The following is a 72,089-nucleotide window of genomic DNA, read 5'->3' on the forward strand; positions in this document are numbered from 1 at the left end:
TGATAATACAACATATAAAGTCACTATTTTTGCAGTCAATATTTGGATTAGTGGGTCAACATCTTGGCAAGTACACATGTACAAGGCTTCAAATGATTAGAGAGTATGTTAAATGTTACTATATAAACTGATACCAGGAATCAAGTGGAATTAAATTGTAGTCAACTGGGACATCAAACCACAGACCTCTTTCATTCAGATGTTTTAAAATGTGAAATACACAAGAAATTGTGAAAAACAGCATCAGAGCTGCTTGAGAAAGATGGAGATAAAAAAGGAAAATATGTAGATAAGGGTGTTATTAAAGTATTAACCTTCATTCTCTTTTCACCTTTCTACTTCTATATTATGCACCCATTTTCATAACATACATTTTTTACACTATAGAACTTGACATTTTACTAGAAAAGGGGAAGGAGGAATGTATTTCAGCCATTAGTAAACCAGTTATTGGGTATGTTTTTCTGTAGTTTCATATATGAAGTTTTAATTGTAGGCAAGATATTTGACAGTGAATTCCTCCTCTGCCTTTCTGAATATCTATGATAAATTTGTTTAGTGAGGGTGGAATATAAATACAAAAGTGAGGAAAACTTGGTGGTCTGTGTGACTAAGTCAGAAAGTGCTTTTGCAGACACAGATGATCAAGTTTGGCAGAGCACACTGAAGTGCTGGGTGTCTAAACCGCGGTGTTGTACGGAACACGACAGGGGTCTCTCAGGGGCAGTACTTCTGTCTGTCTGGAATACTCCACATTGATATTCCACATGCCATTCATGGCATGGATATCCATGGACATGCTTGTCAGCTCCAGAGCCTATGCAATTTAAAGAAGTGGATTTACACCTCTTCTCTAAAGTGAGATTTTTTTTCTCAGATGGAAAGCAAAAGCTTATTGATGTGAAAATCTCTGCAGATACTACAGTGTGTGTAGACATCTGACTAAGCTCAGCTCATGAGGAAAGATAGTATTCTACAGAAAAACTCAAAGACAATCAAGGGAAATACTTCACCAGTGTTATCTCCAAATCTGTAGTATTTTTGGAGGTGCACTACAGACTTCTGGAGGAACTCAAGAAAAAAATCAGCTATTAACCCAAGTCCAGGATACTCAAAAGTGTTTGTGCCCTCAATGGCACTCTGAAGTGGTTTCAAAGGATTCAGACACCAAATCTCTGAACACTGGGCTGGCCAAATGACAATATTGCTACTTATTGTGATTTTATAGGGAGTTTGACATATGAACTCCTAAAGACATGTACTAAGTTATTTAGGAATAGCATTAACATTTCTGAAGGCTGTATATGGACAGATATAACACCAAGAGAACAAAAAAAAGCTGCATGAATAATAACCTATTTAAAAAAAAATCCCCACAATGTTCAGAAATGTTTAATTCATTTCATATAACTTGCAAGAAATTCTGTCTTCATTCAGTTTTTTTTTTAAAAAGCCTGTAATGGTTCCCTTTTTGTTTCAGACTTCTATTTTTAACCTCATCATAGGCTTGTAGTTGAAATAATTCTATTTTAATGTTTAATAAAAGACTTTAATTTCCCATATTGGTATTTCTTTCCCCAGAACTTATTTGGAATCATTAATAAGTTTTCAAAAGGTTTTCTGTGCTCTGAAGATATGTAATATCCTCAGAACATAATCTGAAAAAAGTAGTGTAATGTCCCGAACTGATCAGAGATGAAAATCAACACCAGGATCTTCATTTCCAGACATCCTAGAGGCAAGGCTGGCCTAAGATTTTTTTTTCAAACCCTTCTTCATAGCTTACCATTCATCACTGGTGGTGTACCACTCACTCAGTGAGGCTGGCAAAAATGGCCATGGGGCTGACCTGAGTTCAGTTCTTGAGCAGAAATGAGAAGAGGAGGAGAGGAAGCACTAATTCATTAAGTTCACATTAAAGTCAAGAAAAAGCAAATCTAACTGTGCCCCAAGGTGGTAGCCAAAGAGGAATGTAGTAGATTTAGATAATATAGAGAGTTTTAATACATCTGCTTACATTATCTTGTGTTAGCACTGTAGACTTACTTCCCTCAGCAAAAATCACTTTTGTAAAATGTCTAATTTTGAGTGCTCTGAAATATATATAGATTTTTGTTGTTGTTGTTGTTGTTGTTTTGATCGTAACATGTCAAGTTCTCTTTTCAGTGCTAGTCTGATACAATTTAACAAGAAATTTCATCATTTTCTGTCTGAATCTTGGATGCAAATCAGAAAGTATGGAGACCTTTCTGGTATGGGGAAATGGATTACTCGGTTGTTAGCAGTGCTGTTACCACTTGCAATGGTTAGTTTCTCATTTTCTCTTTTTATTTAAGAAGAAACTTTATATCCATCATTAAAAATAGTCTTATGTGACGCAAATGAGAGCCTGGATTCAATATTGAATGTATCAAATGCAGATATTTAAATCAAAGTTCCAGTGAGATCAACTGCACCATCTGTGGTGACAAAAAAGAAAAACATTCAAGAACCCTGATACACATTTGTAGATCTGTTGATTTTCAGAAACCTATATTTCTCAGCTCAAAATACAAATTCAATGCCCAGACTAAATTATATTAGTTCAAGAAATTATTAAACTGCATAGTCTTTCACAATGTTCAGCTTTAAAAGGACATAATTTTATATTTTAATGGACTTAGGCAGTTATTCATAGAACTACTGTTCAGATAATTAATATTTTTCATCACCTTAAAAATGTTGGAGAATTTCTATATTTTTTAGATAGAGGTGTTAATATATGAGAATAATTTTTTCAGAACTTGAAACTGCAAAAGGTCAGAGATGCTTTATTAATTGTACGTTTGTTAAGTACATAGAATGGAACAACATTCTAAGATTAAGCACCTAAATGCATAGTTTAGGCATTCAAATCAGTGACTTAACCTTAGGATTGCTGACAGCTGTGTCTTTCTTCAATTGCTTTCCCACAGTGAAGGGAAGATGTTATTGCTGCCACTTTAACCCTGGATTTAATTGTGGTACTTCATTGTCTTCTTCTTATTCATTGATATTGAATGTATTAATATGAGGAAAGAAAGGTAAAGCCGTAAATGGTTGCAGATGTTTGATAGCAAAATTAGCTGCCAGTTTTCTAGATAAGATGTAGCATTTTTCCTTAAGAAAAGAGAAATCCTCCACACTGATTCTCTCTCCCCTAGGATGCCCTTGTACTCCAACATACGATCTGTTACCAGGACTTTTAAAGACAAATATCCTCCTCTCACAAAGTCACTGAGCTGCAGCAGTAAAGAATGATACAATCCCAGATAGACAGATAAATAACACAGTCTAGTACTCTTTGACCACTTGGGGCATAAAATGATTTCTATTTTGTTTTGTGATTTTGTGTTAGATTCCGTGACTAATGAATACACTGCTATGTCTCATCATCTGTAGCAAAGTGCCAGAAGTCCATCTTTATGGAATAAAGTTTTCTGCACTGGAACAAAGGGATTTTTATGGAAACATGCCTGACTGTTTGTAACTCTCTTTACAGAAGCAGCACCAGGAAAAGATGGGGTTCTGTTCTAAATGATCACCAGAGCTGAAAAGATGCAATTTCTTACTACAAATTCAATACAAGGATCGCAAATGAAATGTTGATGGCAAAGCAGATAGTGAATTCCTAGATCAGATTCAGTGCATCTTGGTTAAATTGGTTCTATTGCCACAGCATCCATACACACGTTCCCCCCAAAAAAGTGACAAAAGCCTCAAAGCTCACCTGGACTCAAACCCATGAACTGCAAAGATCAATCTCTGGCACTGGAATACTCAGAAATTTTATCTGCAGAATTTCCAGTGGTACACAATGAGAGACCAGTTTTGTACAAATGTGCTCCTACTGCTACAAGGACCAATTCTTTTCCATATAAAACAATCATACCCCTTCAGGTAAGTGAGTATAGCATTACCAGTCTGGAACATGCCTGTTCTTGTTTGCCAGCCACAAACTAATCTCACCTTATTCACCATGGCAACATTGACACAGCTGTCTATCCCTCTGTTTCCATGGTAAAGAACCAGTAGATAGTACTCCACTGCTTTATGCCAGACTTCTGATTCTTTCACAGATTTCCAAATATTCTAATGGTTAAAATTTGTGCAGAAGCCTCTAAAATGTCACAGCTGCTGATCTGGGTGTAAAACCCAAAATCAAAACCAAATCCCAAAAATTAAACCTTACAGGAAATAAACTGGAGACAAAATATCTGGTCTTAATAAATAAATAAATAAATAGACAACAGTCTTTGAAAGCAGAACCAATGAAAGCTCTTTTTCACCTTAACAGATGTTGTTAAAACTTTCTCACCAAATCACAGGATTCTTTTAAGGACTTTTTTTTTCCTGTACCTATAGTCTTTAAAAAAAACAAAAAACAAAAAACAAATAAAAATCCTCCTAAACTCAGCCCTTGTCAAAACTTTCACTAGTCAGAAATCTTTGAAGTGAGTGTTACTTCCCAAACAATGAGCTCTTTGAAGTTCACCACACAGAGATACAACTATAAATTTACAGGTGAAAGACTACAGGACAGTAGTCCTCAGCAGTGTGAATTAAGAGCTCTAGACACATTTTCAAGTACTATGTTGTAGTCAAAGTTACTCTGTAAGGCTTCATGACTGGGTCTGAGCACTCCCTGGGTGATGCACATTCATTACTTTAGGAAACTTAAAGGCCCAATGCGATAGAGCTCTTTCTGAAGTGTCTCTTTCAAGTCACTATGATGCTTTTGAAATGTTTCAACTACTTCTGTTCAAATACAAGTCTATTAGAAGAAGCTCAAAAATTGTAGGGAGCTGTGTCTGTGATTAACTACCTTATGTGAGTAATGATCTGCTATAGAAATTATTGCTTTGCTTCTGGTAAGACAAATACTTTCCAGTTACTTTGTCCCAGAGCTTTCTCTATTTTTATGACAAGTCTGTAACACTGACCTTAGTGTCTGCATTCCTACGCACTTCATTATTATTCAAATATAATGTGCTGCTGACATGGGTTTGGAAGTTGTGTTCAACAGCACTGGCTCTTGTTCTGAATGCCAGGACACATTTTGCAATTTCTAAGTGTGTAGTCAGTAGTTAGTTGTAGAGATACAATCTTGAAAGATAATTTAAAAATTTCCTGTCAGAAGCATAGGCATAAATATATGAGTTTATTTCCACATTACATACCCCAGCAATATCACTAAATTTCTGAGCCTGTGGGTATTACCTTGCAAAATACTTCAGTAGGAGAGTCAGTGCTATTGTATCTTGCCAGCAAGTTGCTAGTATTCATTTAGATTTTCCTTACTAGGTCACTTCATTAAAAAAAGATTAAAGTCTACTCCAGCTAGAGGCATGAATTCCCACTTCTGTTTTCAGAGAAGTCTGATATCAGTGCAATTCTGAAATAATCTTGGTTATAAAAGCAATGTTAAACACATTCGTTAGGAGACCGTACATCTCTTCTGGGTTTTTAATGGGTCACCTAATTCTAACCTTTGTTGCTCTTCAATGCAAGGGAACTTTCCTGAAGAGTGCAGCTTTAAAAGTGAAGGAGCTGAGGCAAGTCCAAAGGTAAACACAATAAAAAACCACAACAGTGACATCTGCTGCAGTATTTTCCTTACACCTTACTGCCAAATACATAACTTCCCACACACGCCATTTGAAAAGAGATTCACAGAGATCAGCATCTGAGATACAAGTTCCCTGAAATACTTTCGAGGGAGAGAGGCTTTCCTCAATTGAACAACATTGCTTGGAGGGAAACCACCTTGGAATAGCCAGGAGATGAATAGTATATCCTCTCTAAACCATGGCCAGGAAAGGACTGACTATGCCCATTCTTCACATTAATCCAATAACTAGAACTAAATTAACATTTTGAGGGAAAGTGGGTGATACTTAAATCCCTCTCTAGTCAAACAATTGGGTTTGAAACAGTGTCAGTGGGAAGGCCCACGCATAAAAACTCTTGAACAGAGAAGTTTTCATTCCTGATTTTCATATGTGAAACACACTGATCGTATGCATAAAAGCATGAGGGAGTGTTAGCCATGGTATGGGCACACCTTGAAACATGCCTCTGTGTTCAGCAAAAAACAGCCATTTCATTAGGGTTGGTGAGTTTTAGGTGCAAACTGGTCACTAGAAAATGGCTTTGTATCAAAGCTTCATGCCACAGCAATAACTTAAATGTTGTGGGGCCCTTACCATCAGAAACACGGGAATGGACAGACTTTAAAAGCAACAAGGCAAAGGCAATTTTGAATATTCCCCGATTGTTTAAAGGCTGAACTTTGGCAGCTAGAAAAGGCTTTGAGGTCACAAATTTGACATCTAAGTCCCTTTCTGACTTCTGACTCCGGTCAGCTGAACTGTGCTGACTTTCATATTTTTACTGAAAAGATTAAGTGTATTCGTTTGGCTGTGCATGTTGCAAGAGCACTAAAAGACTGCTAAAGTATATGCTCACCATGGGCCTGATCAAAGCCCTCTGAGATCAATGGGAATATTTCCTTTGACTTCAATGGGCTTTTGATAAGATTCCAAATTACCCAGTGGAAAGTTATCCTCTGAAGGATGGTCCTGATGTTAGCATACCCATGGGCACAGCACTCGAAAGGATCTGGCTCTGCACCTGGGTGATACACAGCATCTCAGGCTGGAGCAGATGCAAGTGTGGCATCTCATTCTGATATTTCATAAAATACCACAGTGGTGATAAAGGAAGCATATTTTGATTGACAGCTTCCATACTAGCTGGTACTTGAAACAGCTTGCAGCCACATCAGGATCTGGCAGGAAGCCAGACCCCATTCACAATAATGGAACATCATACAAATATCAACAGGGTTGTATCCAAACCAGCTGTTATTATTAATTTCATGTCTTCTAAGAGGAAGAGAGGATTTCAGCCATTTGAAAGGATTTTTCAAATTAATAATTATACTGTTTGGTGATGTTTAATTTCTGTTTACCTCTGAATGCTTCTGAAGTTGTAGCTTGTGGTCCCATATGAATTGGATTTAGAGATACAATTGCTGTTTGATTTAGCTGATTCACTTGAGATGCCTTCTGCATTTCTGTTACAGTAGGTGATTTTTTTGAAGAAAATTGAAGGCAACTGAATGTTGACAAAAATAAAAAGCCATGAAGTTGTAGTTTAGAAAACTGCTTTGATATAAGAGTCTGCAGACAGTTTAGAAAATAGGAAAAAAAAAATTGCTGTTGTTGTGGAAAAAGGTTCAACAATTGCAGATTAGAAAAGAACAAACAATTCACAGTGAATCATCTCAGCTCCATGGACGTTTCCAGGGTCTTCATTCTACTTTGCCTTAAGAACTAGCTTGAGAGTAGATGTGCTACTCTTTTCTGTTATACTACTTTCTTTTTACTAGGGAGAATTTTCAACAAATAGAGATTCAAGTTCAGCTACATCTTTTCCTGTAACAGCTGAAAATTTTTAGATGTTTTATGGAGAAGATTTAGTCCCTGTACTAGACAGGTATATTAGAGTGAACACACACATAAATGATAATGGAAGAATAAAGAAAAACCTAAGCTCAAAGATTATGTGGACTGATCAGGTAAAAAAGGTAGATGTATGGTCAAATTTACAACCAACATAGAGTTTCATAGATCTTTTAGGTGACTTAGATATGATATTTTCATGTGGAACAGATTGCCAATTTTTCTTTCGATACTGTTTCTATTCTTCTATCGATATAATAATCTGAGCATGTATATATATATATATATATATACATACATACAATGTATTTATACTTAAAAAAGTACAGATATTAATGTTAGAGGAACCCTGCAAAATGTATTTTCTTAAACTTGATGTGGAGGAGTTACTTTGAATGACAGATTTCAGAAGAAACCCAAAAATATATAAGTGGGTAGATGTATGCAGGGATTTTTGAAAATGTGGAGCAAGTTGCAAAAGGGTTTGTTATGATATAAAACCTGTAGTGTAAGTAGAGGGAGAGTATCAAAGAAGACTTCTGTTTCTGGATGACTGAGGGTGGTAGCAAAGGAAAAGTTTTAGGCATAAAAGAAAGATTATGAGCCTGGTTTACATATCCAGGTTTTGAGAAATTAGTGAGCTGCTTAAAATGAGATGTGAGACTTTGACAGAATAAAGGTATTTTTGAATGTTTTGTTTAGGACACAGTGGTAGAAAACCCTGCAAGCATAGAAGAAATGGGAGGGGAGGGGAAGGGAGGGGAGGGCTCGAAGACTCCAGAACCCAAAGAGAGATAGTGGAAAAACAACCCCTACTATCTTGCAGGAAACCACAATATCGGTCACAACCATGTTATGAACAAATCTCACAAATATAGCAGGGTTTAATTTTAATTGTAGTCATCACTGGGACTGATGGGTTCACTGCTCTTGAGGGTTTATTTTTCACACTGTAAAGTCATTGTTTAGACAAATAATATGTGGGATTTTTGTCTTTGACAGATGTACTATTTTCAATCCTAATCTTGTAATCTCAGTCTCTATCTTTCTGGGTTTTTTTGCTGTTTTATCTTCAGATTTCAAATAACAAAGTCAAAACTTGGGCTTCTGAAAAAAGTATACTTAAAAATGAGCTCTTTAGAAATAAATTTGAAAACTATGTATCTCCAGATTAAAGCTGCTAGACATTTTACAGCTCTACCTTAGGAAATTTCTGACCTGCATATGAAATACATTTGTGCTTTCTGTGCTTTTTAAAGTTGTTACTAGCCTGACTGAATGTGCAGCTGGTAGTGATCTACAGTTTTTGTTTATCCTGCTGAGTGAAAATGAGGGAGGACATATTTGTAGACTCATTCAGCTAAAATTCTAAAATGCTGTCTCGTATACTTTATCCTCTTGAAATGCTGCCTCGTTCAGTCAATTTTCTCAGAGGTTCCTTTTTGCTATCAATAGCAACAGCATCCAAACTTGCCATGTTTAAAAACAGATGTATGTCAGAGGTCAGTTTCCATTCATCTTAAGTTGTATGAACTTTCCTAAGGACAGGACTAGGAAAATACAGGTTCGAAGGCAAGTAATTTTAGGTAGCAAATAAAATTTATAGGTTCTTAGTTATGATGAATACTTAGGAGCTAAAATATTTTTATGGAATCACTTTTACTTTGACACATCCATTAGTAAAGCAGAATACCACTTAAAGAAAAAATCCTTTGCAAAAACTACCCTTCAAACCATTATCTTCTAAAAATCTCACCTGTTATTTTCCATAACTTTGGATCCTGAAAATTTCCAAATATTTAAAGTTCACATTTATAAAAGGAAACATTGCTTTGATTTAAAATACATGGAAGAAAATGCAGATGGGTTTTACGCTTCAGTCTGTCTGTATGTTATCAATGCCTATAAATGTACTTTCCACTACTAGTCAGTAGTATAGATATATCCATATATATATGTATGCTTCCTTTTTGATAGTGTCTTGTTGCTTTTGTTTTGTTTTGTTTTGCCTTGTTTGTTGTTTTGTTTTCTTCCTGTGTTGTAGTAGCTCTTTTTCTGTCTGTGATACACCAGGATACAGAATTCTATGGTTTTGTAATATAGGAGATGCTGTTTTATCTGTGTACAGTACTGTCCTTTTGCTCAACATCTCCTTGAAAAGGACAATTATTTTCCTGACCCAACACTTCAAAAAATGTTGTGAGTAGTTGGGAAGTGGGGGCGAAGGGGTGGAAATTTCTGTATTTGTTGATATTTGTTGATGTTTAGGGGTTTTTTTAGTTGCTTGTGTGGTTTTATTTTTTCTTGAAGTCATAGATAAGCATTTCTCATCTACTGAACTTCTTACACCATGTGGATAAAATCTGATATTGTATGCCATAGTGTGTAATTGTCTTTGTTTTTACAGCTACAGGTGCTTATTAGTCTATTTATCTGTTTATGTGATTTATCTTAAAATGTACAAGCTCAAAAAAAAAAAGGAAAGAAAAGGAGGGGAGGGAGGAAGGAAATGTGCCTATATATTTGCATTTGGTTTTATTTCTGCTCCCTTGTTCACTAGCTTTCTCTTGCTTTGAATATACATTTTTTATTTCTGGGCTTTGAGGGCTCTACCATTTTTATTCATTAAAATAGTTTCATGGCTTAAAGTATTTGGTAATAATGACTCTGTGACTGTCACTTCATAAAAGTGCTATGCATTTCCCACATAAGCCTTTGTTTTTCTCAAATGCTGGGTGTCTATGCTGCAAAGCAGTCCCTCTCCATACCAATAGCAGATTTTTTTTATTCAATCTTATTCTGTTATATACTTTTCATTCAGAGCACACTTGTAAATCACTCAAGTAATAGTCTATTTCTTTGGGCTGAATTTGTTACTATTCAAGTCCTCTGGTTATTACCAGTAGTTCTTCAGTTCATCTCAGATTTTAAGAATTTTCTGTTCAGTAGACTTAATGTGTAAGAAATTATAGATAGTTTTTTATTTCTGGAACTGCATTGCTAGTTACATGTTCTTTCCAATTCTTTTGGTCTTATGACACAGTTATCTTCATTTTCTTCCATGTTTTATTTCCATTTCTCATTTAAATTTTTCATGTACCATATTCATTCTGAAACCAATGTGTTCATTCAATGTCTACTTCTATTTGTCATACGACTGTATCATTTAATAAAACTTTTGTATTGAGATATCTCAGCTGTTGTCCTCCAAAATAGAATGGGAAATATTCTGATGTTGCTGTTGGCTTATCCATACTGCTTGTAGTCAATTTATTGGAAATTAATCATTCATCCAAAAACTAAGTTACTCAGAGCCGTTCTTTAATAAAGGAATTAGATGTTTGCCTTATGATTACGCCATCTGCTTTTAAAAGTATGGAGATTTCTAGCTGTAAATCACCATTTTTTAATTCCAGCTTTTCTAGAGAAGTATAAGAACTTGTTGACAGAACTCTACCATAAGTTTTTTTGGAGAGAATTTCTCTTTCATGAAATTTAAATGCTCAAGAGGATTGCACTCTTCTGTGCAAAGGTTGTTTTAGAAAAAGTTCTTCATAACTTCAGGACCAAAGCAAAGTTGGCTTTTGCCATTTTATAATTTCAATTTAATTTTCCTTTTTGGGTTACTTGTCTTTCAGTCCTCATTCCCCATTCCCCCACGCTCTCTTTTATCTTTCTGATTTCCGTAAATTTCATTTTGATTTCTGTTTTAGATGTGCATGGACAAGCTTTGGTAGTGAGCTACAGGGATGGCTTCTGTGAGAAGCTGCCAGAAGCTTCCTCCATGTCCAGCAGACCCAGTCCCTGGCAGCTCCCAAGATGGATGTGCCAATAGCCAAGGCTGGTCCACTTAGAAATGGGGATAATGCCTCTGTGATAACAGATTTAAGAAGGAAGAAAAGACAAAGAGTTGCTGCAGAGTTGTAATTGTGTCCAGGGAAGAGCAGAGTGAGAACTTGTGAGAGGAACAACCCTGCAGACATCAAAGTCGGTGAAGAAGGCGGGGAAAGAGGTGCTCCAAGTGCTGATGCTAGGATTCCTCTGCAGACCGTGGTGCAGACCGCGGTGAAGCATCTGTGCCCCTGCAGCCCATGGAGAACCATGGGGATGAGGAAATCCACCTGCAGCCCATTGAGGGGCTCCATGCCAGAGAAGGTGGATGCCTGGAAGGAGGCTGTGACCTCATGGGAGACCTGAGGAGAGAGAAGCCCACACTGGAGCAGCCTGTCCTTGAAGTATTGCACCTTAGAAGAGTCATCCATGCTGCAGCAGTCTGGGGAGTACTGTTGCCTGTGGAATGGACTCACACTACAGAGGTGCATGGCAAACTCTCCTGTGGGAGGGACCTCACAGTGCAACAGGGGAATGACTCCTCTCCCTGAAAAACAGGAGAAACAGTGGGTGATGAACTGACCATAACCCCATTCTGTGCTTCCCTGCACCTCTGGGGTAAGATGTGGAGCTGAGAAGCAGGGAAGGGTTGGGGGGAAGGCGTTTTGAAAGTTTTATTTTACTTCTCATTATCTTGCTCTGATTTTGTAAGTAATAAATTCAATTCTAATTTTAGCTTGTTTTGCCTGTGAGTGATCTCTCCCAGTCCTTATATCAACTTATGAACTCTTTGCTGTATTTTCTCTCCTTTCTCCATCTGTGGAGTGATAGAGAAGCTTTGCTGGGTGCCTAGAATACGTTGTCCATCCACTACATTTTCCTTACCTTGGTTCTATATGAAAACAAGGCAATGATGTAGCAAAATGCCACATACTTCCCTGTGTCTTCCTGCACTACATTAGAATGAATTGTTTCAGATCAGTTGTATTTCATGGGTACCAGTATGACTGACAGCTCCCTGAAAGTGTTTGGGCTCAGTCTTTAGGGTAAAGTTGCATGAGTGGAAGCTGTTCTTTTGATCAATTGCTAAGTATTAGGTCAGTGTTCTCCATAATCTCCAGGTATTACTGGGAAATACTTTCTCTAAATCAGTCTTTACAGGGTCCTATTTCAGAACTGCAGAAGTGCAATTAACAGATCTCCATGAGAACCTACTCATAATGGGGCAGCTTACTTGGGCAGAAAAAGGTAAGGATTGATGAAATTGTCTTTAGACCCTGCAAAGAGAATAGTGAAGAGTGCCAGATGGCCAAAAGAAAGATATAAGGAACCTGTTATGCTTAAGACTAACAAGTGATCCAGAGGGTAATGTTTCCTTAAGGCATAATCAAGCATTCAGGAGACAGATGGTGGAAAGAGTAGGGAGTCAAGACAGTTCTAATTAGTCCAACACCATATGGAGTTTCTTCTTTTCTAGAAGCTCAACCTTCTAGACAGGCCTTTGGGTTTACTTACTGGACATCCCAGAGATCTTTGAAAGTGTTTAATGACTCACAACCAACCCACTTGCCCAGTTTTTTATTTTACAGAAATAAGTGGATGACATTAAGTATGGGAAGCTTGATTCACAAATCTCCAATATGAAACTAAGATGTAGCTGGACTGGGACTATACCAATGAACCAAGAAATTAGAGGAATTCCTGAGTCCAATATAGCTGGAGTCTACAGAGGTACCTGAAATATTACTTCATTTTGTTTTCATTCATAAAAGCTCATCTTACTTCCAGCCAGCATGTAGGAGGAAGTATTACAATTCTGCTGCCATGATATATGGAGTCTGTACTCTGTTTTGCAGGTTTTTTTGGCCACTGTGATTACCCCCCTTTATCACTACTCCTAAAAAGTAGAAAATATCTTCTGTGTCTTAATTGTACTTTTCTCTACTTGTATCCTTTTTTTATTTTGTCCACAAAATCCCACACCCTCTGTACATGCTGGGAAGGACAATGGCTTTTTAGTCCTGGGAGAATGAGAGAAAGCCACTAGTGAACATATCTACAGTTTGGGGTAGATTGCAATGCAGACAGGCAGGGACATTTCTAAGGGGTGGGGACAGTAGTAAAATTGGGACAGTAAGACATATGAATTCAGGATATCCCAAATCACAACTGCACAGCACAGCAGGCTTGTTCAGTTGAATGGAGTCCTCATCAATGCCTTTACAATGAACATAGCACCTTCTGTATGCATCAAGAGAATATCAATATAAAATTTAGTATTATATTTTTCTGATACTACCTAGAACCATTGAGAAACACCAAAAACATGTAGAAGATCATCTTCAGAAACAGAAAAGTAGATTTCTCCTTCTACCTCATACTTCTATAAGTGTGTTGTCAGTTAAATTTTAAATAAAACTATTATATCTTGTAATAAGTGGTGTTTAAGTCCCAATATGTCCTAAGAATATTCTTCTCATCACTGACAAGTGGTCAAGTGCATTTGTCGAACTTTGTCCTCTACCTGAAAAAAATAAATATAGAATCCAGATCACCTATTATTCTAATGCCAGAAAATACATTTGCATTCACCTACACATGCTTGGTATCTCATTGTCTTTCAGTATAACCTTTTAGCTGACTCCTCGAACTTTTGCACAAAACAAGACAGACTGCCTCCTTATTGTCACCAATCACCTACTGCATGGTTTTTTTCCCCTTCATTTATATTTTAAAGAAGAATTTTAGTTTTTTCACTTCCTAGATTAAAAAACAGTCCTTATCATCCTATTCTTATTATTTCCTAACATATTCATTGAACTTAACCTAAATGTTTATAAACCATTCATTTTAAAGACAGGAAATTATTTTTAGTGGAGCTTTAGTGACCCCTTTTCAACACAACTTTCTTTACATACTGCAAGACCTCATTACAAATAAATTGAGAGTTATCAACTGGCACTCAGAATCTGAGGCAGTAAGATTCATACATCCTACAAAGATAACACTCATAAGCTATGGGTGAAATTACCTTCTTTTATTTCTTCTATTACCAAATTCAGACTTTAAGGACTGACCTAGACTGCTCTTCTTTTAATCTCTGAGTCCAAAGCTTTACTATCCCCCTAAAGCTCTATCTCTGTTTAGCTACTCTGTAAAGCTGTTGGGAGAGGTAATGACTAACAAGAGCCAAAGTGCCAGCATTATGCAGGTGACACAGCACCAGCAAAACCTAAGCCCTAGTGGTTCTCAAAAATCTCAGTACTCTGAAATCAAAACTTGGCTGAAGAGCAATTAAAAGACAGAATACAGCAAAGTTATAGTAATAGTCTTAAGAGAAGTATTTGTGCTCTATCACAAATAGTTCACACAGGATGAAGCTGACTTGCAGTTTCAGTACATTTGCCCATTATTTAGAATTCGGTCTGGTCATGTGACATCTTTATTGGCAAACATTTTAATGGAATTAACTGTAAGGAAGTAATCTTAACAACATTACTCATTTTAAGTTAGGTGTGTACCTAAGCTAATTGTCTATGCTCCATGTAGAGTCAGCAGGGAGAGCCACCTCCAGGGTATGACAGATGTCATTCACATCTTGATCAACACAGTAAGTCAGATTTGGTAAATGATTCATCTTTTCTATTGTGATGGGTCTCTCATGGAAAAATCCATTTGACTGGTAAAAGTACAGTGCTCCTCAACATGGATGTTAAGTACTTAAATAACCACACAGTAGAAATAAATGGGTTTTTTATTTGTTTTGGCCTCATGCACAACATTTCTGGATCACCTGACCACATATTCCACCTGTTTTCTCTATGGATTAATAATTCATCATCCTCAATATTTAGTTGTCTCTTCAATATGTCATCTTCATTAGCAAACTCCTAATTTCTCCTGAAAATGACTGCCCTGCTTGTACAAGGCCAGATACTTTGCTCCTGCTTATTACTAGGTGTGCAGCACTTGGTGGCAGCTTATCTTTATTATGATGGACAGGAATGAGGTGTACTGGGACATAACAATTATAGCCTTGTGAGATGGAAAAGAAAACAAACTCAGATAATCTAACCCTTAGGACTGTTTGAAAGTTTTTCTCCCAAGATGGCCATGAAGGGTTTGACTACAAAAAGCCCAAGGAGAAGAAATTGAGGGATGATGCAAAGAACAAGTAGAGAGGCTGCGTGCATATGTCCGTATTGTTGGAGAATGAAGGATTTGCAGTACCAAAAACAAACAAAAAAATCAATCCTAACACCTGAGATAAAACATTGCTTTAATCCATCAATGCTTTAAATGCATTTTATTTTACCCTAATATTCTTTCCTTTTGAGACAAGTCAGTGCAAATTTCATTGGTATTTCTCTTTTCCTGAGTTCTGTTTTATAAGTGATATTTTACTGTACTTTTTGGTGCATTTTCTTCTTCTTAAATTAATTATTCATTAAGCATTAACCTTGGGAGTGAAATTACTTTCAATAAAAACTAAATAATCATATTTTTCATAATAGTTACTATGCTGATTGTATATAACTCTGAATGTTAAATCAGGAAAACTCTTAACTTGTATATCTAATATTTCACATATTTAAAATTACTATTTAGGCCAGGTTTTCTATAGGGATTTTTGCAAAAGTACTTTTCAGTAGCAGACTTCTGGGATTGTTCTTCTCCCTCTCTATTCAGATTCCAGTTTAAGAAGAATTCCAATACAAAGGGTATTTGTTTCAGAGACCTAATAAAATAGATTGTTGGGGAAAAAGGAAATAAAGTTTGGGGTTTTTTTTCAGGAATAAACTAATTTATCATCAGTAAGAGTGTGTCTCAGTCTATTCACTGCATTATTAACTGAAATCATCTTGTCTTAATTTAGAAATCACAATTGCCTTTATGTTAAAATCCTTCTTTTGAAAATCAAATTCTTATTCATTATGCCTTGCCTGTGAACATCCTTTAATTCCAATGAAAACAGAAATGCACAGGATTGTAGAAAATGAGCACATTTTTTTCTGGAAAGTTAACGAGGTTAATAGGTTAAATTATTTTGACATCAATTTTTAGCTGCACCAGCTCTGCTTTATGAGGAAGAGGGGACAGTGATCTGTTGAACCTTCATTTCCTTGATTGATGTCCCAGGAGAACAATTTCAGGGTGAATACAACTAATTTCGTGGACTAGACTGAGGGTCCTTTCTGGAGGTCTTGTTAATCCTGCTGGGAATGTCTACTTCTTCCATAAGCTATCATTTTTGAAACATTTATTTGCCCATACGGGCTTATACTTGTTCATAAACTAAACCAGCCTTACAGAAAGGAGCTGTTATACACAAATGAAATATTTGCTATATGGCACTGTGCATGTATAAAGAGAAAGATGTTGATAAATTGTAGCCAGTTCAGCAGAGGGTTACCACGATGGGACAGGATGGAGCACTTGTCCTGCCAGGAGAAGGCAGGGGACAGGACTGATGCAGTCTGGAGAGGAGATGACTGTGAGGGCAATCCACAGCAGTCCTCCAATCGAAGGGAAAGGAAACTTCTCAGTAAAGAAATAGTAGTGTACAATGCCTCATTTGCTGTCCAATAGCAGGGCTGTTTTCTGAGTTTTACTAAAGGTTTTAACCAGTCCCAGTTCAATGAGTTCAATGCTAAAAATAAATTATTATATTAGCATTAAAAAGATGTTTGGGTTTGGCATCAGGAAAAAAAAAGAAAAAAGAGAAAGGCCTAAACAGCAAAACAGCAGGTAAGAAATTCTACTGTTGAAAACATTGAATAGTAAAACGCTCGGTTTTGTCAGTTAACAAGGTGTGAAGTTAATTGTTCCGGGAATGTTTCTGCTAGCTGTTCCTATATAACATAAATGTAAACTTACTTTGAGAGTACAATTTATTTGTAAACAACAGCTTAATCATGGGAGTTTTACACAGTGATGTTTTCCATCTGCAATTACTGAATTGTCTGCTGACAATGTTGTCCACTTTTCCACTGCAGTTTCAAGTTTCTCCATGAGAAGATGAGAAAAACTCATTTTGGGGGTATTAAAAGTACACAGTTAGAAAGTAGGTCTGGGTAAATGGTTTGGAAAAAATCCAAATTTTATCATGCATGAAAAGCACAGAGCACAGAAATAATGCAAGAAAATAATTTCTTATGCTATTTTAGCCATCCTGTGTGTCCACATTTATCTGAATACCAAACCCAAACATCTTGGGTGATTGATCATTGCTTCAAGAAGCTTCTGTTCTGGATTTTTGATTTGCCTTCATGCAACTAAGCAATGACACAAAATGTCATATGTGATGGATATGACTTTGAGAAAAACAAAAAAGAACACAGAAACAGCATTATGAAGTTTTCTCTGCATGATTTTGATGCATCATCCATTCTGAACGTTAGTGAAAATAACAGAAAATCCATGAAGGTGTTTGATCTTTGGAAGGAGGTTTTGTAAAAAAGCAGTTTTACCAAGAATCATAAAATCACAGTTTCATTTAGGTTGGAAAAGATCTCTAAGACCATTGAGTCATCTTCCTTTGTCTTTCCATTCCTCACTCTCTTGAACACATATCTCATCTATAAGTGAATTTGAGATGTGATGGCCTCCTCAGATGAAATATGCCAAGGTGTAACTTTCAAAGCTCTTGGGACTAAAATCTTTTGCCCTGCTTAAAACCAAATTACATGGGAATATGTGAGACTGAATCCTCTGCTCAGTTCAGAAATTCTGTGTGACACAGACACCAAGTGATAACCATATGGCAGCTTTCTATTCAGTACCACTTCAAGTTGGCTTGCAGGACTGTGGGAGAATTTCTGCCACCACCACCATTCCCTGTTGGCACATGGGATCCTTTCCACACTTGTCAAGTTCTGCCTTTGACACCCACAATTCAGGAAGACTGTGGTTTATGCTGTGTCACAGTATTTGTCTGCATGAGCTCTCTTACACACTAGACCTGCAGTAGTTCTGTCAGTTTTGAGGGAAAATATTCCTACACTAAATAGGACTGGAGATTTCCAACTTTGGTGATCGTGCCAAAAAACAGCCTTGAAAAAGTGCTTGACCTTAACAAGACATGTTGCCATTGTTTTCTCTATCACATATTCATGGAATCCACTGTGCAAATTAAATGATAGGCCCTTCTAGAACCCTTTCCTAGATTCCAGTCCTGAACTGCACTCCTCAAAGGTAGACCCTGGGTGCACATTACAAAGAAAATGATTAATACTTAATGAGCTGGGCAGGAGAAGTTTATTTAGTCCCTAACAGGCCACTTACAGAAATTGTAGCACACATTTTAAGCCATACTTCAGTGCCTAGGTTATTGAATCACACACTTACTGAGTTGCAATTTAAGACAAAACAGCTATCTTTTTTCAAACACATAGAATTATTACATGCATATTACCTTACATATACAGTTTATATCTATTTTAGTTAGAAAACACCTAGATACTCTCATGATAAACAATTTCCCAAATAGAAAGATCATTACTTAGGTATTAGTAGAGTTGGCAAGAAAACAGAAAATGCTATCAATTCAGAAATTCCTACATTTTGAATAATCGTAATTCCTTGTGAGAATAGAAGTCAATATTTCAAGGCATTTTATGTATTCAAAAGGCTTGAATGTTTTGTTTCGTAAACACTGACGTAACCCTTCAAAACATTAGACCAAAGCAATATGCTTTAAAATTTTAAGTGCAATTAACATATATGTGTGACCTATTAGGTACAAGAACTGAAATTGAATATCTTATTTTCACTTTCTGTCATATATGTCAAAGAAACTGAAACATTTGTGTCAAACACTTTTATAAGGGAATTTTTAAATTAACTTCATCTCTTTATTTTCCTGCTAATTTTTTCCTATTAATTGCTAAAACTAGTCAGTTGTGTACTGATTCTCATAAAAATGTGTTTAGTAATAGATCTTGAGGGCATTTGAGCCGTTGGAAAATGAAAATGGGGTAAAGTAACTTGAAATACCTCCCTGCATAGTAAGTACAGTCCTTGCAAGTATAAGGCACTAGTTGTATCTGTGTGGAGGTGTATACACAATTCTGGTGAAATTCAAAATGTATTAGTTCAGACTGATTAGTAATATGAGAAAGGATTTGGAAACATTCCTGCCTTTTCTGTTGGAAAAAGCTTCAGCTGAGTCAACTCAAAAATCAAATTTCACTTACTTTACCTAAGAATAAATTTCTACAGAATAATACAATATATATTGTCAATTAATAAGTTCTGTTCATGAATTACAAGAAGGTTCTTGATATCTGAATGTTTCACTATTTCAAGTGTGAATCATTCGAATGCAGCTGAGTAAAAACATATTTTTAAGTTGTAGTTTCTTAAATTTGGGATCAAATTGTGTGATATATTTGCTTACAATTGCAGGGGTTAAAACAAAATATTCGTGGGCTGCTGGCAGATGCTTCAATAATTACCCAAGGTTTTTTAAAGCAAGCAGTGCTCTTGTTTGGCTTGCAAGTTCTCTTTACATGAAATATAGGACAGAAGGGGCATTTCTGATAGGAGGAGAAGGAGCTAAAACTGTAACCATTAACTTTAAAACACTCTCAAATCCAACAATTCAGGGATAGCCATTAAATGCTTTTCTAGTTCTATATGCTACACTCTCATGTTGCTAAAGGATGGCATTCCCAAGCATGCCAACAGAGGAGTATTTTAAATGAAGTCTTTAAACAGCAATCTGGTGAGAAGGCAGTCTGCTGTGTTAACACCTCTGTTGTTAAAAGATAAGGTCATATTTCTCATTGTGACTTTAATGGCCCCTTCTTACTCTGTATTTCTGCTCCCTGTGTGGTCTGTACTTATATCTACTACTTTAATAACTACAGCAAATTTTTACCATGACCATTAGCACAGTAGAACAAATGCAGCATGAAAAAACTGCTAAATTATTTCTCGATTAATGTACCACCAGCAAATTTGTTTCTTGTTCTTTTATTATTGAGTCTATATCCTTTATCCAGAAAGCATAATTTCTAATTTCCATCTTGCACTTATTTTATCTCAGAAATACTACCTAGTCAGCCAACATGCCAATAATAACATATGGACTATAAAACAGGAAGTCACCTTTAAAAGTCATAGAGCTTTACTTTTATATTTTTATTGTTGTGTTTGATTATGAGTTAAATTGAAAATAGGGAAAATGAAAAGTGGCATTTTTTTATTTTTTTGCCTTCTTAAAGACAGTAAAAGATAAGAGGAATTTCTTGGTATTGTTTTTAAGGGGTCTTTTTCATTGCAGTAGTTACTGCTTTTTAGATTATTTGTTTTCGCTGAGTTATTCTTTGCCTCCCAATGTGCTTAAAGTGAATTCAGATTCACATAGAATATGTATGGAAAGAACCATTATGATTATCTATTCCAAACACCTGTGTAGCAGCCCATAAAATCTGAACCTATACTTCATGCATCGAGTTCATATCTTCTGCTTGAGGGACAATAGATCTTTTAGAAAGACACCCAATTTTGATTTAAAGTCTTGATTCTCTCTGACTAATATTTGCACCTTTCTAACACATGCAGCGGGCTTGGAAATGTGCTGTAAGTAAATGGGATCTTGAGGTTCTGCTTCCTTGAGTTTCATGTTGGAATTGTTCATTTAAAATTGACTTTCACAGTATTTTTAATGTACTTAAAAATGAAAAACAATTCTCTTGCAGGTACTTCACATTAGCAAAAAATCTTAAAGAATGAGTGATAATATCTGCACAAAACAGAACATATATAATAAATTTAACATAATAATATAATATTTCTGAAAATAAACAAAAATAACCCCAACCAAAAAGCCTTTACTTTACTGTTATAGCAACTACAGACACAAAGCCTGGCTGACAAATTATAAGAGTTGGTCAGAAAACCCACCTTGATCTTTGTCCCTCTTCCTTTGATTGCTAAATTGCATGAAGGAGATAAACACTTCCATCAGTTCCGCTAATCCTTCTTATAAGATTGTACTTGCATAGGGTTTTTTGTGATTAATCAAAAGAAATATCTAAAAATTTTGTGAAAGTGAACTTTTTTTTGGTGTTCACTAAGAGGCATAGCAGAGACTTATGAGCAGATTTCTGTTCTTCAGAGATAAAATAATTTACAATAAACAAAAACAAATATACAAACAAAAACCGAAATGAACTAAATCAACTTGAGAAAAAGAAATTTTGCCTCATGATGGACCTTATTTTGGAAAGCATACTTTTTTTCAGATGAAAGAAAGAATAAAGCTTGCTTTCATTCACGATAAAATAAAAGCTTTTACATTCAAGGCTCTTGCTAAATCTCTTGTGAAGAAAGAATCATATTTTTTGTCTAGCTGCAAATCTAATGAGATATTATATACCCATTTTCTTTGTCTATATAAGAAAGGTGGCATTAAGGGAGTGATTAGTCATAGCAAACATTGATAAAAGAAGCTCTGAGAGAGATCACCCAACCTGTCCCTCAGTCCAAAATAAGATTAGCTACCAGAATCTCATTCCTGACTGATACTTCAGCCTGATCTTAAATGCTTTCAAAGACAGAGTGTTTACAAGATCTTTTAAAAATCTATCCTAAAGTTTCACTGTTTTTACTGTTACAAATATTTTTCTATACATCTGGACTACAGCTCAGATGCTACAGCCGCCTCTCCAGTTGTGCTGCCTCCGCCTTGCTGGGCACATTGCTGGCCACTGCAGGCCAGCTAGGGCTGGAGCAGTGCTGAGTAAGCACAAGGATTAGCGGCTGTGTTCTGCAGAGGATGCTCTGCTTGTACACAGCAGCCTGATATTTGCTTTCTTTGTAACAACATGACACAGTTGACTCATGCTCAGAGAGCAATCTGCTATAATTCCCAGATCATCCCCATTTGGCCAGTTGTTTCCCATCTTGTATTTGTGCAGCTGATGGTTCATACATAACTGGAGTACTTTTCACTTGCCCTTTAATCTTGTTATACTGGATCAAATTCAAATCATCAGCTGTTGTATTCAGCGTTCCTTGGTGACAGCTACTTGAAGTATTGCTGGACATAGGTTAATTTTGTGCGGACAATTACTTTCTAACAGCAGAACTGTGCAATATTTTATCTGTACCTACTTATTCCTTTTCTTCCACTGACTCTAGATTCTTAAGCAGTGACTTCCATAGATTTGCTATATGATGAGTGGTGCATATCTTCTTAATTCACATTATTAGGCCAAAGAAATGCCAAAGAAGATGTTTTTCTTTTTTCTTTTTTCTTTTTTTTTTTTTTTCCTATTTATAGATATATATTTACAACACACTTAGATGGTAAAGACAAAGACAAAACAGAATAGAAGGATCTGACAATCATGCTACTGTTTGTAAGTACTTTTAAATCATATGATGAGATACAATTTCAGGACTAGCATCCTTGTCAGGACTTGTCGGGGAGTATGTGGTGTTATTTTTGTCTTAGTTTATTTCCTTCTGCCTCAAAAATATTTATATTCATCTACACAGATGCTGAGTGAAAGACTAAAAGTGTCACTGTCACGTACACCTGGGGTCACCTCAGCAGAATTGTGTGCAGCACAGTTCAAGGGGTTTATTTGTACACCATATTGAATAATTTACTAGGCTGCACCAAACAATATATATCATAAGAAAAAAAAAATTAGATTGCATACATGATTAATTAATGGTTTAACATAGCCAGACAGTTCTTACCACAGCTTTGTTTTCAGTATGAGTTTTATATGAAGCTGTGAAGAACTCAATGACAGTACTAATTAGGACTCCACATAAACCCCTCAGATGTTGCCTAAAAATTTGAACTACCTTGTTTTCCAGCATCTATACAATTTTATATTTGATATACTTTCTATTTATTTTTATATATCAATTTATATAACTATTTTAAGCCTTGCAGTAAATGTGCTAAAATGAAATCTTTGGAACGCCATGGGTGATCCTCCTAAATATTATTAGAATTTTTCTTGTTATTCTTCCTTAATATCTGCCAAACATGTCAAGATGCATCAGTACAGATGCACTTTCATACAAGAGCAAACCTTTTTGATGTGAGGAAAATATGACTGAGTATCAGAAGGATTAAGTGTTCTGTCAAGGATGGTGCTGCAGTTCTGAATTATTTACAAAACATGGAATTCAAAATACTGAAATTCAGCATTTCAGAGTCACAGTTTTCAAACTGCACATCTGAGAAATACACTTTGTGATGCTTTCCAACTTTGGGGGCAAAGTTAAACACAAGTCATTTCTCCAGTCTTGAATACTTCTATTGATTTTGGACTTTGAGTAAAAGAAAACTCAGCTGAGGTCACAAAGTTTCTACAGTGGCAGCCACAGTGCAAGTGATTAAAACCCTGTCTCTCACCTTAAGTGTTCCAATTCAGTCCTGTGAAGTGTAACACCTCACCTCAAGTCCCAGCCAAATCTCAAGGGACTTTGAATTGACATCACAAACACACCTCCAAGTTTAACAAAGAAGCCTAAAAAGACAAACAAGGAAAAGAAATACTTACATGCCAGGAGCAGCTATTCCACAGAGATTCAATCCAAAGGAAAGCTGGAAGAAAACACTGCAAAAGCACTTTTTTTTTTTTATTTTCAAGGGCTGTAACTAGCCTCTGCTCCTACCATAGGAAGGCTCAAGAGTGTCCAGATAAAACACTCTCATCTTTTACCTTAATGAACTCTGAACTGACAAGTCTTTTATGACAAATTCAGCACTCTAGGAGTAGCTTCAAAACTACATGAGATTTAGAGCCCCATTTGAAGCCATATCTGGTTTGTCTCGCCTCTGTGACAGGTTCTCACAGTTCTCATCTGGGTCAGTAAATGGAGATCCCATGATAGGGAATACTGACATCCCATTCATCTTGCTTTGCATGAGTGCCTTGCCTGTCAAAACAGCCACGCAACAATGTTAGTTTTATATACTCTTAAGAAATGCAGCCCCAAATTGGCTGCCAAAACACAAGCAGGAGGAGTGCAGACAGGAGCATACAGCAAGATGAGGAAACAAATAGAAAATTTAGATGACTACAAATAAAAAACAAAAGAGGCGTTGTCATCCTTCCTTTTTTAGCCAGAGAGATGTATTGCCTTCTCTTTCCCCCACATGCTAGTCAAAACCAGGTGCATGAAAAATGTCCTAGAGTTTGAGGTCAGAAAGGATGATCTGATCATTTAATTCATCCTCCCCCCAGGGTCTTATATCTTTTCCAGTACACTTTAATATAACTCAATGACCTTGGTTAAGATCAGGCATCTTTTTCAGCACACCTGAACAATTTGTATAGGCCTGCATTTTAGATAAGTGTAGGAGAAAGCGAAACACATCAGGAGCAGACTGGACCATTTTTATGCAGGGGAATAAAGAGCTCTATCAGACCACATATGTCTGGTTGAAGGTAGTGGGATGTGTATCTTAACTACAATTTTTTTTTATTCAAAATTATATATACTAGGGATGTGTTGAAGAGAGTGATTTTTGTTTCCTGAAGGCCTCTGTAAAAGGAAGTCAGCTTTCAGAGAGCCATGGATTTTTAGACCCAGAAGAGGCCACCAGGCATTGTGAAAATCAGAAGCTCAACAGAATAACTAAGCCAAACTGGTTATCAGTGGAAAATCATCATTAAAGGGGAATGTTATAAGTAGCACTCAGAAAGCTCTGAAATTCCTGTTTCATTTGGGGATATTTTTTTATCTCTTTTAATTTGAAATAAATATATAATTAATTGCAAAATGTGTAAATTACACTAATGGGGGAGTGGTGAATCCTGTTGAGCATAAGGCAGCTATAGAGATTTATTGCAAGAATTTGTTAATCTGGTCTCAGTAAATGTGCATACATGTCTAAGAACTATTCAGTCTCAACAAGGTAAATGTGTTTATAGAGGGAACAGGAATTCATTCCCACCAAACAAGGAAAGTTGTTACTTTGAAAGTGACTAAGGTATTTAATGCAAAGGCAACTCAGATGAGGTCTCAAAGGCAGAAAGACCAATATGCTCTTTGGGTTTATAGATTGTAGAAGTGCTACTTCTCTGAGCAGGAATAAGACAACAATGTGTCTCCTTTGGTGTTGTCTGGCATATGGAATATTAAAGATAACAAGTAAAGTTTTGCTGAGGTTCTTGAAAAAAACAATTCAAAGACTTAAAAGGCTGTTAGCATAGTTCCTGAAGAACAATAGCAAAATATTACTTTGAAAGCAGTTTAATCTGTGTAGTTTATCAAATTGAAAATAGAGAGGCGGTTTGTTTACAGTGTTTACATTCTTTTAACAAAAACATTGTACTATGTTATCAAAAATATCTTTAATGTGTTATCATACTGAAGCTACATAACCATTTGAAACATAAGCTTTTTGTCAAATAAAAATTAGGGGACATATATATTAGCAAAATTATCAATTTGTGATATACAGCATGTTAAACAGAAATTATTGTCAATCCTTTACCCCTAAATTCTATGTATATATCCAGGAAAAATAAATTAGCTAAAAAGGAAGAAAAAAATATTGTTTTTGCAACAAATAAACATTCAATTATAGTAACTTTGACTCATATGATGGCAAAGAGGGGAAAGGAGCGATGAGAGAAGAATTCATCAAAATTAAATACATTTCCACTTGAAGGTTGTAGGATTCGTTCTCTTGTTGCATTATGATTATGTAATGAGGTATAATTGATTTTATTTTCATTTGCCTGAAGTAGGAGATAATTGTGTTTTATATAAATGTAAATAAAATATACACACACACACATATATATAAGAATAGATAGTAAAATAAAGCACTTCAGTTTTTTGTCTATTTGGCAGATTTGACAGCATTTTAGCCTAGATAAAGGGAATGGTTTACTGTGGAAAATTTAGAAGACTTCCTGTTACCCTTAATAAACAATATGTTGCTTTAACTAGTGTCTAAATGATATGCAAGTCAAATTAAAGATGCCATTTGTCATCTCTACTAGTAAAGTGACTCATGCACAAAATTAAAAAAAAAAATTACCATCACACAGTCTTTTATTTGCTGCTTCATCTTTTTATAATATGAGGAAAAAAGGCAGAACTACTTAGACTCTGATGAAGTCTGAAACAGATTATAAGGCAAATCTAGTCAATTGTAAATGCTTATGAAAGAAGAGTCTAAAAGGCATAGTGAATTTACTAGGCTCAAAGATAACCAATAAAAAGATGATTAATTCAAAAGGATAGGTAGATGAATGGCAGGCTTTACTTTACAGGCAAGATAAATACAAATAGACTTCAAATTTCAAAAGCTTATATTTGCAAAATTTTGGTATGTTTTCTACTGAGATTTATTCCTATTTACATTTCATTGCAATTCTTTCTAATTCTTTGACCATCATAATTCTGACAGTTATATAGGAAATTGAATACAACAGTTTTCTTCTTATATATGAACAGACATGTCATATTTTCATTCTAGTTGTTTAAAGCCCAGAGGAAATTTTTACAGTTGTTCCATACTGCCTTGAATATGAACAGAAAATACATAAACAAACCCAGCCTTGCACACAACTCCTGTAAATGACAGAAAGGAATTTTAAAACAGAGTATTTGAGATCTACTTATGTTAGATGAAATTCAGGTATAATATCTTATCTTGTAATCTCGTTACAAGCTTCATAACTAGCATGGCTAAGGGCCACTCATCAATGTGTAAAACACTAAAGTGGTCTAAAATTTTCATATCAAGCCTAAGTGTTTGGAATTCCCAAGAGACTGTTGATTTCAGCACCATATCTTTAGAAGTATGTAGAATCTCTTAGTGAATTAGATATGAACTCTATTCTATTTCCTTTCATGTTTTCCATTTGTCATTATAATGGTGAAATCACAGTGCTGTGCAAGTCAAAGGGACAGAATTACTGTTATAACTAGTGTCATCAAATATTAACTCTCTCATTTACAGTTAGATATTTATTACTGTCCAAATGTTCCAAATATTTTTCTGTACTGGTTTGAATTCTGGGACTAAAGTGATGATTTTTTTATTTTTATTTTTTTTTATGCTGTGAAGTCTCCACCATACAGTTAGAAAATGGGTTTTTCTATTTTTTTTTTTCATATCAGTATAGTTTATTTTGTCTGTAATTTTAATTTGATTTGGATATTTGTGAAGAGACAACTCTTCTTTAACTCATTCACTACAAAGAAATGCTTACACATCTAGTAGTCTTGAAAAGAAAGAAAAAGAAATTGCTCAAATCCCACAGGTTTCCACAACAATCCTGCTATAGCAGCACTCAGGAGAACTGCAGGTGCAACCTAATGGTTTCAATGCAATGACCTTTTAGAATCTTCACCAGAAAAATGGGAAGTATTTTTATTATAACATCTTTATCATTGTCATCCTCCTCATCATCATCATTGAATACATTTGCAAAAACATTTTCAGGAAAATGGACCTTTGCCCACCTAAAAAAGTTAGAAATTTGTGTTATGCATCATATTGTATATGAAGTGGGTCATACATTGTGTAATAGTGAACAACACTGGGAACATTTAAGTCAATAAATTTTTTCAAGAATGTAAGAAAGTGAACCCAATAACTTAAATATCTAAAATACAAATTGTTTATTTGGTTAGGTTTCTGAGGGGTTAACAAGAGGAATTGTGACTTTCTTTTCAGTTTTGCTGCAACTGTCACGAAGATGAATTTGTGTGTTTGTTTGCATGTTTGCCAAGGGCATGGAAAATGACAAACAGGATCCTCTTAGTTATGGTGACATTACAAATGAGAATAGTTGCTAATGTAAGCCCCAAATTAATTGTCCTGTAGCCTGAAAGTCAAACTTTATTGCAAGTGTGAGTGAAGACAGTATTTTATGTCCAATACACAATTGTTCATTCTCTAATGTTAACCATAGATTTGTTTTCATTTTGTCTCATTTCATGTTTTTTTGTCTTTGCTTTACATTAGTCATTCTACAGTAGGAAATGTGCAGGAAGGTGGTAGATAGACTTGTGTAGAAGGGATTTTTTCTGCTACTTCATATTGTGACAATATGTTGACCTGGAGCTCCACAGCAGTAATTCCAATGAATGTCACAGAAATTGTTTTCAAAGGCAAATAGTGCCTGTAGGCTCTTTGCTCACAGCCTGTGCTTCCTTCTTCTGTCTCTCAAAGGGGCCCTCAACTCTTAAGAGCTACAGCTGTGCCCTCTCTCCATGGTATACCATACATGTATACCATACCATGGTATACCATACATGTATACCATACCAAGGTACCATAGGAATGCACTACAGCTGAACCATGTGGCTCATAATCCCAGCTGAATGCTCCCGCAGTTTTTTAGGTGAGCACTGTGAAAAGTTTTTGCCTCGTGTTTTCTACACTGTAATCCTTAGGGTTATCCATGATATGCTAGTTTCGATAGTTTCAGGAAGTGACATTATTTACAGAACTTTAAACAGCCTCCCCAAAACACTGTGTTCATTTCTTTAAAAGTAGTATGCATCTCTTACTGACCCAATATATTTTCAGCCTAGACTGGACATGACAAAAACACTTTCCTTTAAGACTTAATGCTACCGGGACATTGGAATTCCTATTTTTCTGCTAGGATTCAGTATGTTTTTCTTTTGACAATAGTATAGAAATTATCCTCCTGAAAAAAAACTTTTAAAAAATTATGTAATATTTAAAACCTCCTATACTTAAACCTCATATACTGTCTTGAGATAAATGAATGTAGAGTTTTACAGAGGTGAGTAAGTAACAAATACTACTGACATCAAACGTCCCTAATTCCCTAAGGTCTTTTCTGAATGGTTTTCAGTGGGCATGTGAAGAGGATGTGATGATACAAGTATGGTTATGTTAGCAAAGATTATCCAGAAGACTGCAATTCTTTTATGGCTTTACTCTCAGATAATAATGTGTCATGCTGATAAAATATTTTTACCACAAAATCCTAGACTGTATTTCCTAAATATGAAAGTTTGAAGCTTACAGGAAAATATCAATTTATTGGTTATGCTATTGACCTGTGACAATTCTGGAAAGAGTAGTCCTTTATATCTGCATAAAAGACATAAAACAAGAAGTGTATCTGCAGACTTCTTGCCAATGTTACACAGTCTTGACTCCAGGTGGCTACTTTTTGAGATGAATCTCTGATCTTTCAGCATTCATTTTCCTTTGCCGAGTCTGCTGCTGAAATGCCAGCTACTTTCTAAAATTTAAAGTATATACAAAAAATTATAGTTTTAAAATATATCTGAAACTCAGTCCAAAACTGTCCAATGTACAAAGCCAGTGAAGGAAAAAAAGCAAGGAAATCACACCAGGTATGAATAGTTAGTTACCTTTTTAGCAGTTTTTACCTCTTTAACCTTGGTCAAAACATGAATGTTGTGAGATTTTTCTGTTACCGAATAACATGCACTTTATGCTTTCCATGATACCATCTTCAAAGTCAAATACACTTGAAAGGATAATAAATCAAATATTAGAAAATAATATACCTATACACAGATATCCTACAACCACCCAAGCAAGCTTTGTCATGCAAGTCCAAACAAATCAAATGAGATTTATCTCACAGCCAGGCAGGTGACTCTGGATTTTTCAACAAAAATAAAGGACAAAAAAATTTCTTGGCTTCCTGAATCCTCTTTATTTTCACAAGTTTCAATGTAGGATTTATTTACATGTTGCATATTAAAATTTTTTTATTAATTGTACAATTTGATGCTTGTCTCTTCCCAACCAACCAACTCTTATTTGACTGTGTCTGGTCTGTAAATTAGAACAGCTTTAAGACTCTTCTGTTTTAGTTTTACCAAGCAGAATTTACTTTGGATTAGGAACTCATGGCTTTTTACATCACAAATGTGACAACTGTTCCCTGTTACAGTTGTTTCATCTGGGATACAGCTAATTTTCTTCATAGTAGTTTGCATGGTACTATGTTTTTAATTTCTGATGAAAATAAAAGTGCTGATAACAAGCTGATGTTTTAGATACTGCTGAGCAGTGCTTAGACACTGCCAAGGTTCTTTTTATTTCTCACTCTGCCCTGCCAGTATGCTGGGTATGCACCAGAAATCTGATGTTATGACATTTGTCTTTCCAAGTAAGCATTACATGTCCTGGAACCCTCCTTCCCTGGAAATGGATAAACACCTGCCTGACAAAGGGAAGCAGTAAATGAATTCCTTGTTTTGCTTTGCTTGCATGCATGACTTTTCCTTTACCTATTAAACTGTCTTTATCTGGATTCACTTTATCTGAATTCAGTTTATCTGAATTTTCTCTGCTTCTTCCCTTTTGATTCCCTCCTCATCCCATTGCGAGGCTAGTGAGGAACTTGTGAGGGGCTGAGCTCTGTATCAGGGTTAACCTACATCTACAAATATTCAGGTCCATTTTAAACCTAGGAAAGTTTTAAACTTAGAAGGATAGAAATAGGTACTTCAGATATAGCTGTTGTGGTAAGTACAGATTTCTGCCCTAAGTAGGGTGGAGTTTTTGGGCTGTTCTACAGGGTTTTGTACTTTGATGGCATCAGCAACTAAGACTAGTTCAAATTAAAAATGTAAATGTTAAAAATGTTAATGAAAAAGCAAGTGCAGTGTGTCAATGAGACTTGGCAGAAAGCAGATCCTCAGTAGCCCATAGGCAGTTCTCTGTTGCAAAGGCTCATGGAAGCTTGTGCAGAGAACAATGAAAATATTCATTTTCTGATATCAGATTGACCTTTACCCACATCATAGTCTGAAACGAGCTAATTCAATATCCTGAATGGAAAAATTAGAATTGTAGAACAGAATCATGGAACAGCACAGGTTAGAAAGGCCTTCAAGAGACCATTTGGTCTAATCTTTTATGGGGAAAGGAGTCTGGATGACATTATCTAGCACCCTCTTCAATTGCACCTTAAAAATCCTCCACTGAGTATAGTGTCTATCACATTCCTGGAAAGATTGTTCCCCTAAATGACTGCTTTAGTGGTAAAAGATTTCTTTCTTATGTCGAGATGAAACCTTTCCCAGCGTAACTTCTACCCATTACTCCTTATCTTCCCCATATGGCTCCTAGTGAAGAGAGATCCTCTGTCTGGCATATTGTACTGGAATATTGTCATAATTTCACTCTCAAGCCTTCTTATCTCCAGGGAGAAAAGACTTAATTTCTTCTGTCTTTTCTCACAGGACTAGTGTCCCAGCTGTTTAATAACTTCTGTGGCTCTTGGATTCTTTCTAGTCTCCACATCTCCCTTGAACTGATCTGGACCCAATAGTACAGAGGGGACCTCACAAAGTCCAAGTGGAGTGAAATGACGTTGTGAGTGTGTCTCTGTTAATACTGCCTTTGTCCTTGCTGTCCAGGATCTGATGTGCCTTTGTTACTGCAGCAGTGCACTGACTTATGTTCAGGTTGTTTTCCACCAGAACCCTTTCAGCATGACTTCTCAGCCACACAGATGCAAGCCCATACTGTCTCATTGGTTATTCTGTCCCAGGTGCAGGACTTTTCACTCATCTTTGTATAACTTCATACTGTTCTTCCTAGGCCATTGTTCCCACCTGCATAGGTGTCACTCTAAGACATCTGAGGTGTTTTTCTCACCACACAGTTTGGTGTCACCTGGTGGGGATCCCACCATCCAGATCACTTTATAAAAGATGTTTAAGAGCCTGGGGCAAGTATATTTGCAAAATAATTCTGTTTAATAGAGGGAAAACACCAGACCAATATGATGTTACTAAACTGATATTTCAGTGTGCCATGGTTTTGTGAAAAATAAACTCTTGCCAAGAAATAATAACAGCCATTGATTTTCATACTTTTAGGCATCATTAAGTCTTATAAATCTAAACTGGCAATCAGAAGGCCCTTATATATAGTCAGTAGAGGGATACTGACATCTCAGAAGGGCGTTTTAGGTACTCACTTTAGGAAGGAATGTTCACACCTATTTCTCTTCTGAAAAAGGAAAGCAAGATGACTGGCATCAACATAGATAATTACTCTTTAGCTGTCTGAAGGTATGAGAGATGAATCCCATTCTATGAAGTTAATTAAAACACCTTACAAAATACGAGGCCATCAAATTATTGTTTTCATATGCATTTCCTCATCATTCTATCTTTTAAGGACTTGTCTTCACTCACAAGAAGAAGACAAGCAAGCAAACAAGAATTTGTGTTTATTAAAGCCTCAGGGACATTAGCATGAGTAATATGAGAATACCCTTAACACAAGGCATTCTACTTTTACTCTGAAGTAAACTTGTCCAAAACAGTTTCAGGTAGAGTAAAATGTTGACCTTAATGTGTTTACACATTTCTAAACTTCCCATCCTTTCTGTATAAGAGGGCTGACAGCTTCTTTATACTTTCTCTGTATTATTACTCCTTTCATTTTGATATTCACTACCCCCTACAGTAGGACAATTTCCTTTTGATTATACCTTTCAAAGAGTCTGTATGAATATGGGATTCAAACAGATTTCCTAGGCAATTCACTCATATCACTCCTGTGAATATTTACCAGATTTCAGGGGAATGCCTTTGCTGGGAGGGATTGATGCATGGGAGTACAGAAAGCTCTTGCACTGGCATGTAAATTGTGGGGTCAGGCTGAGGCTCTGCCCTTTGGCTTTCAGCTAACCTCATTGTAGCCATGTTGATGCAGTACTGCTCTGCTAGTCAAACTAGCTTGGTTCAGTGATTTAGTTTTATAAATTGATAGATCCCGAGGCCTGAGGTGACAATTAGATGCACCAGTGTGACTGCATATTATAGGATGAGAATCCAAACTTACATGTGGGCATATAGGCAGCCCCCTCCCATTTTCCTTCACAAAAATCATTTGACTTCACATTCCCAGAGACTGTTTCTCTGTGATTTCACAATGCAGCAAGAAGTAATGAAATTCTACCCTGCATATTTAGAAAAATTCATAATTTTGCAATGTATGTTCTGGTGAGGAAGATAAAAAAACTTACCCCCTTGTATTCTTATAGGAAAATTTACTTGGATATGTCATATACACAAAAATAACAATATTCCTCTCAAATAGTACTTGAGATTTTTAAGTTCTAATATGCAGTTCTGTTTATGACAACCAGATATCCATCTCCTCAAATAATAAACATCTTTGCAATCTAAGTTACTAAAGAACCCTTGATGCGATCTAGGACTAATTGAGCCTTTATTTATGGAATACTTAATATTAAATGAGAATATGTTTAAAAAAATAAGTTTATGAGGAGAATTTCTATTTTTTTCGACCAGATGTGCTTTCCTCTTATTGTAGCTTAGACAAAAGTATGACAAATGCCATTATTTTTATACCAAATCTTGGTCAACTATGAAAAAATTCAGAGTAATTGTCTCGTTTTAGTGGAAATGCTCTATTTTTACAATGGCAAAGAATGGAAAGCAGTGTCTGACTATGTATTTCTGTCCTTATCTTATGAATCTTCTCAATGAAGGCAATACTGGGTTTATGTACTAATACATCTAATTTTTGATTCTCCTTAATTAATGTTATACTTTAAAAATATTCATCATTTTGGGTTTTTTTTTTCCACTAAAATTAAGCTTGAAGTTAAATCAAGGAAAGGAGAAACAAAGTATCATGATTCCTGCAAAAGTGAAAAACAGAAACTTGAAAATATCAATTTGCCATTAGCACTAATTAGAGCTATGAATACAGTTATATCACAGCTATAAGAAAGAATGTCAATTTTTAAAAAAATCATAGAATTTATTCTTTTTGGTGTCATAATAATTACTCTGCCACCTTCTGGAACCATCATGAGAAAAGAATTTAAGTTACTCTGTCAGAGTAGGAAGAAAAACAGTTTCACTGTGTTCATAACTTCTTATGAGTTTTATGTCATTATGAACTTCTTAATCATATCTGGATTAGAAGATCATTCAAGTCTACCTGTCATTTTAAATCAAAATTTTTAACCTTGGGATGCAGCTGACAGTCGTGGTTTTGTCATTCTTTCAATCAAGGAGATAAATTAATAAAAATAACATTTTTACAAAATGGGCACAGATGTTGGTACCTTTTGGATAGCAAGAAGTTAAATCACATTTTTTTAAGATTTAAAATCATAATCAGGATTAAAAACAAAACAAAACAAAAAACAAAACAAAAAAATTATAAATTGGTTTGTATTGAGTTCATAAAGCAGTGGCTAAATTAATAAAAAAATTATTTTTTCTAAACACTTAGATAAAGAAAAAATGGCTAATTTCAATTTTCAACTGACAAATTCAAAAAGAGGCAATTTGCATGGTATACAAATAAAGATTTATCAGGTGAAGTCTTTATTTCTATGAAATATTGGTATATGGATTCTTGATGTCTCCCTGGGACCAGAGTTTTGCCCTCCTTCAATTAACGAACACCTATGCAGTATTTAGACGAAATATTGGAGTTTGTTTTATTTATGACTCATTCTTTTCCTGCAATATTTTGACTAGGTTCAGACATAGGTAAATGAAGTTACTGAAAGAAAACAACATAGACAGTATTGAAAAAAAAATAGCGTTGCAGTAAATAATTAAAAAAATGAAAACTTGTCTTTGAAAAACAAAAAAGAGAAGAGAAAATTAAACAATAAGTAGATTAAACTGGGGAGCTTAATATTTTACAACAACAGATGGAAGCTTTGCCTACAACGTGAAGGAAATAAGGTAGTAAACCAATAATACCTTTAATATGTATCTGCATTTACTTATCATGCTACATGAAGCTAGCTTTATTGCTGATGGCCTGAGGATAAACATCTATGTTCTCAGAGCCAATATTACCTTTAGTATTTATATAAGGGCTGAATTATGTGTAAAACTAGAGAGAGAGATTAGGGATTTCTAGGCATCTGTTTGTTTGGTATTGAGTGTCTTTTTTACAATAGTTTTAGTTTTTTTACAATAAACTTTTATTTTTTAATATTATTTTTAACCTTAATTAGCTTTTGGACAATATGAAAGTGGTGTTTTAATTCTCCTTTTATCTCTAGAAAAAAATTAATACAGCAAGACAGAGAATATAGCTAATAACTGTAGCTTTGCAGCCTGCTTTCAGTACTTTTGATGCAGTGTCCAAACATTTCTGAGATAGGGAGGAAGAATAATATTTATGTGTGTGCATGTGTGAGTGTGTGCTTGTGTCTGAGAGAGAGGAAATTACAAGATAAATCATTACAGGACACATACTGTCTGAGGTAGGCTGGTTTATGTGTACTTATCCATGTAGTTGGATTATTATTGTTGTTTTGAACACAGAAAAAATAGCAACAGAAAAATCTTTCTTGCTCTCTCCACAGCGCTGTTTCTCTAGAAACATTTTCTATTACAAAATTGAGGTCAATACAGTTTGCTTGTATGTAACTTTTAAGACAACATTTCCTGTTAAATGAAATAATTTGTGGCTGAAGACTTCAGATCATACTTTATTTACTGTCCACGTAAAGTTCATAGATCACTCGGAGGAGAACATTAAGGAAAGTAAAAAATATTGGGAACAAAACGCTTTAGTTATTTCTATGCAATCACTCTGTATTCAGAAATAGGGGTTTTGAACCATTCAAATGTTAGTGACTTAAAAATCTGATACATAAGAAATGCTGGATGCTGACAGCTTTGATCTTCCTTTTGCATCTTGCTTTTAAGTAAGATTTATTTTTCCCCTGAAAATTCAGCAACTATGATCCTGATAGAGGAAACCAAAAGTAGGTTTGGAGAGAGGAGCATCGCAGCTGCTAAGAGGAGAAAAAAATTTAATAGGAACCTAACTAGACACATGGAAAGAAAAGGTTTTGCTAAGTGGGGGAGAGGAACTGCTGCAAAGATATTTTGGAAATGCTTTTGGAAATTGCAGTTAATGGGGACAAAAACATAATGCTTACCCCTTGGATTTTTCCCAAAACTTTCTGTATGTGCACTTTCCCAAAAGGTCAATATTTTCAATGCTCAGGAAATTTAAAAAACTCTTGCAGATTACTTTATTGTAGGGAAGAGGAAAGCCTTAGAAGAACAATTCTTGGGAATAAGTGTTCTCACTCAGCAGGTAAGCAAAAGTACTGCTGAAAAAACCTAGCAGATTAATTTGACAGTTTTCTTATTGTTAGAGTACACTGGTAAGGGAGAAAAAGACGGGGAAATAGTAATAAAATTATTTTACTTATTTTCTTCCTGTCCTAAAAAATAGGAAGAACCATAGAAATCACAGAGACAAACGCACAGGGAGTTGCAAATATTAAAAAATGGCTTCATTCAGACAGAAAGGTTTAAGGACCAGAAGGAATGAGAATTTTGGAAAGCGGAATGCATCTGGAAACTGAAACAGAATAAACTTGTTCAAAGAATGTTCATATTTTCCTTTCCTTTCCCATATATTCTTTTGCTTCCATAGGGCTAAAATTCCCTTTCTAAATACTGGTTTGGAAGATGGACAAGTCTTATGAACATATGTACACCCAGAAATTATTCAAATGAAAATGAGATTTTAGAAAGATAGATTGTCTCTATAGCAATTATTTAAGCAGCCAAGCTAACCATCTAACATATATTACGATTCACACTACTGTTTTCTACTTTTCCTCCCCGCTCCTCAACACAATTGTCAATACAAACAGATCTTCATCCCTCAAACCTGTTGAGACTTTCAGGAAAAATCTTGTAAGGGAATTCTAGTCTCAGTAATATGCTTTCCACTAGGACTAAGTGTCCCCAGTGTTTTCAAATCTGACATTTAGAGCTACGTGCAAATTATTTGTGACTGAGCAAATTAGCTAATTAAATAATTGGCTTAGGGCTTCATAAAATTTGGCTGCTATGGAAATGAGGCTGTCTGAACTTACAAGCTTCATCTAAGCATTAAAAGTACTTCATGTCTTAACTCTAGATGAAATTGAGGTAGTAGCGGATTTGTTGTTAAAATGGTTGTTTATAGATTTGTTCTTGCATAGTTTCCAGATCAATATGCAGTGGGATACTTCTGACAAGCACTGCTCCCAAGTAAGATTGCAGTCTACCCTCCTCAGGGTGAACTTCTAAACCACTGGAGCAGAGAATATCCCTAAGAACTGTATCATTTTCTCCCATGTTAAATGCTGTCTTGACTACCTACCCTCAGGACAGATTTCAGAATGACCTTCCTAGAGAACTCTTTCTCGGCCCTAAACATTTTGTGGGCTACCCTGAGGAGACCTGGCAAACGTAGCAACAAAACTGTGCTTTCCTTAACATCCAGAGGGAATTCAAAATTCTCAAAAGCTGTTGTAACAGGCCTGAAGTAGGAAAAGGGGGTGAAAGCCTGGGGGAAATCATACTTCCTTGTTTCCTCCACGGATTGGGTACGATTGTTAATGGACTCTCAAAGGTAGAGCATGAGGTAAGGGTAATGCTGAATCCACTCCCAAATGACCCTCGTTGCCTTAAATATGCCCCTGCCATAAACCAGTATCACACAGTACAGCAACAAAGTAATCCTGATTCCTCTCCCTGCTCTGAAAAGGATCCCTGCTAGCAGCACTTAAAGGAATGCATACAAGGTTAGGTACCCCACCCTCATGAACTGATCAAGCCACATTGTAACCAGTGGCTCTATACCGAATTTAGCAAATGCTTAGATCAAATTAATTTCCAGCTCATTCTGGGCAGATCTGTTGTTATCTCAAACCTTCTAGCCCTGAGCCAATAAGGCTCTCGTGGTTTAGGAATGCTATTCCTCAATTTACTGTTCCCACCAAAAGCATAATGGCACTCTCTTCCCTTCCCCCTCCAGCTGGAAGCACAAAAAGCAAAGATCATGCATTGAGATAAGAACAATTTACTAGAAATAGCAATGAGATAAGAAAATGAACAGTAACAGCAACAATCTGAATAACAAAAGTGTACAAAGAGAGGGTGATTTACATGCAAGATGCCCACTAAGCCCAGGACAATGAAAAACAATAGTGGACAGATCCTTCACCCAACAGATCTTTCCTTGACCAGAAAGTAACACCTTCTCTTCTGAGAAGCCAGAGTTTCTTTTCTCCACCCCTGGCAGCAATGTATCAAATAACAAAATCTATTGTCCACACACCCCTCCACTCATCTGGGCCAGAACCAGAACAGTGACAACAGAAAGGCTAGGGGAAATGTGGGCCCATTATTTAACGGGATGGCAGACCTGGTAACACATGACAAAGGCTGAGGCACTAAATGCTTCCTTTGCCCCTGCCTTTACTAACCAGACTGGATTGCAAGAATCTTAGTTCCAAGAGGTAGTGGAAAAGGTTGGAAGCAGGAAGATGGACCCATTTTGGCAGATGATCATGTCCAGATCAGAGAATACATAAACTAACTGAAAACCTGTAAATCCAAGGACTCTGATAGGATAAACCCACAAGCCCTGAGGGAACTGACCTGTGTCATTGTGATGACAGTTTTGACGATCTTTGATGGATTATTTCAGCTGCAAGAAGTTCCCAATGAATGAAGGAAAGCAAACATCACTCATGTCTTCCAGAAAGGCAACAAAGAAGGGACCTAAGGAATTAAAGGCTAGTCACCTTGATCCCTGATGGGTGATTGAATAACTAATCCTGGAATCCATTTCCAGGCTCATGTACTAAAAGAAAATATTCAGGATTAGTCAGCATGGCTTCACCAAGGTAAAGGTATGCTTGACCAACTTGATTAACTTATATGATGACATGACTGTTGTGGTAGACAAGAAAACACCAGTGGATAACACTGCCTACCTGGACTTCAGGAAGGCCTTTGATGACACTGTCTTCCCTAAGATTTTCATAGAGATGCTCCTAATGTGTAGGCTGGATGAACAGAGCGATGTAGATTGAAATATGGCTTAGCTGGACACCAGTAATTAATAATGTACCCTAGATGTCAGTCCTGTTAAACACCTTCATTAATGATCTGAGTGATGGTATGGAGTATACCTCCAGCAAGTTATAATCTCAACCATTCTGTGATCCTCTGACCTTTATATTCCCTATAATTTAAATAAAATTTTGTCTGTTCTGAGCTTTTTTTCTGAGTCGTCATCCTGGAATACAGACACTGCCCAAATAAATGATTTTATATTGTTTACTTCAAATTGAGTAATATTTTGAGTTTTGCTAGCTAAGCAACTGCAATATATAAGGTTCAACCAAATTTTTATTTCCATCTACATCAGCCATGAATTTATGGATATGATATTGTAAAAATATTCATATTTGTCAGTTTTTTATTTCCTTGCATATTTTTACTGAACATTCAAAGCTTTCTTTACTTCTTGTACCACTGAACTTAAGAGTGGGAATGGAGGAGTAGACATTATATGGCTTGGAATGAGATGGAGCCCTATCCAGTACTGCATGAATTATGGAGGCAGCTGAATCTTTGATTTTTATGAACAGGTGGTGAGATAAAAGATTTACATATGGATATAAAATACAGAAACTTTCATGAGTAAATAAATTTTCTTGGCTGCTTAAGAATTATTTCAAGAGAAAACATAGCAGTCTCTCTTCTTTTTGTGGATATATCTGTAGCCCAACAAATATGACTTGTGGGAGCTGTACTGACCTGACACTGCAGGGTGTCAGCACTTATCAGGACGTGTCTTGGCCTACGCTGGTTTTAGCTGTTAATGCAATTGTCTAATGGTCAAGTGACAAGTTGACTACTGGCTAACACTTTTTAGCTTAACACTATAAGTGCTTACACATCATAGAGCTCTAACAAACCCAGTCTGCCACTTTACAGCAAGCAGTGGTGCTTTATTTTAGTCCCTTATCATTAACTGAGGCCATTAATTGCCAACCAATTATATTTGTATGTAAGTGTATATACATATATATACATATATATATGCATACATACATATATTTCAAATTCTAAGTGATTATTTAATTATTCCTTAATTATGCTTTTATTACATTTGAAAATACACATATTCTCTTTAAGTACAGCACCAATATCTATCTTAATAACTTTTTATGAAATTTTCAAAGGCCATCTTTGAGGTTATGAAAAAGATACCAGCAATAAGAAAACATAAAAATAACCCTAAGCAGACCCCAAGATTGAAAACATGTTTCTCAGCAATAAGTGTTAATACATCCTGGACACTGTTATGGTGACCTCTCATAATGCTCCTTTACTTTTATTGGCAAAACCTAACACTGCTGACCCAGAGAAACACTGGGAAGGGTTCCAGAGAAGGCAGGAATATAGCAGAAATTTCATGTATAGCACTTTCACTGGAGTATTTTTGAAGAAGTGCCTAGATAATTTACTCTGGAACTAGTAGCATCCTTTGTAATTGTTGTAATGATTACCATTTGTATTTTGGGTACAAGGTTAATACCTCATTTATACTAACAATAAATACTTGTGCACATCGTACATAGTGTCTTGTCTTTTACCCACAACAAGGATTTGGGGAAGGATATCTGATTACCCTATTTAAATCTGATGAAAAATAAATCTATGTTCTCAGTTCTGATTAAATGCTAATGCTTTCCTAGTGACCTTTCAAATAGTAGTTACTCATTTGTTCAAGTATAAAGCATTTCAGTCTAGTTACAGTCTTACAGTCTAGGTTTTCATTATTATTTTTTTTGTTTGTTTGTTTTTTGGTTTGGGGTTTTTTTGTTTGTTTTTTTAATTTAGAGAGGACTAATGTTTCATTACTATAAACATTTTTAAGCTGTGTATTTGTTATATGAAAAATAGCTATTTCCCATCTAAATTGTTTACTTGGAAACTCTACCAGTCTTCTTCAGGGTACAGCAAGGTAATGATAAAAGGATACAAAAGATAATTCCCTACGAGGAATAAAGAATCCAATACTGCTATAAGTTGTAAAATTAGTTTAGAACAACTATTTCTCACTAAGCACATTCATATTTATTGATTTGTCATGCACATATTTTAATGTGACAAGTGAGTTAAGATTTGTCTGTTTGCAGTGCTGGCTGGAACATAATCTATTGATTTCCAGAAACACTTCACTTACACCTGAGGCTTACGACATTGGCATTATCAGAAGGAAAGAATACAATCCAGCAGGTACAAAAGAACTGTTTATATTCCCTGTAGGACCAAGAGCTGCCAAAGCCTTTTAGGACCTGAAGATCCAGGATACCTCAATTTTTTGCATCCCTCTTCATGTTGATCACCTAAAGATCTTCTTTACTTCTGACTGGTAAACTAGTATACATGTGCTAATAACAAAAGTTGATCACTTCAGTGAGATACATACTCAATTTCTCTCTTACTGATATTTTTGGAGTCATCTAAACTGCAGATTAGGGAGCCACAATGCTAGGTACTCAGTATGTTAAAAATCTTCATTTTAGCCAATGCACACAAAACTGTATTTTTACCCAATAATTTTGATAATATTTCTGCACTGTGTACATATGTAATATACACACAAATTTAAGTAATTTTCTTATTCCTTACTGCATATTTATTGATTTGTTTATTTAGTGAGCACTGTTTATTGTGGTTGGGTTATTTTGTATTTGTTTTTTTTCCTTTGTCCTAGATTAAGGCTTCATTCATTACAGAGAAGGGCCATTTATGTTAACCACACATTGGAGAAAGGAGATAAAACAAGCCACAATTTCACTTTTAAAGGATTTTTAAGAATTGATGACTGAATGATATGCTTTATTCTTCTCTCTTCCATCTTCCCAAGCAAGTAGGAACACTTAAAACCTATAAATTAATTTAGCAGTCCAAAATATTGAATAGAAGAATAGCTACTCACTCTGAAATAGAATACTCAGATGTGCAGATTCTCATGGTCAAAAAGAAATTACAAAAGTCAGAGGGTCTACAAAAACTTTCAGTTTTCCATTTTAGCTTGGAAATTGATATAAATTAGTACCTTATCTTCCAGTATAAGCACACAGTTATGGGTTTTTAATAAGAGACAGGGTGAAAGTGAAAGGAGAGGGAAATCAGACAGAGGGAGAGAGAATGAAAGGAAGAAAGGAAGGAAGAAAGGAAGTCACCCATCCTGGCTTCAGCGTTGATCCAGAAGATGAGGTGTCCAGGGTCCTGGGTCATGTGTCTGGGGTTACTAGGGGTATCTTTTTACACATTATTAAAGCTTACAAAACTGAATAAGACCCCTCAACTGGCTTTGTGGAAAAAAAAAAATAAAAAATCTGAAGTTATTTAATACTGTTAATTTAACACAAATAACTGGCTCTTTCTTGAACCCAGGCTAACTGCTGATTCTAGATAGAGCTCATCCATTTTCCAAGTTATTTTATCAATGTCTGTGGTACTAAAAACCTTTAGTAACTCAACTCTTTTCATGAAGGCTTTTCCTTTTAGTGCTTCCTCTATTACAAACATCTGATGGGGCCTAGTGTAAGGCTGCACTGGGTGCTGGTGTCAGCATGCTACCAGCTGCGGGATGTGAAGGGATGGCATCTGTGAGAAGAGGTTGCGATGGATACGGCTGTTTCATTCCATCTGCCTCCAAAAAGCCAATCAGAGGATACAGCCAGACCTTGGAATGGACATCCAAGGTGGTGGTGTATTTAAGAAAAGGCAAAAAAATGCTTTGGACATGAGGCAGGGGTGGTGTGGTGGTGAGGTGTGGGGAAAGAGCAAGAAGCAGTAGAAGGAAAAAGTGTTAGAGAGGGCAGAGCAGGTGGAGGTAATCGATGGAGGGAAAGATAATCCCTGCAGCCCACAGACAATGCACATTGTAGCAGATTTTCCTCATGGATCCATGCTGGAAAAGAGGAAAAAAAGGTGAAGGAAAAATGGCAGACACACTGCTGTGGATTAATGGTAACTCCCATTCCCCATCCCCTGCATTGCTCAGGAAGGAAGGGAAAGCAGAGTCAGAATGAAGGAATAGGGAACCTTGGAAAATGGAAAGAATGGTGATACTTTGTTGTTTGCCTTACTGTTTCCCAATACCTCCAAGTATTTATTGTGTCTGGTAGTAAATTAAATTAACTTTTTAAAAGGCAAGGAGTTTGTTTTTTTTTTTCCCAAGACAGTAATTGGAAAACAATTTCCCTACCCTAATCTCAACCCAAAAGCCTTCTCATTCTTGTTCATATATTTTCTCTTTGTCCTGCTGGTGGGATGAGAAAGCAAGTGAGTGACTGTGTGGGAGCTTGGCTCCCAAGGGTAATCCTGCACAATACTATTAGGATATTTATTAGAATAACATACATGGTTTTCCTCACATATGGGATGACTAAGAAGACAAAGGAAGTTGGAGATATTTATGTGAAAACTTACATGCCTTTTGTGAATAACATATGGAAAAAGACTGTCATTCAAAGATATAACGGAGAACAAGGTTTACTTTTTCTGTTATGAGAACAAGAGTAACAGTTTTGATTTAGATATATATTGCAGGAATACTGAATTACCCAGTTTAGATTATGGCTGCATATGTAATGTACAAAATTTTCTTTAATTGTGATTTGTTCCATTTTTACCCTAACCTCCAGTATTACTCCATATGTGAATCCATTTTAGGAGAGCAGGGAGAGATGGAAACACCATTAAGTGTCATCACAGAGAATAGGACTGATGGTGGTTTTAATTATTTTGCTAACATCATTGGAGCCATTACCTCATAATAAAATGTGCTGAATGGTCACCTTTTCCCAACCTTTCTTACCACTTATCATCAAAAAGCAAAGCATAATGGGCAACAGCTGTTTCTGCTATTGCATGGATTTAGCTACACTCCCTAAGTGAGCAGTTTAGTTCACCAACATTCATTACTCCACAAGTCCATAATTATAAACCCAAAGTTAATCTGCAAAACATTGGCATCTATTTTTAAGACAGATGAAGGAAAGCTTTTTGTTTTCATTATGATAATTTACTTTTCTTGTTTGGCCTTTCTTTTTCTTTCTTTTGTCTCATTTCAAGATTCCGCTGCCACATCTTCTCTCTTTTTAATTTTCAGCCTTATTATAATTCTTTCAGCCATTTCTTTTTCATGTCTTTAAAGTCAGAAAGTTAGAAAGCTATAGTTTTGTGTGTTTGCTGGCCTTGCATCTTCATACATCTTTTATTTTGGTTTTTTTTTTTTTTAATTTTGTTCTGTTTCTTTCTCTTGATGTCTGAGACTGCCAATGTCTGGGTGAAAAAATTAACAAAGCCTAGAGAACATTTACAAAGGTTAAGGCAACTTTTACAGTAGAAAACTAAAGAAAGAAAGCTGCTTATATATGCAATAAGTAATAAATATAGTAAATAAAATGCTTTCTTTCTAAAGAGACTGTACTGTTGAATTTGAGTTTTTTAAGGGAAAATATTTTTTGCTCAACGATTTTTATTTTTTTTTAAGTCAGGATGAATTTTGCAGGGAAGATTTTTCTTTTTTAAACTATGACTGAAATTAGACTTCCTCAGTTCACTATAAATATTCATTTTTCTATTATGTGAGGTACCTAAACAAAATTATCTCAATTCTCCTTCTTCATCTAGCAGCCTATTTTTCAAATCTCCCTGGGACTAACTGGCAGTTTGGGTTATGTTCTCTCACTGAGAAAAAGAAAGATGTTGGCTTTTGACCATTTTTTGGCATAAGTCATAAATCAAAATTATGAATCAGATGCACTAAAAATCTTTATGTCTTCAAAATGACTTAATATTCCCATTGCACCAGAGGAGTTAACTCCTGACTACATTATATAGAGGATCCTGCAGTAAGAGCTCAGAGAATTGTGCAGCTGCTTTCTCTCTTTCAGTCCACATGGTTTCCTTTTCCTGGAAACAAAGCACAGAGCGTGATCTGGATGAATCTTAAATCTGTCAAAGGCCTGGCCATATACCCAAACTAGATGACCAAACTAGTCATGTATTCTGCAGAATGGTTATAGCCTCTGGACTAAGTTCCTAAAACAGAGATAGCTCAAATCAGTCCTCAGTCCTGATTGCTTTTTTTTAACTGGGTATCTCATAAAACTCATTATTCAAAGGAAAGGCAATAGACTTTTCATTAGTTCTTAAATAAAATTAGAACCATTTTAGTTTATTTTTTTTTCTATACACCAGTCTCTTTTCAAAGCCATAAAGATTGTTGTCACAAAAACTATTTTAAATGTTGAGTGAAAAGTGATTTCTACTATGCAGACTTGTTTGAGCTGTTTTCTCTAATTCCTACACAAATCGGACAAGTTTCCAGTAAAACATCAGATAAAATGCAGTTCTTTCTAGTCCTCTAGGGCATTATTGGAAGAGGTGTAATAATGCATATTTTCAGAGGTTTTGGAAACTATGGCTTGCATAAACCGTTGCTCAAAGATCATTATGACTATTACAGTTAGTTTTGCACAGGATTTTGATTGTTATCAGCACTGAGTTTTATGCAAACTAAAACACAGTCACTAAAGATTTCTATAGCCTTTCATCCCATTTGAATGGCAAGGCACACATTATTAATTAAAGTAATACACAAATTAAATACTTTTTATTTTTACATCAGTGATGAACTCCTTGACCAATTGTTATGCTGCCTCTCTACCTGCTAGAGCTTTAATCCTGGCCTGTCACAGGCAGCAGAAAGAACACTTACAGCTAGGATGCAAAGGACTGCTTTTTGTGCTGCTAGAGGACAATCTCTGTGTAAGGCTTAAACCTGTGTATGTAAAATGGAAAAAGAACATTTCCCTTCCAAAGAGAAGAGACAGGCAAGTATTCATTGTAGAGCACTCATGGTCACTGGTGATAGGAATGTGGCGAGTCCTGAGGAGACAAGAATATTTTTGGTTAGCTCTATGGTTGAATTTGGTATAGGAGTGTGAGAGGGAGCTCCTAATTGTTGATCCTGCAGAATTTGTCACCTTTCTGGAGCATATATGTCAACTGAGAAGGGATCTCGTCCTATCCCCATGAAGTCAATGACGAGCTTGGTAACTTTAGTGACATCCCAATTTAGTCTGAAAGAAGAGGGCACTAACACTTTTATTTGGCTACTTACAATTGCTCATTGCTTCAGTTTCTTTTTTCAAAATAGTTATTTTTTAAACAATTTTAACTATTTAAACTATTTTTAACTATTTTAAACTTTTTGAAACTATTGAGTTCCCTGACATTGAATTATTAATATTTTCTTCAATATTTTAGGCATAAAATATGGAAACCTCTTTATGTTTAAATGTTTCTATTGATTTTTAATTAAATTTTATTTTATTTATTTATTTTTTAAATATATTGCATCATAGTGGCTATTTTCTTCATGGAATATGCTTAGACTTTGAAGGAATACCTCATCAACCAGATTGCCCTGTCTGGACTGGTGGGGGAGATAATCCATTCTTTGTATGGCTATTTGGATTTCTCAACTAAAAAATGTTCTCACTTTCAGCATGGCTAATCCACCACTAATCCTTAGAAGCCTTTTACCACAATGCTTCAAGGGAAGACACAAAAATATGTATTATTCATTGTATACTTATTACCCGTATGTTAATTTCATTTTTCTTACCTTTCATTTTGAGGAACAGCTGACCTCTCCAAAAGTGTGTTAATAGAATGGTTCTTAATTATGTCAAAGAATTACAAGGTAAAGAAAGGTAATTATCCTGTTTTCTTACTGCAGAGTAGAAAAGAAGAAACTGCTCGCACTGCAGGTAAAACTTGACATCCTATTTTTTAGAATCCTTACATCAGTTTGGAGCAGAAAAATGGATATTTGAAAAAAAACAGGTTTTTTTGAAAATATTCTGTTTACCACACAAAATAAAAAAGATCTCTTGGAAATGAAAGTATGTGATTTTCTATGTTATTGTAATTTTAATTTTTTTTTTCTTTTTTGCTCCTATCCCTTAACCTTCTTTACTGAAAGGAGGTTATGCTGTTTGTCTTCACAAACACAACTCTTATAACCTTGACTTGTTCAAGAAGAAAAAGAAGATACTTTCTTCAGTTTAATGTTTTAAGCTGGCTTTCTTTCGGTTTTTGCTTTTTGTTTTGTTTTTTTTTCAAAGATGTGTTTGAACTACAAAGCAGAGTTGAGCAGTGAGAATTCAAATTCATCCATTCAATGCATGTATCAGTTGTTGAACTGAAGAGTTACATTATTTTTTTCAGTTCAAGAGCACACAGCCATTTTCCTGAATTCATTTTTTTAGCTTCATCATTTTTGCTGATGTGAGATTTTTTTTCTGTTTATACTTCAGCATATAGGAACTGGAACACATTCTGACATAAGGTCATCCACAGTGGATGTAAGTGTTTCAGTCTGATTAACTTAAAAATTTCTGATCTCAAGCTCAGGGTCTGGGAGGAAAATGAAAGACTAAAAGAAAGAAAAAATCTTCTCTAAATAATAAAAGAAACAAAAGACCAAAAAACCCAAATCCTGCCCCTCCCCCCCGAGTCAAACAGATGGTCAGAAATGTTTTTTAAAAAAGTGGTAAGAGATTGTGGGTCTCTAGAAGCATCTATAAACTTATTTCTCAGCAAGCACAGAGGCTAATTTTTAAAAAGGACTGCAAGAATCAGAATTTGATCATGGGCAGAGAAACATCTGTATTAATTTATTAGGGCAATTATGTTTCAGAAAGACTCTTGCATTGAACTGTTTGTACATTGACACATAAATATCTTAGTCTCCAGCTCATGGGAACTCTAAAATGGCTCATGGAATTGGCTAGACTGTCATAGCTTAATACAGTACACAACATGTCTTAAAAAGGAAACATTTCTTTTTACAAGCATGGATGCTTTTCATTTTGTTGCACAGCAGTTGGTAGATGAAGCCTGGTGACAACAAGTCACACTGGTGAGGTCCTCCCTGACCCAGAATATGTAAAAACCAAAACTGGACAAACAGAGCCATACTAATAGAATTGTTGACTTTCCAGATGAGAAACCATATCCATGCCTGGAAGTAGTAAATGTAAGAATTCAATCTCTTCATGGAACTGCCAATGAGAAGAGATGAAGAGAAGTGAGTGAGACTTAAGCTCTGAAACATTCAAACAGATGATAAAGGATTTAAAAGATTTTTTTTTTCTCTCTTTGGAATTCAATTGTTTTTGTGAATTTGTTAATTGTGGGTATTTGTACAGTGTGGTTAGTTGTTCTTTTTTTATTTTATTTTATTTTTTAATTCAAATGGAAAAGTAAAACAGAATTTTATTCTCAAATTTCTAATTGTGAATTCTAGAATTTAGCTATATTCTGGGGTAAAAACAATGGTGGGCATCTGATGCCACTACAACAGGAGATATCTGTTTCTCAGAACAATCTAATATTGAATAAATTATACAGATAACAAGGGCATCTTAACCAAAGAACTAAAGGAACACAAGACCACTAAAGAAGGCAAAGATTGATAACATGAAATTCAGGAACAGAAAGGTAGAAAACAATGTCTTCTTTTGAACAGTGAAAAATAATGCTACTCTGTATTCAAATACTACAAGTACCTAAGGCCAACACAGGCACCAGTGATATTAATTAAACAAGACTCTGAATTGACTAAATCTGTTTCTCTATCTTATTTTTCCCCACACATTCTTTGTGTAATAGACCAAATCCCACACATTTCTACTTATTCATCACAATTTGTTTTGGTTCTCCCTTCCTACTCTGTAACCCTGTAGTCAGTAGTACAATAATTTCTTATATTCCCCATTATTCAGGCTACTCTTCTTTCCTCAGTCTATGTTTTATCCAAAAGTTCCAGAAGCAATGTCTAAAATAGCTTTCCTAGATTACTTCCATGCCAACACAAATGTGTGAATTGGATAGTTCAAAGAAGTTTGGCATAAGATTAGTGGTGTAGACTGTCCCTCAGTGGATAGCTTGACTCTGTTCTGGAAGAGCATCTTTAAGGTCTTTATAGGGAAAACATTACCTTTCGGAATATATTATCCTCTGCTAGATTTTCCTCAGCTTATTAAGAGTATACAATAAGTTGGGAAGACACCAAGATTTCCTCATAAACCGTTGTAGAAAGTAATGTGAAAAGCAGAAGTACATTTCGGGACTGAGAAACTTCCAGTGAAGAGGGCAGCATGACTTCTGTAGATCCAAAACCACTTCACTCAAGAACACTTCCAGCCATTCAACAACCTTACTTGCAACTATGCTTTCAGAGAAATTGTCAGTATGATTGTAACTACTACTAATTCTGGATTCAATTCCATTATAATCCCAGCCACTGTGCTGAACAACATTATTAGATTGGAAAGCATTAATGATGTAGAGTAAAACTATTGAGAGGACAATACAAGGAAATGTAGGCAACAGGTAAGAAGGAAGAAATATTATTGGATCAAATCTATAACAGTCAACATATAAAATACTATGTCATACTTAACAGAAAAAAATGAATGATGAGCACAAGACATCAAACTGAGACATAGTAAAGCCACTTATAGAGGTCATCAGAAAAAAATTAAAGCACCAAGAGAATGAACCATCAACTAATCATACAATGTCACAGCAGAAAGTGCATATATTGTAGTGCAGTATAATATCTTAAAATTGTCTTACCTTGAGAAAAGCTGGAGGAAAATATGAGGTTCATAACGAATATTGAGTATTATTAGCAACCAGCAGAGAAAAGGGAAGGCAAGAAAAAACATCCAAAGATGAAATTCCCTTATCAGTGGTAATAATTGGAAAAGAAGATAAGAAGATTTGATCAATATGCAAAATACAGTGGCTTAAATACTAATAGAAGTAAAAGGTACACTATTTTTAATTTTATTTTAATCAGATAAAATTAAAACCTATCCTATCCTATCCTATCCTATCCTATCCTAATCATTATCTTTGTTTTGTTAAATGTCTTTGGTTTTAAATAACTACTTTCCTTGTATTGGTATGCTAAAATGTTTCCTTTATTGGAAAAAAAAAATAAAATTGATTCTGTAGTTTCTAATCTTCATTTAAATAAGGGAAGATTACAGTCTAACTTCAAGGCTTGTCCCCTGATAATTAATTCCTCTTCCAGTATTTTAGTAAAGTTGACTAAAGGAGAAATAAAAGGAAAATAAGTGACATGACTACAAAAATACATTGGATTTTGTTTTACATCATACTGCAAAAATCAGTAATTAGAGAAAGTTTATTCTTAAGGTCTTTTGATGGACCTTCTGCTGGCCATCAGTATTTTTGTTTCCAATTAGCAGATTTAGGAATGGCTCTGAAGACTTTTCAAAACTAACACTAGGTAAACCTGAAAGACTTCAATACTGTTTATTCATACACCTATATAAAATTTTCGGTCCATATTGACTCATCATAAAAAAGATTGTAAAGATTGATTTATTTGGGTCATGACAGCCTTCAAAAATGCACATTATTTTTCACACACAATTCATTGAGAAGGGCAGGTAGATATCTGGAAGCAAACTTTGGCCGCTGCGGCTGCAGGTTCTTGAAGGAATTGATCCTGCAGACAAAGAGCAGTATACAATAGCTCCATTATGCTATAGAATTGCTGCCCTAATTTAAATGAAACTGTGATTTTTAAAAGGGACTTTTTCTTCATACACTTTAGGTCCTCTTTCGTTTTTTGAAAAAAGTGAAAATCTATTATTGGTTTGACAACTAAACTAAATTATCATATGTTATTATGTAAATCACTGGAATAGAGATATGTTGTCCTGCGTTATCACCTAAATTTTCTTAAAATATGATGTCAATGTATTTCTTGTTTAGAAGGTAAAATCATAGAAATGTAGAATCATTTGTACTGGAAAGCACCTTTAAGAACATTGAGTCCAACTATGATTCTAACACAACCAGGTCAACCGCTGAAACATTTCTCTCAGTGCTACATCTACGTGTATTTTAAATAACTCCAGGGATGGTGATTCAACTGTTTCCCTGAGTAGAATGTTTCAATACTTTACAACCCTTCCCATGAAGAAATTTTTCCTAATATCCAATCTCAATCTCCCTTAGTACAACTTGAGGCCATATCCTCTTATCCTAGCCCTGGTTATTTGGAAGAAGAGACCAATACCCATCCCGCTACAGTGTCCTTTCAGATATCTGTAGAGAATGATAAGCTCTGAGCCTAAGCCTCCTCTTCTCCAGACTAAATACCCCCAGCTACCTCAGTATCTGCTCATCACTTGTGCTCCAGACCCTTCACCAGCTCTCTTTTCTTTTCTGGACTCACTCCAGTGCCTCAGTGGCTTTTTTGAATTCAGGGGCTCAAAACTGAACACAGGACTTGAAGTGTGACCTCACCAGCACAGAGTACAGGGAGACAATCCCTGCTCTGGTCTTGCTGGCCACGCTATTTCTGATACAGGCCAGGATGCCATTGACCCTCTTGGGCACCTGGGCACACACTGGATCACCTTCAGGCTCTGTTGACCAGCACCCCAGGTTCTTTTTCACTCAAAATCCTCCCAGCCACTCAGCTCCCAGCCTATAACAACGCAGAGGGTTGTTGTGACCCAAGTACAGGACCCAGCATTTGGCTTTGTTGTACCTCATAGATTTGGCCCCAGTCTATTAATCCAGCCTGTCCAGATCCCTTTGGAGAGTCTTCCTGCCCTCTAGCAGATCAACAATCTACCCAGCTTGGCATGCTCTTCAACCTCAGCTATGGGTGTTTTGCCCTTTAGAACTGCTTCCACCAGCTTTTTATAATGTCTCATAATCTAGCACATAGATTTCCTGCTACAAGGTGGCTTCTTAATGCACTGAGCAGAGTATAATACATGAGTGCTCTTTAAATCTTAGTACCTTTTCAAGGTTTTCTAATGAAGAAGTCACTATTCCTCTGTTCTTTATTTCTGTCCCCATTCATTGATGTTATTGTTTTCTTATTCTCTGCAATTGGTGGCTGCTGAACTCTGGCATTCCCTCTTCTTGCAATACATTCTTAAAACTATTAGCTACAGGGAAGAGCTGCCCTTTTTCCTCTGTCTCTGCAGCTGGGTGTTGAAAGAGCTTAGAACACAACCTAATTTGTCATAAAATGTATCAGAGCTTCTTGTGTAGCTCATTTTGAAGTCTCCATGTTTTGGTACTCTTTCTAAGAGGTTATGTAGAAGTCCCTACACATTGTACTCCATCTGTGAAAATTCCTGTCTTACTTGAAAAAGGGGGTTCTTTGTTTGGGTTGTTTTGTTGTTTTGTTCTTTTTTTTCAATTGCATGCTACATCTAATAGGGAAACAACTAATCAGCTGTCTTAATGCTATTTTGAGAGCTGGATCTCACTATCTAAACACATTTATTTTCATATTTCCTGAACAAGTGCACTAAGTTATCAATTACCTATACACAAGGAAACGGTTATAAATATATTCTCATTTTCATAAAAGTGATTAAATACCTAAGACTATAGAAATGATCATCATGACAATGCCACCACTAGCCTTTAGTAATACATGCCAGAACATTGGCTTCACCTACATGATCCAGAGTACAATAAAGTGTTCTTACTTTTGAAATACAGATTTCTTAAAATAAAAAGTTCTTACTTTGTCATCTCTCTGTGGAATAGATCATCAAAATTTTTACACTTGTACCTTGCTCTGCTGTCTCTTTTAAACAATAGGTATTTTAAAACTAAAAAATGTTAAATATAAAGGGTAAGATTTTTCAAAGTATTATCATAATTTATACCTCTGTCCTAGAAGCTGATGGGTGGGACAAGCCTTTCTCCCTCAAGTCCAAACAATTTATCCAGCAGTCCATTTTTATTCCTTTGGGTGTTTATATGAAAAGACAGATTGTCTCTAAATCCATGACACACTGAGTCATCCCACTTGGGTGAGATGACTATTTTTCAGGCAAGAAAATGTCAAAGTGAAGTGTGAGAAAATCACCCTTAATGAATATTCATGTATCTATCCCATAAAGGAATTTGAGATCTCACAGCAATTCTATCAACAGATTATTTATCAATATACTTGTTGCCACACAGTATACTGTGCTGCCACAGCTTTTTGTTTGGAATAATTTCTGCCTTTTTCTCTGGAAAGCGCCATAATGAATTAATAGGAGAGATGCATCAACTGAGGAGTTTGAACAGACATTTGAAATGTGACTTCCTGAGTAATAACCATGGCAAGTGGCAAAGGCTGTGACAGAATGGGTCATTGCAGTGAGGTAATTTGGTTACTCATCTAGAGCTAGAACTCTGATGCAACATCATTAAAAAAAATCTTTAAAAATAGAACCACAACATTTGCAGTCTCTCTTAGCTAATACTTTACAGTGCTAGAGAAAAGAAAAAAAATCCCAGGTCTTGAAAGAGATATTTAACCCATTTAAATCTTTAACTCCACTAAAAGAAGTCTATAAGCATTCCGCTGAAGTTTGTGTGATTTGAGATTGATCTGGCAGCAGGTGTGAGAGAGAAACTGAGATAAAGTCCAACAAAAGAAAAGGCTGGTTAAAGGAAAGACTTAGAGATCTGGACCAGAAAGATAAATTCAGCCCACTTCTATTTTAAATGACTCAATTTACAAATAGGAGAGGATTTAGATGTTCCTTCATGGCATTATTCCAAACAAGAAAGATCCCTGAAACAACCTAAAAATTCTTTCCTGTTTTAGGTCAGTGAGAAATAGATGAACACAAGACAGCTGCTCACTAGACCGCATCCTAATTCTGCTTTGCCCTTCACTCTCTTTTGCCACCTGAACCTGTAAAAAAGTAGGTAGAAAAATCTCCTAAATCATAATTGCAACATATTACAGTTCCTTAGTCGAGTGAGTAAGATTATGATTCTCTGCCCTATCAGTTTTATGTTGTCACAATGCTCTTTATCTCAGAAAACCTTGTTCACAAAATCTGATGCAAAGCAGTGAAGAATCAATTGCATATTTGTACAGTTAGCCATTAGGCATATAGACATGTATATTCATCACCAGTCTCATGGAAAGAAGTCAATTTCAAAACTTTCCATAATTCTTATCTCGCTGGGAAACAACAGACATGAAAAAAAAAAATTAAAATCTTCTATTCTTAAAAAAAGAGGGAGCTGAGATAAAGTTATGCTTTCCAAAATCAATTAATTGTCCTGTTTAGTACAGTGAGAGAAATGGGATCTAAGTAGTTTGCAAGGCTTTCTAATATGAAAAGAAATGCAAAGGCTCTTTTTTTAAGGGATTCATCTCGTTTTACCAATCAATTGTTTACTCCCTATTGGTTTTTCTGTTTTCATGAGGAGCTTCATATCTTAAGGTCAGAAAGATTAATTACTTAGATGTGAAGTGTTTAAAAGTGCTACTTGCCCAAGTGTTTAAAAGTGTTAAAAGTGCTATTTGCCCTAGTGGCAGGCAACAATCTTCCCCTTCATGATGCTGGCTTGTCATTTTGGATAGGTAAAAAATTTAAAAAACGTAAAAAAATTAATTTTGAAGGCAATATTAGTCTTTTACTCAGTGCTTCAAAACCTACATGGTGTAGCAGACAAGTAATGATTTAACTAGATGATAAGCTTAACTCTTCTGACTTCTACCTAAAAGCCTTAACTGGTTATAGTAGTCCTAGTTGCATAAATAATTCAGAATAAATAGGGAATCCTCATCCAACAAGTGCAAGTTTTTTCCAGCATCCTGTTAGGTTTGTGCATTGAATCACACTTGTTACTGGTGATGTACAGCAGCACTGTGAGCACTTGAGTTCCTCAGCCAAGTGCTGTACATCCCTTGTAGTCTCAGTACTGCCGTATGGAACCCCTTTGGGGCACTGCAGCTGAAGGTACATCTCCTAGGGACACCGCATGTGCTGTACAGCATTCCTTCTGTACTTGATTTTGCTTTATTAGCAGACACAGTGGGGAAGTGTCAGAATAGGGACTGAGGACACATCAATAGCAAGCATTGTGGCTGATTAGGATTTGGATTCAGGGGAGAGCACACAACATAAAGCTTAAATACGCACACAGCACTACGACTGCCTTGTTGAACACGGCCTTGCTGAACAGCACTACATGTGAGGAATTTTAAAACTTTTGGGTTTTCTGGGTGACATAATATACTTTAATATATATAATATACTTTAGAAGTACATTTTATTCCCGGAGAGAAATATGCGAAACTGGTCTTCCCAGGAATTTATCTTATTTTTCTTAGAAGCTCATCTAGGACCATCATAGATAATGAACCACAAGTAGAAGACTGACACATTCTTCCTCCTTCACAGATTCTAGAGTAGAGCAGCAATGAAAATGGGATGACTAATTAAATAATTTTTTTAATCTTCCTAGCACAGTTCTTTAACTAATCTGGCATAATTAGAAGGCTGTCTGTGCATCTGCAGTAGTCAACACCTTCACAGATCTGCTGCACAGATCTTTCAAGCTAGTATTAAAATATGTGAATTTCCTCTCAGTAACACTTATGCAGAGAAATAATATTTCTGCTGAGATCAGAGATATAAGTGAAGACAGATTCAAATTTATTGTCTTAGGGCTTCATTGTTTTCCACTATATATCTTTTTCGGTTTTTAAAAGAAATTCAAAGATCCTATGAAATTGTATGCTTGTCTTCTGCCATACTTTATACTGACCTAAGCAATAGTAAGAAAATATTTTGAGTCTGAGAAATGTAAAAGCTAATTATTTTTTTATTTTTTTATTTTTAGCAATGAGAAATGGCACTAAAGAATACATGGAACATAATTGCAATGCCTGAAAAAGTATTAAGGTACTCCACTGGAAATATAAGATTTAACATATGAGGCCATGACAATGAAAGTTTTCATCTAAATGTTGGACTCCATAGAGTAGAAAGCCCCAATTAATGTTTTAGCAGGGCTCAAAAGCTTTGTTTTCTGTTGGGGAAACCTATTATAGCATTAAAAATACTCAAATAAGCTTTTCACAGGGAAAATGAACTTTCAATGCTTAAAAAATTTCCATGGGGACTTCCTGTTTTGAGAACTTTTAGCACAGATACCCACTGTTGCCTGAAAAAAAGATTTAATAAATATTAAAAAACTTGAAAAATACCAAATTGACTTTTCAGCTAAGTTGGAAGAGGAATTAATTATGGATATTTATGGTAATAGAAATAGAATATGAATTTCTGCAGTTAAAATCTTCTTTCGGTACTATTAAAGCTATCATGGTCTCAGAGGGTGTAGATACAGTTATGCTGGCTTCCAGTACTGCTGTGGAGAACAACAGGCCTTTCTAAGATGTGATTCATCTGACTTTAGTCACCTGGTTTGAGGTGAAAGAAGTTACATCTCAAAAGTTGGACCAGATGACCTCGCAGCGTTGTTCCCAACTTGGGCTTCTTCATGATTCTATTTGTTGATGAAAACATTCCTGTTTTGATTGGAAAGGCTTCAGGAGGTGATTCCACTGTATGCATCTGTATTTTATCAGATTAAACTTCCCATTTTAGAGTTTGACATAACAGTAATTAAAGTTTATACATTTTACTGTATAATCATTAAAACACATGGAAGCAAATATAATTTCTGTCTGAATAGAATGTGTGCACTCTTCTCTCCATTCCAGAAAATTGCAATGTTTCCATAGCAGAAAAAAGACTGTTTTGTCTCTTTTGTATCCAGCAGGAAGTGACTCTTCATTCCAGCAAATTTTTTTCTCTGCATAGAGATATGCTAATATATCTCCTTTTTTATAGCCCCAAAATGGTTACAGAGAAATGTACACATTAAAGGATTTATGATGCATTGACATCTATAGGCAAATTTTATGCGTTGCTGCCTTTAAGTATCTAGACATCTATCAACATGAGAAGAAGTTGTAAATTGGACGAGGATATCACACTGAAAAAAGGATCACAACTCTTGTGGTAGATCCCAAGGAGTGAAAGGTTGCTTAGTCTAGATAAAATTTAAATAATTTTTAGTTCCTGTATATTAGATTAATATTCTTTCTAAATTTTTCACATTTATTTCTTCTTCCTTAATATGTTTCATGCTGTAACAATATATATATTTTTTTAGGTTTTTTATTGTTGTTGTTTTTTTGTTTAAGAAGAAGACTTGCCAAGCTTTCAGTCATTCTATCCTTGGAGAACTGCAATGCTAATTGCCACAGACACTCTCTGCCAGTACCTTAATTTTCACTTGGTAACATTTCATACTCTGCAGCAATGGAAGCTACCAGCTGTGTTGTATCAGAGAGAAGAATCAGGTCTCTTAACAGACTTCAAGTCTTTTTGTCTTGATAAGTAAATGACAGTATCAATGCTTATCAGTGGAAGAAGAGGAAATCTAACAAATAGAAGCTGGATAACGGGCTAAAAAATAAAAGAGAAAAAGCTATTTCTCAAGCCAAACTCATCTGTTTCATGGAGCTTGTGTTGGTAAAAGAACTAAAGTGAAGGTTACTTTATGATGCCTTTGTCTGGTCTTTGATGCATGTCAAAAGCAGATAGATTTGGAATATGCACAAAGCTGGCATGGCCTTTTCCTCCCTCTCTTTTACCCTCAGGAGCAAATCAAAAGGGAGAAGGTAAAACAAGGTGGAGGGAAAGCCTGGGAAGAGATTACTTTCACCTCTTATCATGAAAATTACTGAGGTAAAATTTTTGTGCTAGGTTGGCATTCAAAGCCTTGTTTTTACTGCTTGTATTTTTCCATCTTTTTACTCTGATGGGTCTAACAGTCCTGAATGGTTCTTAAGTGCTGAAAATTACGAATAAAAAAAGAAATGCACAAATCATTTCTCAACAAAACCTGGGACACAGTTGACCCTGTTATATGAGGAGTTCATGGAACACATCCTGGGTAAGCTGTAAATTTAGAGCAGGCTGAAACTGGCTGCTGCCACAAGAACATAGGTCTCCTTCCTAAAACTCTTTCTGAACAATGACAAAAAGACGATTTACAGGATTTTTTTCTACAAATCTAGATGAGTAGTGGACATACTTACATTTTGCATGTGTACCCATGGGTATATATATAAGTACATATATCTCTATATCTATGTGTGTATTATATAAATGTGTGTGTGTGTGTGTGTGTGTACATACAGAAAAATCTAAAGATCACAGATTTTTCTACAGCAATCAAAAATTAATATTAAAGCACAGGACCAAATAGAACTGCATAGGCCAGAGGCTGCATCACCAACCAGGCAAGAGAGGGGATTGTCCCGCTCTGCTCTCTGCCCTGGGGCAGCCTCACCTCGAGTGCTGGGGGCAGTTTTGGGTACAACAATATAAGAAAAGATATGAAACTGCTAGAGAACATCCAAAGTAGTGCAATGAGGATGGTGAAGGGCTTTGAGGGGAAGCTATATGAGGAGCAGCTGAAATCACTTGGTCTCTTCAGCCTGGAGGAGGCTGAGGGAAGACCTCACCCAAGTCCACAACTTTTTTGTGAGGGGAAAGGGAAGGACAGGTACTGATCTCTGTAGTGACCAGCGATAGGACCTGAAGGAATGGCCTGAAGCTGACTCAGGGAAGGTTTAGGTTGCATATTAGGAAAAAGTACTTCACACAGAGAGTGTTTGGGTTCTGGAACAGGCTCCACAAGAAATTGGTCACAGCACCAGCCTGACAGAGTTCAAGAAGCATTTGGACAATGCTCTCAGGCTCAGGGTGTGACTCTTGGGGATGGTGCTGTGCAGGGCAGGGAGTTGGACTGAATTGATCTTTGTGGGTCCCTTCCAATCAGCTTATTCTGTGATTTTATCAGCTTGACTTTGTGATCAGATGAGTGAGAGGGTCATTTGGTGACAAAATTTATCACTTGGAAGGTGGAGATTAGTGTGGTCTTTTGTTTCTGAGGAAGTGTTTGCACTTTTGTAAAGTAGGTATCTTTTACTTGCTCAACATAGTACTTATAGACACATTTTCAAATATCACTGTGTACTGTGAATGCACTAGAGCATGCCCTCAGTAAGTAGAATGGTACTTACTCCTTGGTAAGAGTATCACCAGATGAAGAATATTCCTCTTACCATATGAGAGATATGAAAGCCTGGTCATATTAGCTGAGCTTTGCCTTAAAATCTAACAAAGGTGTTTCTTTACACTGCTCTTCTAGCTTGTTCTAGGGCAGGAGGAAAAATGAAGAAGAAAAGTGAAAATAAAAGCATGTCTTGGTTTTGCCTGAAAAAATTGAATCAAATATGCTTTTCTGAGAATATTTCATCCTTAAGTCCTAGATTTTTCTTTACCTTGTGAGGCCTTGCTTCCAAAATGTGGAGGCTCTTCTTACACTAAATCAACGTTTTGGTTTTCTAATGGGCACAATGCCATACTTTTCATATTCCTAATGCATTTGTAGGCCAACAGATTGAATGTCTCTCTATTTAACATTTACCTGTTTTTCAGTAGTTTTTCACATGAGAGTTTTTGGATAAAAAAAAAGAGCAAGATTTTTTTTGTCAAATCTTGTTAAATATTAGGAGAAGTGAAAACATCACTCGCTCGATTTTACTAATAGCACGGAAATACTCCTTGTTATGGTTAAAACCAGCTTTGACTAATTATACTAGGAAAATCTAGACAAAGACAAAATCACTGGTAGCTTGAACAGATGCAATTTAATTTACTTTCATTCAGAAATGTTTTACCTCTCTGCAACTGTGCTAATTAAATGTTACTTAAATCAGGACCTAGAGATCTCATCAAGCAGTTGATAACAGTGGAATTAAGGAAATAATCCCAATTCCCTTTAATAATGAATTTTTGATTACTGGTAGAAACCACAGTATTCCATCTGACTGTCAACAAGGGGTACATGCATTACACACCTGGGTTCCCAATATTCTGGGAATAGTGAAGGAGAATTAGTGAAGAGGAAAAGCACAGATTCAATGATAACTCTGTCTTATGCCTGAGTTGCACAGGAGAATCTCCTTATGTGAAAGTTCATTCAGCTTCTTAATGGAGGGACTAGAAATTCAGAAAGAGGAAAGAAGTAAATGTTCACCTCTGACTAGGTTAGTCTGGGTCCCATCATAATCGATGTAGAGCATTCTAGGGCACAATTCATCTCAGTCTGAAGTTGATATCTACTACAGGCCTAAAACACCAATGATTTCCCTGATGGATACTCTGATGTCTGATAGCAATTTCTGTGGGTCATAACTCAGTTGTCACAGAAAACTTCAGCAACAGGACAGGACAATGACATAGTAGCTGACATGTGAACAGGTCTCATACAGATAGTGTGGGATACAGTCAAGGTATTACAATAAGATCTAACTTAATGTTGTTTTCTGTGACAGATGGTATTTTATTGCATTATTACACATTGGTAAAAAATATCCTTTTAGTCTAAAATCATCTCTAACTTTGAAAAGAAAGAAAACCCTTTTAATCTAGATAAAGAATTAGGAAACAAAGCATTTCTATAAATCCCTATTTACAATATGTTCAAGACAGGCAGTAATCTTCATGCTACTTGATGAAACTTTACCGATGATAAGTAAATTCTCAATACCTGATAAATTGCTAGAACAATTAATAAAGAAGATAATTTGTAAGCACCTGGAGGAAAATAACTTGTAAGTATTAGGCAACATGGACTCATCAAAAACAAATCATGCTGAACTAACCTCATTTCTTTCACTGATAGGATAACAAGCTTAGTGGATAAAGGAAATGCTGTGGACATACTATGTCTTGATTTTAATAAAGAATTTGATACAGTTCCACATGACATTCTCATAATGAAAACTAGAGAAATGTTGATTAAATGCAATCACTGCTAAATAAGTAAAATTCTGAAGAGGAAAAAAAAATAATAATAAAAAATATAAAAAAGGAGAAAAGGGGAGAAAAGCAACCCACAGTGCAATTATTAATGGTTCAGTGTTATGCTGGGGAGGAGTATCAAGGGTCACCAACAGAGGTCTGCTTTGGGTCATGAATCTTATTCTGTTTAACATTTTCACTGTGTACTTGGAAAACAAAATAGAAAGCACTGTAATAGTAATAATAGTAATAATAATTGTAACAATAGTAACAATAGTAACAATAGTAGCAATAATAACAATAGTAACAATAGTAATAATAGTAACAGTAGTAGTAACAGTAAAACACAAAAATCCTCCCAAATCCAGAAAGTTAAGAAAAAAAAGCAGGTTACCTTTCCTTTGGTAGTTTTAAATGCAGTCACAAATATTTTTAAAAAAACAAACAGAAAAAAAGGACAAATTCCTGTAAAAGCTTTGCCCACTCTTTGAAATGTCAGCAATGTCACAAGAAAGAAAAATTATTTTGCCTGGGTGGGTCAGTCACAATGGTGACTGGGTCTGTCAGAATGGTTCATTTCCCCACACAAGGATCTTCAATTCAATGTTTGGGTTGAATCTGAAACTCACAGGGCTTTTTAAGATTTTTTGGAAAACAATGCACTTCACAATGAAGTATATCCTGGAATGAAGCCAGATTGGGGTGAACTTCCTTTCACAATCATTCCTATCCTTCTGACACTCTTCTGGTTAAGAATGCACATTACAAGATGCACTTGTTTTTCTGACCTAATGAGTCTGTAGTATAGAAGCGATGCTGTTATGAATTGGGTGGTCAATTTTAATGCCTAGTTATGCAAATTTTAACTTGTTTTACATAATTAAGAAAAATCATAGAAGAAATTATGTCTTTGATCAGCATTACCAGCACAAAGGAAGGCTGGGCCCATGATTAACTAAATGTGAATGAACTGTCTGATAGCATTACAAACCCATGAATATTGCAAAGTAGTACTGAATGTACAACAAGAAAGTGATTTGATAATTAACTGCTTGATGCTGATCAAGCTTTAGACAGAGTACCGCATTCAGTTTTTGGTTCCACTTAAAAAAAAAGAGGAAATGGAAAAGGTTAGGGGTGGAATTCAAAGATAATCTATAAATACATGAAGAGATATTAAGATGGAAGGAACTATTATTCTTATTGATTGATAAATTCTTATTGATTGATAAAAAATAATGGGCCAGTGTTGATGGATAAGGAGGAAAGAGAGAACAAATGTGAGAATATGTACTTGGGCACAGGTGATTAAATGACAATGTTATTCTAAGCTAGAGAAAAGTATAGGAGAAGAATAAATGCTCCATAAATGAAAGAGAAGAAGGCCTTACAATTACAAAAAATAATCATAAAAGGGAAAAAACCAGAAAAAGAGTAGAAAGCAGTAAGGGTAGAATAATGGGAAAAAGGAATTGTATGTAGAAATAAGGAAAAAGGTACTGGAAAGAATGAAAAAACAAAAATTGAAATTCAAAGTGCAAATAGAAAGATAGACAGATAGATAATAACCACATGTGTACATAAATTTCTGATTAATTAGTAATAAATGGTGTTAAATTTACAATGGATGCTAAGTGCCAGCTGTTTCTACTACTTCCTTTCCACTGTTGTTGTCTGGCATAGCTGGGATAATCTTTATGTGAACCATAGGGTTCTTTTGTCAGGTGAATGAGAAAAACACTTTATATTTATGTAGGCTGTCCTGGGAGCTCACAGAAGATAAATATTTACACCAACATATTCCAAATTCTATTTTTGAAATAAATCTATAAGCTGCATTATTATATAAGCTATTCCTTCTGATGCTTTTTTCTGTCCATCAAATTTTATTGAAGTACTGGCCATTTGAGGAGATGTGGTATGAGCAGATATATTAACATGAAAAATCTGTCAGACACAAATACTGAAATTCTAAACACATATTAGCCAGAAATTACAATAATCAAGAATTGGTCCTGAGTGAGTTCATAATCAATAAATAAATAAACAAACAAATAAATAAATAAATAAAAATCAAAAATTAAAAAAAGAAAAAATTAAAAAAAAGAAGCAGCAGCAGCATACTTTTGGAGAAAAAATTATATTGTTCTGGTTTAACATTGTCTTATAATATACTCCAGCTATAAAGTTATTAGCAGGGCACCCCCTAATATAATTTTGCATGACATATTGTTTTACAATTTATTGTGTGAATTTCAGTAAGTCTACATTTCCAGTTTACTTCCCCAGTTTTATTTGCTTTAGTCATTAATTTTATTTTGAGTTATTTAGGTCTACAGGAATAGGTTTCCAGCACAATCTTTTTATCAGCTGTATAAAAGAGCACAGAAAGATTCCTCTCTGTTCTCAATCATATAGTTTTAGTAAGAAGAAGATGACAGTATAATCTTCTAATGATAAGTCATGTAGAAACACTTTCACAGTCTTAGGAGTGAAATGTCTTTGTTACACAGTCAGTAAATGAGGAGATATGCAGAAGTAAGATGTGAGTGAAGCAGTTCAGGGCTTCTCTGTCAGTTTTTCTGTAGGTTCCAGTATGGTCTCTTTAGTGTTCATCAATGCAGAATTAATTGTGTTAACATAAGCAAAAGTATTTTTCTCAATGTATCTAATACAAGAATGGATGCTTTTTCCTGTGTATATGTCTATTTATTTCATTAAAGACTCATCTTTCACATATACCTGCTATTATGATAAATAATTATACCATTATATAACAATATCCACTATTGGCTGCAGGTATAGAACAAAGGTCTGAAAAGCAAAAAAAAGGACATGTCTACTAAAGAAAAGCATAGGGACATACATTCTGATTAGCATAAATGTGCTAAAATTCATAGAGCCAAAGGAAACACACGTAAGTATATGCAGCACAGTTGCCAGATTTTAGCTGCTCTCATTGGATGATCGTACAGCAAAAGCATTTTTCTCAAATAATTGCTTTAAGAAGTCTGCGTCCCAACATAGGATTTTTTTTCCTTAAACTTAAAAACCCTGCCAGTTTATATATTTTCCTTCTATGCTACCCTAATCTAATCCAACACCACATAACAATTGATAAAAAACTAAAAAAAAAACGGAAAAGGGACATTGTTACACAAAAGAGGATTTTAATTTTCTACTTGACTACCTGCCTGGACAAGTGTTATGAGGAGCAGCTGAGGAGATGGGGTTGTTATGCCTGGAGAAGTAGAGGTTCGGGCTCAGAGCTTATCACTCTCTACAACTACCTGAAAGGAAGATGTAGCAGGATGGTTCCTGGCCTGTTCTTCCAAATAAGAAGACATTTCTAATGGTAAAAAAAAAAAAAAAGTGGGAGAAATTTGATTTCTCAGGTAACAAGGCACAAAACCATTTAAGCATTTCTAGGTCACAATCAGCTTTTATCTGTTAAATGAACCTTAGCTGCATTTGCATGTCAGTGAAGTAGATATTCATGTCTCTGGAAGAAGCTCCAATTGCTAATGAGCAGCTTTGAAACAACCTTTGAAACAACCCCATTCTGAGTCATAACAAAGATCACCTTTATATTGGAAATATATATTCTAGTACTAATATGGAAAAGTACATTAAAAAGAAAATGCAGCTATTTTTCCAGTCACAAAGAGCACTTTTAGTCCTGTAGCAGGAATATCTAGAAACACTGGGTCAAGTTGTGGTCCTTTGAGACAAATTGTACAGCATCTGATAGAACTATATGGAAAAAGTTGAGAAGTTTGAATTTACTTACTTAAATTACCTAAAGTCTTTACATTTACCTTGCAGGAGGTAAGGGGACCTATTTTTGGGGGACCTATATATAGAGAAGATACGGATAAGAAATTGTGAAAAGTCTCAAATTAAATTATATTTAGTCAGAACAACTTAAAAATAACCAGTCATGTCCTAGGTAAATGATTTTTTTTAAGAAGTAAGAGGTGAAAAACTCCCTGATGGACATGAAAATACTATGTGAGGTTATGCAGTATAGGTTACAAATTAGATATTGGCAGGTGAGTGTTACTGTACCTGAAGCCGTAGAGACAAAGGGGTTGTACTTACCCTGACGAACCTCCTTGCTCCCTAGTTCATGGAAGAGTTTTTATGCTCTTCATGTACAGTGTCAACTAGCAGTTGTCTTTTTTGTTTCAAGTGAAAAGTCCACTCACACTGTGTTCTCTTCCAGCACCAATTTTTCTGTATTGCAGCAGAGCCATCACACTCTTCAGTGCAGGTATTTTGAGCTGAAAAATCATGCAAAAAAACAGAAATTACATTTTAATACTAGAACACAGGGCTCAGAAGAGACCTTGATCAAGTTGTAAGCATACTAATTTTTCTGTGAAGAGGACTAACTTCAAGCAGTATAATCACAGCCTTCTCTGCATGTCCTGACTTGAGGCCCAAGGTTGTTCAGTAGTACAGGTGCAGAAAAAGTCAAACCAGATAAACAAATTACCTGTAGCAACAAGAAACCTAACCTCTGATTTAAATACTTAGTGTCTAAATAGAAAGAATATTGTAGGAAGCTTGTGTTTTTAATCATCTCAACAGCCTGTGTGTGTTAACTGGGACATACCAAGAGACATGAGACACATTTCAATGGCAGAAACACTAGCAATAGTGAATTCAATAATTTCGATGAATATTGGTAAAAAGCAATTTTTGTACATGTTCTTAAAACTAAGTTTAGATACTATAATTATTGCCTCTTGAAGCAGTTATATTTTTAGATAATTCTAAACAGAGCATAAGATTGGCCATTACTGACTAAAGTACATTCAAATTCTTCCTTACAGGAATTGAAAAATAAATTAAAAATTTGCACACACAAATGTATAAACAAGAAGACCTCTACAAAAATTAGTGATACTAGAAAAAAAAACCTCTAGATCTTAAAAGAAGGAGTAAAGAGTATTAAATATGTTATGAAAATATTTTAAGTACACAGTGATAAACAAACTTATGGTATTGTTAAGCAGCAAAATAAAGAAACACTTTGAATTAAAAGCCTAGTCTTAATAAAGTAGAATTATGGACAGGAAAGGAATACCTGAGTATCATGAGCTCTGTAAACCTTAATGTAGAATCAAGCTAAGACCAAAAAAAAAAGATTTAGAGAACAAGCTTGTGAAGGGCATGAAAACTGATAATAAGCCTTTTTTTCCAGCCCATCAGAAGCAGAATGACTGCCAGAGAGTCTACAGCACTGATAGGTGATGGAGGTGTAATAGCAGAAAGCAAAGCAGATAAGACCATGTTTGAAAAATTAAATGTGTTCTTCACATTGATACTCACCTCCGAGGACTTTAGGAAGGTTCCCACAGTGTCTTTTTCTTAGCAAAAAATGTACTCGAGGAGCTATCTTAAATTAAAGTGTCAATAGAAGTGATTTTAGACCAAATAGATAAATGAATAGTAACAAATTGCCGATACAAGATGGTATACACTCAGGGGTTTCTAAATAACTCAAATATGACCTTGTAATTTGATCATAGATCTTACACAATTGCTTGAGTCAGCTTCTGTATGAGAAGAATAGAGGTTAGGAAATTTTATGTCTTTTTTTTAAAGTTCCTTACAGGAACTTGGCAGGGGAGACATAGGACAGATGCAGGAAATTAAGAAATTGCGCATCTGATTCTTTACAGGTAGATTGGTAGAATAGGATTCATTGACATATAGATAAATATAATAAAATGGGGGTGGGAATAAAAATAAATTTTATAAAGTAGTTTCTGGCTCTTTAAAGGTTTTACAATAAATAAGTATACTGGCAAGGGTGATCTTTATCTGGTTGACATACTGTGCCTGGATTTTCAAAAACTTTTGACAAGGTTCTCTATCAAAGACACTTAAATAAATGTGAATCATAAAAAAAAAGGAACTTCCATCTGTTGATGTCTAAATACCTGAAGGACCAGGGGATTAATAAATATATAAAGGATAGAAAAAAGCAGATGAAAATGATTTGTTTTAACAATGAAAATCCCACTATTTCTGAAAGGTTGCAAAACTTACTTGCACAAGTAACTGGGTGATAAAAGTAAACATTGTGCACATGACAAGCTGTGCACACAGGAGAAAGACAAAGAGAAATTCTCACTGCCTACAACTGAATGATTCTAAACCAGACATTGTTTATCCAGAAATATGTTTGCAGCTACTCTGGATATACCTACGGAAATGTCAGTTCACTGCTCACTGACAAATCACCCAAAACCAATCAAATACAAACCCCTGAGTTATTTGAGAAGAAATACAAAACAAGGCAATCTTTTATATAACAAAAAAATAATTATGAGAACCATTAAGTGAACGTATAAGCTAATAGACTTAAAACAATAAAGAAATATATTTTTTGTGTAACATAAACCTAAACTTTGGAACTTGCTGTCACAGGACAGATGAGGTGCCAAAAATTGAGTTCAAAAATAAATTAGAGAAATATGTGGAAACCTATCAAGGGCTGCTAAACACCGATGAGATACAAACTTTAGATTAGAAATTCTCCTAAGCCTCACAAAACTATGTCATACTATGCTTGCTCTTTTTTAAAAAAGGTTTTATAAAACATTTTAAACATTTTATTATTATCCTAAGTAGCCAACAATACTGTCTGTTTTACATAAAGGGAGATAGGAATGGATTTGGATCTCTAATCAGAAGGCTATCTTGTTTAGTCTGCTATTCCTGTGACACCAGAATGCTAAAAAAATATACATTCTTTCAATACATGGAACCAGCAACTCAGGCAGTGTCAATCAGTATCATAATGAGGAAGTATCATTCCTTGGTGGGCTATCTTGGTTTAAACTATGTACAGACCTGACCAAAGTTTCTTACTTGGGGCATAAACTTTTCTACAGAAAGGGGTTTGATTTTAATTTCAGACCATATGCAAATATATAAAAATGCAGATCTAGAAATGAATATGAATTTTAATATTAATGTAAATGCAAATAATATAATTATAAACATAAACACAAGGATAAGTGTAAATACAAACATACATATATATATAAAAGATTTCTTGTGTGTTTCATAGCATAATTTGAACACGTATGAAGAACCTAAGAAATTATTCAATAGTCATTATGAAACCACACACAGTTCAGATAAACCATTCTTCTGCCCTGGAGGTATAGAATAACTGTGGATAAGACAGCTTACTGTTGATGCCTACAAATACTACTTAGCAATAACCCAATTACTGCTACTTCTTAGGCCAGTAATCTAAGGAAAAATCAGGTTTTAGCTAGAATTAAAGAGAAAATATTTAAAAACAATTACTTGCTTTCATTTTCTTGCCTGATGAAACATGTTTTAAAGCTTTAGTTGCTGTAGGCAACATAAGCAGAATTAGAAGGTAAATGCAAACTTAACACACCGAAAAATGTCTAATAGGCAGAAATAAGTACATCCGATTGGATGAAATTTATCATATTTTTGAATAAGATTAAGTATCTTTGTTTTGTTTTGTTTTGTTTCCTTTATGGAAGCAAATACATTATGGAAAACCTGAACTATTTGTGAGCCGGATAATTTCCAAGACAATCTTATATAAACAAAAAAATAATTCTCGGGTTACTAGAGAAAAAATCCCCCAAAACTAAGTACAAGTGTGGACTATGGGATAACAGTTGATGATAGAATGCTAATAATTCTTTTTAGAAGGGTATGATTTTCTTCTGAGAGAATTTCATGAACACTGAAAGACTTCTATTCATTGAAACATTGTAATGGTGAATAGGTTCTGAGTTGCTTATATTTTATTGCTGCAATACCTGCTGCTTCTGTTAATGGGATGTTAGCTTTTTCTGAATGGGAAAATCCTTGATTCTTCATATAATTGATTTGCCATGCCATTTGTTATCAGTCATCTCCAATTGATTTACACTTATTTGAGTGTCACATTTTCATTTCAATCAGTTAAACCGATGACTTTGCATGAAATTTAAAAGACCAAGCACAAAAAATACCAGAAAGAGTCTTGCAAAACACCTCAAAGCATATTAAAGTGTCTAACTGGTTAAAAAAACTATTGAACATCCAACCTGGCCTTGAACATTTCGGGGTTGGAGCATCCGCAGCTTCTCTGGGGAACTTGTGTCATGGTTTCACCACCTGCACAACAAAGAATTTCTAAAACTACCATCTTTCCACTTAAAACCATTCACCTTCATCCAGTCACTATACATCCTACAGAAAAGTCCCTCCCCAGTTTCTTTTTTGGCCCTTTTAGGTAGTAGAAGGGGTTATAAGGTCTCCCAGGAGTCTTGTCATCTCCAGGTTTAGCAGTTTTAGTTGTCTCCATAGGAGAGGTGCTCCAACACTGTTATCATTCTCATATCCACCTCTGAACTGGCTCCAACAGATCCATGTCCTTCTAAAGCTGGAGGCCCCTGAGCTGGATTCAGTACTCCAGGTGTGGGTGTCACGTCAGGCTGCTTTTGATGCAGCTGAGGACAGGATCATGTTCCTGGGATACAAGCCAATTCCTGGCTCATGCCCACCCTCTCATCCAGCACTCTCAGGTTCTTTTTTTCAAGGCATCTTTCTTAATCCATTCTCTGCCCAGCCTCTAATTCTGGTTAGGATTACCCCTACCCAGGTACAGGACCTTACGTATGGCCTTGTTGAACTTCATAAGCTACACACGAGCCCACCTGCCAAGCTTGTCAAGGTTGCCCCGGATACCATTCCTCCTCTCCAGAGTGTCAACTGCACCACACACTTTAATGGCATGGCAAACTTGTTAAAGGTTCACTGGATCCCACTGTCCATGTCACTCACAAAGATGTTAAACAGCTCCCATCCTAATACTGATCCCTGCTGAACGCTACATATTGCTGGTGTACATTGAGCCAATGACTGCAGCTGAGTGCTGTTATCCAACCAATTTCTTAACCACTGAATGGCCCATCCATCAAATCCATGTCTCTCCAATTTGGGGATGAGGATGTTGTACAGGACACTGTCAAATACTTTGCAGAAGTCCACCTAGACAACTCTCAGGGTGACACTCAAATAAGATTACGTTTAAATAAGCTCTTACCTCTTGCTGTAACACTGTTTAAAGAGACCAGAATACACCTAAAAATACTACTGCGCAAAGTGCACGACATGTAGAATTCCCACTAGTGAATTTTTAGGACTGGCATGAAGACAGACCTCAGAGAGTTCAGCGGATCCATGATTTAACACCACTCTCTTGTGAGGATCAGACAATTAAAAAAAAAGCCAGTTTTGGTACCTGAATGAATTTCCTATTAATTTCTGGCCACAGTTGGAGGTGTTAATATTGATCTTGGAATTCTGTGTAATTCATGTCCTTGATAGCTCAAACACCACTTCTGGTCATAAACCCAAACAAAGGAGTTGAAATCAGCAAGTTCATGCCTGGCATCGTATTTGTATTAATCTAAGAAACTGTGTTAGAGCTTACAGAACATCTATTTACCCAGGACTAAGGGCTGTTGGTACTGTATTTTGTTCTCCATTTCTACAACCACCACTGATATTAACTTGAAGCATTGAGTAACACTATGTACCTTACCTTAACTTTTCCTAGTATAGATAAGGAAAATCCCATGTGCTCATATTTCTAGGGGATCTGACTTTTATTTTGATAAAACTCCTCATTTCTAATTTTAAAATTAGCAATTTTAATTTGTGGGCAAGCAGATACAGCAATTTAAAGTACAGGTGTTTTAGGAAGAATAAAATTAGTTTTCTACCAAATAAATACATTTTCTGCAGAATAAGAACTTCAGAAAAATAAATATTCTATTTGAAAGAAAAAATAAAAACCTGGACTTTTAAGAACAGATCTTTTATAAAGAAAATAAGGTAAAGCATTATCTATTTCATACTGCATAATAATTTGGAAAACACTTGAATTGAACATTCCATGAAGATTTCACTTTAACAGACAGAATACCAGAAGAGATGCACAACAGGTTTTTTTTCATACTGACATCATTGCTATTTCTTAGGCTCTTCAAAAAAAAGAGCACAGTGTTGTTTTGACAAAACAGAACATTAAACTAAGGATCTAGAAATCACTGGTTTAGTTACCTAAATTAAGAATGAATTGCTTATGGCACCAGTTATTGAGCAGCAGGTGTCAGAAAGCCATATAAATTTGCAAATGAAAATTGAGCCACTCAGAGCTTCAGGAGTAGGTTTCAGAAGGTTATAAAGATAGGACTAGGCTTTAAATCCTAGATATCATCTTATAAGTGTCTCAATTAAATTACATTTTTCAGAATTACCTACGCTGAATGCTTAGCAATAGGTGATTTCACACGGTATAACAGACCACTAATACACAAAATAGATGCACAAAAGAACATTTGGCTTGAAAATCTACCGAGATGAGGCATTTAGAATTGCCCTAGGAACATGCTGCATGAATCTAGCTGTAGCCAACAAGCTGAACTGCACGTGTGATGAATTAATTACTATAATTTCACTTGTAGATAGGATTCAGGGCAGAGCAGGGAGAAGATTATAGACAGACAATCATAGGGCTCAGGGAAAGGTTCTGAGAAAAAAAAAATCTTACTAGCACAGTAAAGAGACACTAGAAAGTGTTCCCTTTAAGCTGATTGTATGAAAATCAGGCTGGACCAAGAATAGAGGTTTTTTTTTGTTTACAGTACATGTGTCATAGCTCTCCCATTGGGATATACCCATATCTCCAGTCTCTTTTAGTCTGTCTTTCCTGTTTATTTCTATGCTCACGTCAGTGGTGATGCTTCACTGCTCATGTGAGTGCCTCCATCTGCCTATGAACAAGAAATCTTTCTTAAAACATTTAAAGTATGTTTCTTATTCTTTCTAGGAGATACACCAAGTTTTATGTAGACAGATATATTTGGTAGAGCCTAAAAATCAGAAGCACCACTGGCAATCTGAGATCCACAACATTTTATTTTCCTTTTGTTATTTTTTTAACTTGTATGATAACAGGACTGATTTGATTTCATAGGCAGTTTTAACCAGCTTAGTAATTCAGTTTTTCTCTAATTTGTTTTCAACTATAAACATAAAGGAGTAGTAAGACCTTAAATTCATCCTAAATACCAGA

Source organism: Cyanistes caeruleus, chromosome 3, assembly GCF_971803275.1.
Source record: "Cyanistes caeruleus chromosome 3, bCyaCae1.hap1.1, whole genome shotgun sequence".
Classification (NCBI taxonomy): domain Eukaryota; kingdom Metazoa; phylum Chordata; class Aves; order Passeriformes; family Paridae; genus Cyanistes; species Cyanistes caeruleus.